The following is a 68,696-nucleotide window of genomic DNA, read 5'->3' as shown; positions in this document are numbered from 1 at the left end:
AAAAATTGTGACAACAAATGTATTTTCTATTTATGTACATCAGAGTCTTTAGGAGGTTGTTTAATAGAGGATAATAGTTGTTTTGTAGAGGATACCAAAAAGTTTACTTAGGAACTTAAACGTAATGTATGGAGTAATACATTTTATTTTAGTTATTGGTATTTTTTCTTTCTCACATAATACGGAGTATAATATATTTTATTTTGGAAGTTCATATCTTTCTTTCCTTTTAACACAGTCTTGAAGTAGATTTATTTCAGAGGATGGTGGTTTATTACAGTACCACTAGAATTAAATGATGATGTACATGAATGATATAAATTGATCTTGGTCATATCATGTGACATTGTTTTACATTGGCTAGTCAACAGTAGAAAAATATTTTATATTGTAATTGTAGTTATACACATTATCTTTAACTACTTGATCTTGGTTATATCATGTGGTATTGTATTATATTGGCTAGTCAACCGTAAAAACTATTTTTCATATTGTAATTGTAGTTATATACATTTTTAACTACATATGTAAAACCAAAATACAAAAAAAAATCTTAGAAAATGTAATGGTTGGCATTTTTGGGGCATGTTTTAAAAAAAATTGCAGCATTTTGTCAGAATTTGGCATTTTTCCTGGTAGAAAACCTGGCAACCCTGCTAAGCGTGGTTGATGAAGTTGGCCAAAAACATAATAATTTTAGAATTTCTTGTGAGGTTCGAACATGTGGGGCATATTTGCATACTAACTTGAATAAAGGTAGAGTGAACATTTTTATTTTAAAAACTGTTGTTGTTTATTTCTTTACAATGCAAAGATTACATAAATATTGCATACAATTAAATACAAAATTTTCATTAAATTTTATTCAAGATACGCTATACAAAATTGATAAGCTATGAAATATGATATTGCGTACATTGTATTACGCAAAGTAGACCACTTGAAAAAATAAACTAACGAAGCAGAGCGCTTTCGTATATTACATATTCAATGCAAAGAGGACATAGTTGAATAGAAATACATATTCTATATATACATAAAAAAGGAATACAAAAACTCCATTAAATATTGACGTCAACTTCGCCGTGTTCCATCATGCCAACCAAGAAGACCACAGAATGGACTGGGATAACGCACCAATTATATTCAAATCCCATTGTAGCTTTCAAAGTGGTACCATCGCAAATGCCAAGATATTCCGCAAACTACGTTCCAAGAACTCGGTGAGATGTCCCTTGGGTACTGGTGCAACTCTTGCGTAACGAACGGGTGCTTCGAGGATAAACTGTTGCTTTTTTGTATAACCATAGTAGTTTGTTGCAGGAAGCGTAAAAAGGGAACAAATATTTTTCGTAATACAGCAAGTACATCAACACCTATAACCTTAGGCAAGTTTGAAGCTCATCTGGAACCTGATACGAATGCCGTTGCAGTCCTTGACAAGTGTGGTGGTGTGAAGAACCGAACGATTCATGTAACCGGGGATGGAATTACCAGTCCAACTCTTTTTCGGTAGCACTGTGCGGGAATTAGCACCTAGCCACGAATTTACGAGTGCGGACAACAATCTATAAAGGCAAGAACAACGACTCTACGTGGGATGTTCTGTGGGTATCCAGACATTTGGGCATAGGACATTTAGGCACAAGACATTTGGTCACAAAGTACTGGGTGCGACATTTGGGCACAGCATAATTCGTGCTGTATATTACGATCTCAAACCAAGAAAAAATAAAAGATGATTCTTTTGAACAGCAGGCATGAAAATGTTAAATTAGGCATGAATAATTTATATTAGTTGGGTTTTACTATGTCACGTGACGAATACAAAAAGATGATAAATTACTTAGTTTCCTGCCATCAACTTTCAGACATACATATGAGAATCACATAGCATCAGACATGCATTGTTTCTGATTCTCTATGAATAAAAAAGGGAAAAAAAATGAAAAATATATAATGATGAAATAAAAATAATCCAAATAACTAAAATGTTAAAGAAATGTTATGTGTAAGTAAGCAAAGAATCAATGATTTTATACGAATATCAATTTATTTTTGGATAGTTTCACATAACCAAGACAAAGAGCAATGAAGGACTATCAGTGTTACAATTATAAAGGGCACACAGAAGGGTTTCACCCGAACTTTATGTTTTTGCATAGGTGTGTGTAGGGACTTCATCTAGTAATTGGTTGAATGATCGAAAACAGAGAGTTGTTTTAAATGGAAAAACTTCTAGACGGAAAAATATTACAAGTGGAGTTCCTCAGGGTTCCGTTCTTGGGCCACTTTTATTCATAATATATATAAATGATATAGACAATGGACTACTGTTTCCAAATTTGCTGATGATACAAAACTGTGCGGAATGGCAAATGATCACTTAAACCAATTAGATATTCAAGAAGATTTAGATGAATTACAGCAATGGTCTGAAAAATGGCTAATGAACAAAAGTAAATGCAAGGTAATGCACGTAGGTAAAAATAACAGTAAGTACGATTACAAGTTATTTGGAAATTCGTTAACAAAAGTGGATAGTGAAAAAGATCTCGGCGTAATTATCAGTAACGATCTCAAATCAACCAAGCAGCGTATTTCAGCCTCTGAGAAAGCAAATAAGATTCTAGGGCTGATTGCGCGATCTTTTGACTTCAAAAGTCCATCACTCATTAACAAGCTATATAAATCGTTAGTTCGTCCACATTTGGAATATACTGTTTCCGTATGGTCACCGAATCTCATTAAAGGCATTGACAGACTGGAAAAAGTACAACGGCGAGCCACAAAACTGATTTAAAAAATCTGTTTTCCCTAAAAAAGGGTAGACTCAGAGGTGACTTGATACCGGCCTTTAAAATTCTAAAGGAAATTGACAACATCAAAAGTGACCAAATTTTCACATTGAATGAAAATCAGACAAGAAACAATGGTCTCAAACTGTCCGGAAATAGATTCAATTTGGAAGTAGGTAGAAAAAACTTCGCCAACCGTGTAATTAATGAATGGAATAAACTTCCTGCACAGGTAGTGCAATGTAGTTCAGTTCGAAGCTTTAAGAATCATTTAGATAAACACCTAAGCAAGATGCTGTAATGATTATGATTTATTTTATATTATTTGTTTTTGTTTTGTCATCATTTGTCTATTTGATTTTCATTTATCATTAGTTATATGTTAATTTATTATAATTTACTATTTACCTGTTTGTTTATTATTTAACTATACCTATGCATTTATTTATGTATTTTATTTGTTGTTTACATTATTATAGTTTTTATTTATTAATTTATTATTATTATGATTTTTTCGCACCCGACCTAGATATGGACCAAAAGGTCTCCTGTCGGCATGCTCCGCCTTTGTAATCCTTTGTAATCTTACCAGAAGGGCTTCACCCGAATTTCTGCTTGAATGTAGGTACTTCACTTTTTGGGTTAGGCTGATTCAACATGGAAGTTTGGCATATAGCAATTGGAGTCAGATGTATCTTATTTTATTTTATTTATTTATCTATCTATCTCTTTTATTTTATTTTTGAAAATCTGCTTAATTACTATATGCCATTACAGATGGCGACCAGGTACTGATATAGGATTCTATACTCTACTGTACGTATTGTTTACAATATCATTCCAAAATGTCCATGACATTTAAAAATCATTTAGGTAAACACCTAAGCAAGATACTGTAATTAATCTTTTATTTTATATTATTTGTTTTTGTTTTATAATTTGTCTGTCGAATTCTCATGTATTATTAATTATATGTCAATCTATTATTATTTACTATTTACCTGTTTGTTTATTATTTAATTATACCTATGCATTTATTTATGTATTTTATGTTATTTGCATTAGTTTTTATTTATTCATTTATTATAATTAAGATTTTATCGCATCCGACCTAGATATGGAGCAAAAGGTCTCCTGTCGGCATGCTCCGCCTTTGTAATCCTTTGTAGGTTAAAATCCTAAATCGTCAAGTGAGCAAAAATCACCAGACACCATTGGTGCACAGATCAAAGAGTTTATTGTTTGATTTTCATTTATTCCTTTGATTATTAACAATTTCTATATAGAATTGATTATTCCTTTGATCTACCATACTACCATAATCCTGAATGAAAAAGTCCTCTAATGATACATTCTATGGGATTCTATACTATACATATTGTTTTTGTTTTGTTATCATTTGTCTGTTTGATTTTCATTTATTATTAGTTATATGTAAATTTATTATTATTTATTATCTACCTGTTTGTTTATTATCTAACTATACCTATGCATTTCAAAAGTCCATCACTTAACAAGCTATATAAATCGTTAGTTCGTCCACATATAGAATATGCTGTTTCCGTATGGAGGTATTATGGGTGGTTTAGGAGCTATTTTGGGTGGAGGTATTTTGTCATGGATCCGTGGACAAGTGGCTACCCTTTACAGCCCACGCCGCCCACCTGAGGGAAAGGGCCCACGCTCTCACCTTCCACCCACTAGGGCACGATAACTCCCCCACTGGCGTGCTGTTACCCGCATTGTATATAAATTTATATATCCATGTACATAATTTATACAATAAACCTTTATTAATTGATTAACCATTGTCACATTTAGTCTTTGGACATTTAGTCTTCGGACATTTAGTCTTCGGACATTTAGTCTTCGGACATTTAGTCTTCGGACATTTAGTCCTCGGACATTTAGTCTTCGGACATTTAGTCTTCGGACTAAAATTTAGTCTTCGGACTAAAATTTAGTCTTCGGACTAAAATTTAGTCTTCGGACTCAAATTTAGTCTTCGGACTAAAATTTAGTCTTCGGACTAAAATTTAGTCTTCGGACTAAAATTTAGTCTTCGGACTAAAATTTAGTCTTCGGACTAAAATTTAGTCTTCGGACTAAAATTTAGTATTCGGACTAAAATTTAGTATTCGGACTAAAATTTAGTATTCGGACTAAAATTTAGTCTTCGGACATTTAGTCTTCGGACATTTAGTCTTCGGGACATTTAGTCTTCGGACAATTGGTCTTCCTTTGCAAAATAACTGGTCTTCAGGCATTTAGTCTTCTGGACAATTAGTCCTCATCTTCAAGTTATAATAGGATAATCAGCTTAAAACATCTATATTAAGAAAAAAAGATAGATTGAAATTCATGTCTATACAATTCTTTATTATTTATAGACACATATGATATGCATTATTTTCAATACAATGTAATACAATCATTCAAGAACGATTGAAATTTATGTATAGATAATTCTTTACTATGTATAGACACATATGATATACATTTTTCAATACAATGTAATATAATCATTCACTTTAATAAGTTTACAATTATGTAAGACGAGTAGAATTACGGGTATTTGTCAACGTTCTAGCACAGATATCATCATGAGAAACACAGTTTATTGAAACTTTTAGTTCATGATCGCAGACTTCTTCCAACACGACGAAGGAAATCATTGACATCTGATATGCCATCGCGATGCTGCTCGCAAAGTATTTAGTTTATTCTGAAGCTGGACATGTTTACGCTTAACTCGTTTCTTTGTTTACTTAAAATTTAGAACACCAAAATGCCATTATTATTTTTTGAGCACCAACATAACTACTTTGGTCATTCTTTATTTATACTTTATTTACCTCTATTTATTTATTTATGGATGAATGGATGAATGAACATAAAAAAATCCTTTTGGTGTCAAATAAGTCGCTTAACGCACGAAACCTATTTATTATCTAACTCTACCTTTGCATTTATTTATGTATTCTATTTGTTATCTATATTATCATAGTTTTTTTTTTTTTTTTTTTTTTTTTTTTTTTTACTATTATGATTTTTCTCGCATCCGACCTAGATATGGGCCAAAAGGTCTCCTGTCGGCATGCTCCGCCTTTGTAATCTCGCAACAATTATCGAACACGAGGCCCGAGTGCGCCTAAACGCGTGAGACCGGGACATAATCCTGCCAGGGCGAGATTTCTCAAGAAGGGGGAAGTCTCGGGTAGCAGTACTTTCGGTAATTGCGGTGTGGTTAGCACGTCAATCAGATATAGGGACTAGGGTAAATGACAGGGCGTAATTGATGTGATGAGCAATCGAGCGTGAATGTTCTCCATTCAGAATCTATCATATCTCTGCGGATAAAAACGTAACTTCTCTTTGATCATATTAAATGGAAATTACACCTTTTAAAGAAAATAATTCAACTATATGCAGTCTATTACACTAAAAACACAATAGTGTTTCTAAATAGAGTGAAGTTTGATCCATACCACCCAGGTACGGATCCAGGATTGTTATGGGGGGGGGGGCGATAAGCGATAACCGATACTTGAAACACGCCGAGAAACACCCCCAAGAATATAACAAATCTTAAATTCAAACTTGCCCAAGGTTATAGGTGTTGATGTACTTGGTGTATTGTGCAAAAATATTTGTTCCCTTTTTGTGCTTCCTGCTACAAACTACTATGGTTATACAAAAAAGCAACAGTTTATCCTCGAAGCACCCGTTCGTTACGCAAGAGTTGCACCAGTACCCAAGGGACATCTCACCGAGTTCTTGGAACGTAGTTTGCGGAATATCTTGGCATTTGCGACGGTACCACTTTGAAAGCTACAATGGGATTTGAATATAACTAGTGCGTTATCCCAGTCCATTCTGTGGTCTTCTTGGTTGGCATGATGGAACACGGCGAAGTTGACGTCGATATTAATGGAGTTTTTGTATTCCTTTTTCATGTATATACAAAATATGTATTTCTATTCAACTATGTACTTTTTGCATTGAATATGTAATATACGAAAGCGCTCTGCTTCGTTAGTTTATTTTTTCAAGTGGTCTACTTTGCATAATACCATGTATGCAATGTCATATTTCATAGCATATAAATTTTGTATAGCGCATTTCAAATAAAATTTAATGATTTGTTTTTATTTAATTGCATGGAATATTAAGCAACCTTTGTATTATAAAGAAATAAACAACAATAGTTTTTAAAATAAAAAAAAATCACTCTACCTTTATTCAAGTTAGTATGCAAATATGCCCCACATGTTCGAACCTCACAAGAAATTCCAAAAGTATTATGTTTTTGGCCAACTCCATCAACCACGCTTAGCAGGGTTGCCAGGTTTTCTACCAGGAAAAATGCCAACTTCTGACAAAATGCTGCCAAAAACTGCCAAATTGTTTTTAAAACATGCCCCAAAATGCCAACCATTACATTTTCTAAGATTTTTTCTTTTTTGCATTTTGGTTTTACATGTGTAGTTAAAAATAATGTGTATAACTACAATTACAACATGAAAACTATTTTTTTACGGTTGACTAGCCAATATAAAACAATACCACATGATATAACCAAGATCAAGTAGTTAAAGATAATGTGTATAACTACAATTACAATATAAAAATAATTTTTACTGTTGACTAGCCAATATAAAACAATGTCACATGATATGACCAAGATCAATTTATATCACTCATGTACACCATCATTTAATTCTAGTGGTACTGTAATAAACCACCATCCTCTGAAATAAATCTACTTTCAAGACTGTGTGTGAAAAGGAAAGAAATATATGAACTTCCAAAATAAAATATATTATACTCCGTATTATGTGAGAAAGAAAAAATACCAATAACTAAAATAAAATGTATTACTCCATACATTACGTTTAAGTTCCTAAGTAAACTTTTGGGTATCCTCTACAATAAATTAAACCAGTTTATTAAACAACCTCCTAGAGACTCTGACATACATGAATAAAAAATACATGTGACTTTTCTATTGTGTCTAAATATAATCAAAAGCATCATCAGATTTAGAAATGTTTGATGCGCTACTCCGTTCTTACATATTTTCACTAAAGAAGAGCTGAAACATCCTTTGGCTAGGCACAAAATCTTTGCAACATTTCCCGCATGATATAACCAAGATAAATTTATATCATTCATATACATCATCATTTAATTCTTGATATAAGTAAAAGTGATCTCTAATCACGACCGGGTATTTAAAAACGCCCCCCCAAAAAATGCCACCCAACAAATTTTCCTGCCAAACACGGTAAAAACATTCCTAAGATACAAAATTTGGCATTGAAAACGCCAATCTGGCAACTCTGACGCTCAGTGATTATCTGCATTCGCAGAACATAGATAGCAGGCTAGCGGTAACCACGAATCGTAGCTGGGGTCGGTAATTTTGCAGAGGATAAAAACGTTACTTCTCTTTGATCAAATTACATGAAAATCACATCTTTTAAAGAAAATAGTTCAAATAATGCAACCATATGCTAATTTGTTACGGTATATGTAGCTGTGGTCGGTCATACTGCAGAGACTAAAACATAACTTCTCTTTGGTGAAATTACATGAAAATCACACATTTTAAAGAAAAAAGTTTAAATAATTCAACTATATGCAACCATACATATATAGAAGTGTGCATTTGAGCAAAACCCCTCCTTTTTTGTATTTTCTCTGTTTTCTCTGTCTTCTCTGCAATTAGTGACACCGGACCTGTAAAGCAAACAGTGCCAAATTATAAAATTTCTTCTGGCCTGTATGATCTTCATAATCCAGAAGTATTGAATAAAATTCTTCCGCATTAAGGTGCTTGCATTCTTCTGGAAGATTTGTAAAATCCAGTTTACGCCATTCTTCATCTAAATTATTTACATTTCCTGTAAAAAGTCTAGGGATAGCTATTGTGAAGTCTACATGCATATTCATTTTGTCTCTTGTATTCTTTTCTAGGACTTTCTTTGGTGATAGATAAGAAGCCATTCTCCACAATTCATTGTCAATTGGATTTTTTTTTTTTTTTTTTTTGACTACCATTGTGATGAGGAAGTCGCGACACCTTGATTTTACGTCTGTTGTTAATGATGGATGCTTGAAATATTTGGTGCATTTCTGGGCCCAAGTAAATTTGATTTACTGGTAGAAATATTATCTGTTGGATCAATGTTAATTAAGTTGATGTTATGGAAAAATTCTGCTTTGAAGTAAGATCTTAAATTTGTACCGAGTAGTTCTGTTATAGATTCTTGCAGTAAGTGAATAGTAGGTTCAGCACTTTGGAACAACAAATTTACTTTTAAAAATTTAGGCAGAATATAATTTTGAAAAATAAAATAGCACTTTACCGATGGATCTCTCATGTGCTCTAAGATACTTTGTACTGAATGTAATCTTCGTTCACTTTCTTTTTCTATAAAATATAGATTTAAGGCTTGCCACTGCTCTAAGATTCTAGCCACAGCTTGATATAGAGACAACCATCGTGTTTGGCATGGATGTAGGATTTTATGTGGCTTCACATTGCAAAATTCTTGAAACTCTTTTTGTTCATACCTTCTTTTTGCACTATGGGAGAAGAAGGAATGTATATTTCTGACGAGATCTTCACATTTACGGGGCAGAACTTTAGCAGCTTCTGATGCTGCAAGGTGAATGGAGTAGCAGATGCACCGAAATATTGTGATCCCTTTTAAATTTTCCCTGAGGCGGCTTGTTAAGGAATTATTTTCTCTCATGATGTTTGATGCCCCGTCTGCTGCAAACCCTATAAAATTGGACCTTGGGATATTGCAATTGTCGAGAGATTCCATTAACATGTCATACAAGTTTTGTCCAGTTGATCCGACAGAACTGCTACTATATAGGTTAAATAACGTATAAAAGGATGTGTTTATTTTGCGGTTGGTCAAGTCAAAGAATCTAACAAGAACAGCACATGTTTTAGTACAACTGAGGTCCGTTGTTTCGTCTATAATTATGACCGAGAACTTGTACATGCGAAGCTTCTTTAGTAGATCTTCATTCATCACATTTGCCATCGCTTTCATGGTCTCGGTACATTTGGTCTTGTGCAGGTTGATTCCCTGGGCTATTGCAGAATCCGGAAACATTATTTTCATTAAGTCCACTAGTTGATCCACGAGAGAGAAGGGGAGGTTATGCTCTGCGATGAAAGCCATCAGCAGAGCAACAGCAACCGCAACACCAGCACCAACCTAAAATTAATTTGATTTGTTATTTTGGATATATAATTATGTATATTGTGAAGCGGCCCTGCTGTGGATGTGCCGTGTCTCGTCACGCTACATCGGACCCGTGTGGTGGGCGGGATACGGGTGTGGCCCTTTGTCCGCAACGAGCTCAGATGAGAGGAGGAGAGGTCCGGATGTGGATGTGCGTGTAGGGGGGAGGTGAGGATGGATGGGAAGTGTCTGTCTTTAGCTACCTCCCATGGATGGGGGATGAAGCCAATGTATATATATATATATATATATATATATATATATATATGTATGTATATACATATATATATATATATATATATATATATATATATATATATATATATTGTAACGTAATATTAGATATTACGTCATGTATGTAATCATGTTATAGAATTGTGTTCCTTTGTATTACATAACTATGTTCATATTTCTTGTCTATGTATGTATTGTAACAAGGTAATTAGTGACGCCCGTCCACTATATGTAATCTTGCCTACGTGCGGAAAAATGTGTGCACTCTTGTAGAACAGTCAAGCGAAGTAATCCTGAATAGTTCGGAGCGCACAGATTTGACACTTACTAAATAAGTAGATTGTTCAAGCGAGTCGAGGGTCTTAAAACTACCCATGTTGACATGTGATAACTTACCCTCCCCTCTCCTTTGCGCTCGCCCGCACCCTTCACCGGAAATATCCCGCTTCCGGTCCAATGGTATATAAGCTGTGGAAATCACTCGCACCTTGTCATTTCTCGCAATTTGCTCTCTTGATAAGACTCTCTCACAGGTTGGACTCATGAGACGATTAGTGTGAAGTGATCACCCCTTTTTGCCTCCATTACTTGTCTTATATACGTTCGCATTGCATCATACTTGTATTTGTACTTATTACTTATTTTGATACATATGTTCCTGACCTCTTTGTACTTAGTTAGTACCATATTGTATACGTATCTTGTGCTTCGTATTTGAACGATACTTTCCATATTCTTGTATTCGTGTAACGGTCCCATTGACCCAACTGCCCATTCTCTTTTGTGCTTATTATTGCCTGTAAATATTTTCATGTTATTAATAATTTCGTTTACTAGTTTTACCACTAGTTTAATATTCCTTTCCTGGAATCTTCTTTGTTACTTTACTTCTAGTCTTACGAATTATCCAGGCGCTGACCAGGTAATTCAGTCCTACAGTGGCTTCTAGAAGTGAGCTGGTTCTTAAGCACTTATCCGTTATACGTAACGTCTCTTCACATAACCAGCCCGTCCCGTAACAATATATATATATATATGTATATATATATATATATATATGTATATATCTATATATATATATATATATATATATATATATATATGTATGTATGTATGTATGTATAATCTTTATTATACATAAATTCAACAATTAACAAATAATAAAATGTGGAATAATCCATAAACCCACCGAAGAATATCCAAGAGAAGGTGAAGGTTCTTCCTCAGGTAGAGGATCCTGGAATTTCTTCGCATTGTTGATGTGCATTTTCGCCTTCTTGTGCTTTGTTAAGGCGGTCAGATGAGCTCCGAACTCCCTCTTGCAGAAGTTGCAGCTGGCTCTCTCAGGGTCTCCCCCCCACCCCGAGGCCCGGTACTTTGATGTAGTGGGGGGGCTTCCGTGTAGCAAGGACGGGCTGAGCTGTGCCAGCCAGGTGCAACCATACTGGAGAGGTCAGCCCTAAGCTACCAGACGAAAACTAAGCCAAAAGTCTTTTTGTTGACGACCCTAGCTTGTTTTTGACTATGGACTGGAGAGCTCATAGGATTTGTCGCCCTCATCCTATGACAGTTGTTTTAGGATGAGGTTTTTGGGGGTAGTGAATAGATAGGGGGTTCCTCACCCTTTTCCTTTGTGAATTCCCCTATCCCTATCCTTCATATTTGCTACCCTACTCGACTTTTTCACCATCTTTCTCTAATATTTGTTAAGGAAGGTTCTAGTATCTTGGTGCCTACCAAGCTACATGTCTGAACCCAGTCAAGTGGGGATGTATACTGCGAGGTCACTACTCCCTACAAGGGCCGAAAGCCCACCGACTGGGGAATGCATGTTTGTGAGGTAGGTACTAGGCTGCCGACTTCCTTTCTCCCTATCCAGTACACATGCAGAGTGACTACGCCGGACCCATCCTAAATGGGACAAAACAAAAGAGGACAAACCCCGGGTTGACAAAGTCTCTAACTCACCTCCAAGGCCCTGCATGTGTAAATAGTCGTTTCTGGAACTTCCCGACTCTGCAGAGACTTTTCTTTTATTGCTTGAGGCATCAGACAACTGCAGTATCTTCTTCTATACATTTATCTTTCTTTCCTAATATATGGTGTGGCCTCATAAATATACACGATCATGGCGGCTGTTCAAACTGAATATTCTAAGCCTCCACCACTACCTGATCCTCCTCCTAAACCCCCCGATCTCTCTCCTAATATTGCCAACCCTAATGTTACGATATTGACTCAGCAAAAATAGAACCCCCAGTTGATGACTCCGGCTTGAAAAAGGACTACGGTAAAATAAATAAATCAAATACTGCCCCTAATAGTCATAGAATCTCACATTTAAAATATGTCTCTCTTGATAAGAGTTATACAGACTTGTATGAAAAGTTCCGTAAATTTGGACAAATTAAAGAGATCAGAGTTAAACTAACTGACAACTTTAAAGCTTGGCTAGTGTGGATCTCATTTCTTTCTAATCAGGATGCAGCTGCTGCCTGCTTGGATGATGATAATTGCAATGAAAATTAATCTTCGGCCCAACTTGTTGCTAGAGTGCCACCTAACCTGGATATCTTTTATCCAGAAATCCCGGTAGAGGAAAGGAAGGAAAGTGTGCAGAGGCCTCCCAATCCAGCTAAGTGGCTTATTATCACTCTTGCAAAAGAACGTGCTAACTTGTTCGAGTTTAGAAGATTCTTGAAGAGTCACCTTGGCTCTGGTAATTTGAATAACTCACAGGTATCACGATTTGGAAGAAATTCCTTCTTAATTCATGTAAAATCTTATGAACAAGCTGCCATGGTGCTTAACTTGAAACAGAAATCGGACATTAAGGAAGTTAAACCCCACTATACCTTTAGTTATGCCAAAGGGGTAATTTTTAATAGAGATCTGTATGACTTTGATAAAGAAGAAATTTTAGAAATGTGCCCAACTAATGTTTGGAAGGTTGCTAAAATCCCTCGTTCTTCTATGATTATCCTAAGTTTTTCTGATGAAGATCTACCTCATTATGTAGAGATAGAAAAAGAGATTGTTTATGTGAAGCAGTTGAAACTCCGTCCCCTTCAGTGCTTTAACTGCTATGGTTTTGGCCATCCTTCCCGCAGATGTGCAAGGGACTAAGTGTGATATGTGCTCAGCCTGAACATGGGGATTGTTCTCGCCCAACAGTTTGTATAAATTGTAAAGAAGAGCATGATGCCAGAAATAAGAACTGTGTAATTTATAAGAAGGAACAGGAAATACTACTAAAAGCTCATGCAGAACATATAAGTGTAGGACATGCTAAAAGACTAAGTAATTCCAAAAGGTACAGTGATGTTAAAACAAATAGTAAAGTGGATCAGCGAACTGTAGAAGGCAATAGAAATAAAAATGCCAATATGAATTCTTCTGTTAACACTGAACACAAGCCTCAGTGTAAAATTGTTACTATTAAACCTAACGATCTTTCTTCTTCTCAACTAGGAATTTATAATACTTCTGAAGCCTCCTCTGCAGAGGTTTCCTCACCCCTTGTTGAAGGGGTGTCCCCTGCCCCATCTGGAGGGGCACCTAAGGTTTCTATTGTAGAAACCTCACAGGCTTCTTCTAATGAAGCCTCCTCTCAGGCAATCTCTCTTCCAGACTTGGGGGACTCCCCAGTAGAGGGATTGCTGACTAGTGTGCTTCACTCAGTAGAGGTACACAGAAGCAATGAGGATCAAGGAAATGCTGAACCCAAGCCTCAACGTGAAAGAGTCACTACTAGACCTAATCGTTCTTCTCCACAACTTGGAAATTGTAGTACTCCTCAACCCTCCTCTGCGGAGGTTCTCCCCATCCCCAGTTGAGGGAATGTCTCCTGCCCAATCTAGAGGGGCACCTAAAGTTCCCATAGCTGAAACCCCACAGGGTTCCTTTAATAAAGCCTCCTATCAATCAGTCAACCTTCCAAACTTGGGGGACTCCCCAATAAAGGGATCACGGACTGATGTGCCTCACTCAGTCGAGGCGCACAGAAGCAAAGCTATGGAGTCTGAAGCTGTGCGCAGTAAAAGACTCCACAGTCCACCCTCATCTCCATCTTCTTCCCCAAATCGTGATATGCAATCTAAGAAAGGAACTAATAACCCAGACTCTACATCGTCTGTCGGACCATTGTTAGAGAGGAGAATACCACCCGCGAAAGCAAAGAAATTAGAAATGAACCCATCTTGTAGGCCCTCTCTCTCCCAGACTTCTCTTTCCAGACCAGTAGACCCCCCCCCCCCAAAAAAAAACGGTATAATGCCCATAATACAATGGAATATTCAAGGTTTTAATTCTCATCGAGAGCAGGTTCGGATTCTCTTTAAAGAACATGATGTGTCTGCTATTTGTCTCCAAGAAACTATGCTTGGCAATTTATCCCCTAATGTTGGACTTAATTATAAATTTTACAGATCTATGATTGGGGGCCGTGCCCATGGAGGTACTGGTATCATTGTTAAGAAATCTGTAAACCACAGAAGTGTTCACCTACATTCGGTGTTGCAGGCTTGTGCAGTACAAATCTTTACCACTAAATGGATCACTTTATGTTCTTTGTATTTGGAACCTGAACTGGAAGATCGACTCCTAGACATATATAACCACCCCCGTCAGTTTGAGTTAAATGACTTACAATCTTTGGTCGACCAGCTCCCTGAGCCTTTTATTATAATGGGTGACTTTAACGCCAAGCATCCTCTATGGGGTGAATCAATGAAAGAATTTATTGATAACGATGTCATTTTGATGAATGACTGTTCCAAAACTAGGTTTGATGTCTTTCACATCTCAAGTTCTGCTATAGACCTAACTATTTGTTCATCATCCTTAAGATTAGACTACAGTTGGTCAGTAGATGAAGATCTACATGGTAGCGACCACTGACCTATCCATATCAAATATTTAAAGAACACTCCCTCCTCTTGCTTGCCTAGATGGAAGACAGGAGAGGCTAATTGGAAATTATTTAGGAGATCCACAGAGATTAATTATAAGACTAGTGATTTTTGTAGTAACTCTGATGCATATAATTATCTGGTAGACATCATACTTTGTGGTGCTTTCTCTTCCATTCCTAGGACAGCTGGTAAACCTCAACGCCCAGTAGTCCCCTGGTGGAACGATGAATGTGCTTTAAGCAGAAAGATTACAAGAACTTGCTATAAGAGATATCGGAGATATCCTTGTTTAGTCAATAAGATAACGTACAGAAAAGCTCGAGCAAAGCAGAAGAAAATCTTCAAGAAAGCAAGGAGGGAATCCTTCATTAAATATATTAGCGAATTGAAATACGACTCTTCCCCTACCTTAGTATGGAATAGGATTCGAAAATTACAAGGAAAGTTTACTCTATCTCCTTTACCCATTCTTAAGATAAATGACTCTTTTATATCAGATACAAGAGAAGTAGCAGAGGCTTTTGAAAGACATTATGCTGATATTTCAAGTCCACTACATTATTCACACGATTTCAGAAGAATTAGACCCAAGACCACGATTATTCCTCCTACCAATACGAACTCGGAGGCATATAATCTTCTTTTCACCTTGGATGAAATGGATCATGTTTTATCTTTATCCTCCCCAACCTCTCCTGGAGAGGATGACATTCTTTACTCCATGGTTGCTCACTTATCCATATCGTCGAAGAAATTCCTTTTAAATGTGCTGAACAAATTTTGGTCTTCTGGATCTTCTCCTAAATCTTGGAAGACTTCAATCATCATAGGAATCTTGAAGGCAGGAAAAGACTCTCATGACCCACAAAGTTACAGACCTATTGCTCTCACTAGTTGCATTTGTAAGATCTATGAAAGAATGGTTAATATGCGTTTAGTTTGATTTTTGGAATCTAAAAATCTCCTATCTAACCGACAGTTTGGATTTAGAAGAAATAAGTGCACTCTGAACCCCTTACTTTTTATCACTCGTGAGATTGAGAATGCCTTTGCAATTCAGAACTCGAGCATCGCTGTGTTTTTTGACTTGAGAAATGCCTACGATACTACCTGGCGGGGAGCAATTCTGAAGCAAGTTGCAGAGTGGGGTATCGGGGGTAATATGTTCAATTGTTTAAAGGATTTCTTATCTGACCGATATCTAAAAGTCAGAGTGGGCTCTTCTTTCTCTTCTGCATATCTTCAGGAGAAAGGAATTCCCCAAGGAAGTGTTTTGAGTCCTACACTGTTCAGCATAGCCATTAATAGTTTGTTAGAACAAGTTCCCGCAGGAGTTCATGGATTGGCTTATGCTGATGACTTCGCTATTGTGTGCAGCAAATCGACAACACTAGAAACAGGTCAAAAGATTCAAGAGGTTATCAACTTAGCAACAGCATAGGCTAATAGCAGGGGCTTCAGGTTCTCTTCTGAAAAAAACAAAAAACATAAGGTTTTCCAGACTAAGACGCAAGGAAGAGATACCAACACTATTCTTAGAGGGTGTCATATTACCATATGAAGATCAAGTAAAATACTTGGGTCTGGTTTTGGACAAAAGGTTGACATTCACCCATCACATAAACGAGGTTGTATACACAGTTAAACAGTGACTTAATATACTAAAGGTAGTGTCTCGTTTCAACTGGGGAGCAGATCGTATAACTTTGATAAGGCTTTACCAAACATTGTGCCTTAGCAAAATGGATTATGGATGTCAAATTTATGGATCGGCATGTAAAACTTCATTAAAGAAGCTTGATATAGTCCGCAATATGGTTTTGCGGATCTGTTCGGGAGCCTATAGAACATCTCCAGTTGATAGCTTGTATGTGGACGCAGGAATTCCTCCCCTGTATATTCGCAGGGAGGAATTAAGCCTTAGATATATATCTCGTGTCTTGACATCAAAACAGAATCCAAACTTCAAATATGTAAAGCAGATGGTAGACAGAGTTCCAAAGAAAAATACTCTGCCAAAACCTTTAGAAGTGAGATGTGAAGTTGGGACAGAGAAGGTAGGACTTGTTCCTGATACAATTGCTGAGATCACGCCCCCCAAATTCCCTCCTTGGAACCGATGCCCCACTGTAATATGTCCTCTTAAAAAAAAAAATAATAATAAATAAATAGAAATGCTGTAGAGCTAAAAAGTGAATTTTTAGAACATTTATCAGTACATGCTGATTCAATTTTAATTTATACAGATGGATCAAAATCCCAAGATGGTGTTGGTTCTGTTGTATCTGATAGCACAATTTTAAAGAGAAAGTTGCCTGGTTTTAGCTCTGTTTTTACTGCTGAACTGCAGGCAGTCAGCAACGCCCTCAAATTTGTTTCTAATTCTGTTCCATGCAACAAGAACGTTGGTATTTTTACAGATTCCATGAGCTTTCTATCCTCTGTAAATACATTTTTGCCTCTTCATTTTTTAATTCAAGAAATACAGGACTGGTTGGTTCTCATCAACAACCGAAAGAGAATAAAAGTAAACTTTTGCTGGGTACCGTCCTATGTGGGTATCTCTGGAAATGAACAGGCCGATGCTGCAGCCAAAGCCGCCACTAGGCTCAGCCATGTAACAGACCGAAAAGTCCCACATACGGACTTCAAACAAGTGATTCATTGTTATACAATGGAGAAGTGGCAAGAACAATGGACAAGGCTGGACGGTAGTTATAAGCTAAAAGAGATTTACCCCTTGGTGAATCCTTGGAAGTGTCCTCCTTTGGACAGAAGGTCAAGTATTGTCTTGGCAAGATTGAGAATTGGCCATTCCTACATTACTCATAAATTTTTGATGGCAAGTGGAGCAGAGGGGCTGGCCCCCCAATGTCCCACTTGCCAAGTAGTTTTTACAATAAAACACATTTTGATTCAGTGCCCTGCATTCTCTAATAAGCGCAGGGCAATTTTTTTTAACAAATTTATCTTTTAAACAAATTTTAGGGGAGGAAGCTCAAATGAAGAATGTTTTAAGGTTTTTGAAAGAGATCGGTTTATTTTATGAAATTTAAGATTGTATATATGAGTGCTTGTGGGTGTATGTTGTTGTGATGTGTTTTTGTGAATGTTTATTGTTTTTACTGTTTTGCTTGAATTTTTATCTATATAAGTTAAATGGCCTACCGGCTCCGGCGCTTGGCCTTCGAGCCAAAAATTTCATAAATCAAATCCATCTCCCCCCGAAGTCCTCCTGTTCTCCGATGCCTCCAAGGAGGGCTGGGGAGCCCACCTCAACGACGATCACGTTAGCTGTTCCTGGTCCACAGTCGAGCGGACAGCCCATATCAACTGGCTAGAGTTGAAAGCAGTACTCCTGGCTCTCCGTCACTTCAAGGATCAAGTCTCGGGGAAAGTAGTGGGCATAATGTCGGACAATTCCTCGGTAGTAGCCTACCTGAACAAGCAAGGGGGCACAGTCTCCCAGGACCTATGCCTTCTGACTATGGACATCCTCAATCTAGCCGATAATCTCTAAGTGTCACTCAAAGCCCGCTACATCCCAGGGAAGAAGAATGTCTGGGCGGACCACCTCAGCAGGAGGAATCAGATAATCAGCACTGAATGGTCCCTCCATCAAGAAGTACTGAACTTCACCCTCAACAAATGGGGCTCCCCTCTGGTGGACCTTTTCGCCACCGGATGGAATCACCAGCTCCCAATATATTTCAGCCCTCTCCCGGATCCTCTGGCAGCAGGAGAAGACGCTCTTCTGCAAAGTTGGGACAACCTAGACACCTACGCTTTCCCACCGTTTCCCTTGCTCCGGAAGGTACTCCAGAGAGCAAGAAAGGCATTCAACCTTTGGATGACTTTGATCACTCCTTGGTGGCCAGAAGCCCCATGGTTTCCAGACGCCCTCGATCTAGCAGTAGAAGAGCCCCTGGCCCTTCAGGGAAGACCAGACCTTCTACATCAACTTACCAATGGGGCTTGGCACAAGAACCCTTCAGCACTCAATCTTCACGCATTCAGACTATGGTCCGGATCCTCCTAAAGAAGTGTTTTCCCAGAGAGGTGGCGGAGGACATGTCCGCTCCTATTCGCCCTTCCTCAGCTAACCTTTATCAAGGGAAATGGAATGCCTTTGCAGAATGGTGCCACTCCAGGAAAATAGTCCTAGATCAAGCCACCATTCCTGAGATCGCCTCCTTCTTCCACTTCCTCAGGAAGTCCAAGAAGAACTCCCTCTCGGCAGTACAAGGCTATAGGGCAGCTCTAAATCAGGTGTTTTCTCTGAAGGGAATGGACCTAGCCCTTTCACCGGAAATTTCCATGCTCTTCAGACATTTCAAAAGATCATACCCTCCCCCACCCCCCGGAAATCAGTTCTCCTCCGTGGGAGGACTTCACCTTGAAGACAGTTTTTTTCTGCTAGCTCTGGCATCTTCCAAGAGAGTAGGGGAGTTACACGCCATCTCATATAGAGTCGCCCGTTTCAAAGGATGGAAAGAGGTCTCCTTCACTTTCATGCCTCAATTCATTGTCAAAAAAACTAATATCCTGCCAAATCCGACCCTAGATTCTGGTCCTTTAGTGTTCCGTCCTTAGACGAATTTGTAGGGGGAGAACAGACTGAAACAGTACTATGCCCGGTACGAGCCATCCGGACCTACCTCAAGAGAACCGAACATCTTCGACCAGAATTAAAGAGGTTGTTCGTCTCTACTAAAGGTAAACCGAAGCCCATCACTAAGAATTCCATTTCTTACTGGATCAAGGAAGTCATCCGCAGAGCCTACGACATGAACCACACAGATTACCCTAAGGCAGCCCATGACCTGAGGGCAGTAGGGACCTCCCTAGTCTTCAGAAAGAATCTGTCAGTCAACCAGGTTCTTCATGCAGGTATAAGGAAGAGCCAGAATACGTTCACTTCCTTTTACCTCAAAGAAGTTATGTGGGAATCTTTAGGGAACTTCTCTTTGGGCCCCATAGTGGCCGCCCAAGAAGTCCTGAAATTATATACCCCTCCCCAAGAGCACACAGCCGACCCTGACAACTCATCCAGGTTATGGCTCGGCAACCGCAGGGATAACTTTCCAAAGTCCTTCTCATACTCCTACATTCCCTTACCTCACCCGAGGGCTCTCAAGCATTCCGAGGGAATCAATTCAAGCCCTTCAGTGGTACAAAAGTGATTATAACCTGTCTGTCTCCACTCCAGGGAACAGAAAGGGGTGCACTTCAAAGTGAGGGGAATGTATAGGGGTCTGGTCAACGTAGTCTTAGCACACTAAATTTTCCTTACGGGGGTTTTCCAGGTTAGATAACAACCTCCTTCCCTCCCAAGTCCGAGTCTCCTATTGTAAGGAGTACCAAAGAGTTTGTATTCTTCGGAACAAATGTAATTTTCGTAGGAAAATTTATTTTTCCCCGATACAAACCTGAGGTACTCCTTACCTCTAATGACCCTCCTCAACCACCCCTCTAAACAGTTCCTTCTCCTTGTCTGACAGACCTTGTGCTTAACTTCATACCTGGCTCAGAGAATGGTTATAGTGTGCGAGACTTGTGGTGGAGGGCAAGCCCTCCCCCCCTTGCCCCGATAGGGCCCCTTACTGAGGATAAGCGTTGCCTAGACCCACAGAGTAAGGATTTTAATTTAGCGGTAGAAATATTTGCGCTACGCAAAGTATCCTATCGTAAGGAGTACCTCAGGTTTGTATCAGGGAAAAATTAATTTTCCTGCGAAAATTACATTTTTGCTAGGGTTTTGTTCCCTGTCACTGGTACTGGCTGCATGTTATTGTATGGTAAAATATACTCTGTAGCACCCAGTTGATACTTTAAGGTCTATATGAGGTGCCCCTATGGACCAAAGTCACACATGATTTTGTCAGGTATGGAGAACTAACTACTCATAGAAATGATGCTACCTTATTGTACTGCAACTGCCCCTCCATTATGCTGTCCCCCCACCACCACTCTTAATGTTCTCCTGTACAATTTCTCTGAATATATGTCTATATGTCCATTTTCACCTACTCCCCAATGGAAGAAAAAAAATTGCCAGAGTTTTCACACTGTGGTTGTAAAAGGCAGCTAAAAAAAGAGATGGAGTGATGGGACTAGGCATCATGCCCTCTGTAACCCTAAGTAGTACATTCCTACAAAAAGTTGAGGCATAATAGAACCTGGAAGTTTTCCCACCTGAACCCTAAGGTTTTGGTCTTTTAATGTGTGTGGGTGTGGTACACTATGCAGGAAGATGGATATGTTGGCATTAAGTGAAACAAAGTTGAAATGGTGATTTTGAGTTTGGGAGTGCAGTGGTGAGGGTGTCAGGAGTGAGGAGAGGATAAGGGAGGGAAGAGGTGGCTACACTAGTAAGTGAAGAGATAGGTAAATTCGTGGTGGAGTAGAAGGCTTTTTCTTCAAGATTAATGCAGATGGAGGTGAAACTGGGAAGGGAGATGTGGGTCTTTGTAAGTGTATAAGGGTCAGGTAGTGAGAAGAGTGTAGAGGAAAAGGAGGCATTTTCGATAGATTGAAATGAGTGCTTACAGAGTTTTGGGGAAAATGCCACTGTAGTGGTATTGGGAGATCTCGGTGCTAGAGTAGGAGTGTCATTTAAAAATCATAATGGGGAGTTAATGGTGGAGATGTGTTTAGAGAGTTGATAATAGCTAAAACAGTGTATAGGAATAAATTCAAGTATAAGTACACATGGGAGAGGGTGATTGATAAGGCTTTGATGGACTATGTAGTAGTATCCAGGAAAAGAGTAGGTAAAGTTTTGGATGTCCATGTTCAGAGAGTGGGTGAATATCAGATAATTTTTTGGTGGAAGGCAAGTTGAGAGTGGAGGGTAGATGGAAAAATGGGAAAAGTACAGAAAGTAAGGAGATGTCTAGAGTAAACTGTCAAATAAGGAAAAAGAGCAGGAGAACAAGAAGTGTGGGAGGTGGTGAAGGATAGAGTAGAGGTAGGAGTGACAAGGTGTGCAAAGATGGTATATGGAAGAAGGAGGATGGGAGGGAATAGAAGGGTAGTAAGTGGTGGGATGATAAAGTGAAGAAGGTTGTAGAAGAGAAGTGAGCATTCACAGACTGGTTACAAAGTAGGATGAGAGAAACATGTGAGGGGCACAAAGAAAAAAGAAGAAAAGCAAAACATAAGATAAAGGAGGCAAAAAAGGAGAGCAGATGTAAAATGGGAAGGAGTATGACAGAAAATTTTGAGAGTAACAAAAAGATGTTTTGGAAGGAAGTTAAGAGAGGAAAGGGTGGTGAGTCAAGTAGAAATGGTTAAAAAAGCACATACGAAGAGATGATAATGAAAGAGGAGACAGTAAGGGGAAGATGGGCAGGGTATTTTAGAAAGCTGTTGAATGTGGAGGAGGGTAGGGAGGGATTGGTGGTAGCAGTGAGAGGTGCTAAGAAAATGATGGCAATGGGAGAAGAAAATGGAGGAGAAATAAGAAAAGATGAGATACAAGTAGCTCTTAAAGTGATGAGAATAGGTAAAGCTCCTGGATTGGATGGGTGTCATGCGGAGTGTCTGAATAAGGGAGGTACAATACTGTTCAGTAATAGTGGACTGGCTAGCAAGTTTGTTTAGTGTGTGTCTAAGGGAGGGTAGTGCCTGTATATTTTTGTTTTACAAGGAAAAAGGGGACAAATGTGAGTAGTAGTTTCAGAGGGATCAGTTTGTGAGTAGTTGGGAAGGTTTATGGGAGGGTTTTAATTTAGAGGATTGGGAGAGGAACAGAGGGGGTAATTGTGAGGAACAGTGTGGCTTTAGGGAAGATAGGGATTGCATGGGTCAGATTTTGAAAAGGCTTATAACAGGGTAGACAGGAAGGCAATGTGGGGGGTGTTGCAGATATATGGGATAGGGTGAAAGTTGTTAAGGGCAGTTAGGACTTTTTACAAGAGTAGTAAACCTGTGTATGAATTAGAAATGGAGAGACTGAGTGGTTTGAGGTAAAGGTGTACCTGCATCAGGAATGTGTCATGTTGCAATGTCTGTTGAATATGTACATGGATGGGGTGGTGCAGGAAGTAAAGGCAAGGGTAATGGGCATGGGATAGGAGATTATTAAAGGAAATGGAGAAAAGTGAGAGGTGAGCCAGTTGTTGTTTGCTGATGATACCTCTCTTGTGGAAAGGTCAGAGGGGGATTAAGGGAATTACTGGTGATGGAGTTTGGAAAGGTATGCAGGAGAAAGTTGAAGGTAAATGTGGGTAAAGGTAAGGTGATGAGATGTACAAGGGAAAAGGATGGCAGCAAGTTGGACATAATTCTGAAAGGAGAGAGGCTGGAAGAAGTGGATAGCTTTTGGTATTTGGGGTCGCATGTGGCAGGAAAGGGAGGAATGGAGGTAAATTGTAGATTGATCGAAGCAAGTAAATACATTGGGCGATTAAAAAGCGTCATGATATAAGATAGGCATCGGGGGATGGGTGCAAAGAGGAGATTATATGAAGGGATGATTGTGCCAAAAGCACTGTATAGAGCAGACTTGGAATTTAAGAGTCAGAAAAGAAAAGTTTGAATGTGTTTGAGATGAAATGTGAGAAGTATGGTAGGGGTTACAATGTTGGACAGAGGGTGAAGTGAGGAAGGGAGCTGGGTTGGAAAAGGAGATGGTAGATGGGGCTGACGAAAGAGTACTGGGATGGTTTGGACACATGGAAAGAATGTGTGAAGAAAGATTAGTAAAAGAGGTGTGGAAGGGAGAGGTAGATGAAGTGAACTTGCAGTGATGACAGAGGATGAGATAGATGGAGGGGTGAAAGGGTTATTGAGCAAAAGGAGAACATCTGTTGAGCAAGGGAGGGAGAAGGCAAGACATAGGGGTGAGTGGAGAGTGGCTGTGTATAGATGATACTGTGATGCCAGGAAGGGAGGGGATGGAGGTTAGGAAGTAGTTATGTGTGAATGATATTTTGATGGAGCATGAAGGGGTTTCTCCCCATCTCTTTTTCTGTGAGAGGGGGCGTTGCTGATTAAGTGAAGCGGCCATACTGTGGATGTACTGTCTTGCTGCACTGCTTCTATCAAGGTAGTTGGCAGGATACACGGACAACCTGTCATCCATGAGGAGCTACAATGAGAGGGAGGAAAAGGTGGTGGGTGGGGAGTGGGTATATGGCTTTTGATTAGGCTACCTCCCTTATAGGGGGGAAAAACCCATTGTATATAAATAGGTTTTGCTAGTTCACAAAAAGTAAGGGAGAGACCTCCATGTGGTAGGTCGGTGGATCATTAGTTCCATTCTTGCCAGTGATCCGAAGTTGAACAGAGATATGTAAAGGGGTTAGGTGAAATAGCTAAGGTAACATCATTGAGCTGAATGAAAGTGGCAGGCATCAGTCAGAATAGAGCATGTAGAGAGAGGCAATGAGGTGAAGAGGCCAGTCAGTGTCAGTGGGGTTCATGGTTTGCTCCTTACACCGGTCCCAGTTCAAGATCCACAGATAAGTACTAACAGCTTAAATTCCAAAGTTGCTCAGATGTCTAAAACTGAAAAGCTGCAAATTGTACTTGGAGTCTGTAATCTACCTAATATTCACCTTCTTGCTTCCCTTTAAGCATACAATAACAAAAAAACAAGCTTTGTCCACACCCAAATGGTTCCATAGTTTGGAATGTATCATCCCACAAGTTGAAAATATTCTCTCAACTGATGCAGATGATGCACCATCAGTGTGCAGAGATATGTTTCAACAAGATGAAGGGCATGGCGCTAATTTAGTGTCAAATGGCAGCTTCAACATAGTCTAATTTTTTTTTTTTTTTTTTTTCTCACTGATCTGGGTTGAGACAGCTGCCCTGGTACTTGGGATGCAGTAAGTATGCCACAAGATGGCATGGTCATATAACCTGCTCAAATAATTTCTTCACAGCTTGCAGATATTGAGATAGAATAGGATCCTCCAGGAAACTGAGTCAAGCATCACATACCACTGCAAGGCCCGAGTTGTCATACTGACACACATCAAGTGCATTTACAATAGGAGAGAGTTACTCTTTCAGATGCCAGGTCTGGCAAGACGAATTGGAGTCCATGATCTGTCTCACAATGCCCAAGACCATCTCAGATTCATGTTGTTGTACTATATATATGAAGTGGACACAGTTGTTGATGAATATATCAATACTGGCTACCTAGGACTTCCAGCAAGTATTACCAGGCAGCTGAGGTTTCTGGCTGCCAGGGAATGCCTTCAGTCATCCAGAAGGAGCATGATGATTACATAAGAATTTAGAAATTTCACTGATACATTTCATAATGGATTCTGGAGTGATGTCCCCATCAAGGAGATTGAGCCAATGGGCTGAAAGACCATACACATCGAAATGTGGGTCCTCAATCTGCAGAGCTTCCTGCATCTCCATATTCTTCTTGTCAGTGACAGCGTTAGATCTCAATCCAAACTCTTGTTTCAGCATTGCAGATTGATGACTGACACATCTTGCAGTTTCATACTGTTTTGTTTGAGGGGTCCTGTATCCTTTGCATCCAGGAAATGGGTAGCACTCAGTCTAGTAGTATGGGCTAGATCATAATGGATGTTTACCCAGCCATCCTCAATAAGTGTGACAGTCTTTCCCTTAGTGTGGTTCTTTATCTGGATCTGAAGATCTTGTGTGACCTCATGTAGAAGAGGTCGAATGAGTTGACTATGACTAGATGGGTGATAGTTAAGACCAAGAGCCTGAATGAGTTGAAGGAAGGAGGGATGATCCACAGACATGAATGACAAGTTGCATGAGAAGAAGAACTTGGCAACAAGTTCATCTAGCTTGTCCTTCACAGCTACACTGGTCTTGACAAAGTGAGAGGACATGTCATTCTTGATGGGGACTTTGGCAGGTGGCTAAGTAACAGGATCCTCACCAGAGTCCAAAGAAGTAGATGGATGGTTGACATCACATCTAGTTGGCTGGGGTCATTTCAAACATTTGGGCCATTTACTGAAAAAACTGTATTTCAGCGATAATTTTTAGGGGCAAGGCCATATGGTTTTTCATTGAGGTGTGCAGGAGTTTTCTTGTGCACATTTCATGGAGTATGTTCTTTTATTCTTGTTTTGAGGTCTCTTCTTGTTTGGCCCTAATAAACTCGTTCACAATCTCTACAAGGTATTTTGTAAACTCCTTGGCTGTCATCCATCTTAACTCTTATGGACATTTACCACATTACTGAATAGGCTGTTGAGATAGTTGAACACATAATTTATTTTATCCTTACATACTTTTGAAATGTATTATTAAATGGTAAAGTGATACATTTCTTATCCCAAACAAACTTTCTACTAGGGTTAGGAGTAATTATGTAGAAACTTGTTTTAGCTTTGGTGAGTGCTTTTGATAGGAACCAATTTGGGTAACCTATTTTTGTAAGCTGGGAATGTATTGTGGCTAATTCAGTTTCAAAAAAAGGTGGACTGCAAATTCTGAGGGCTCTAAGAAATAGGCCCAAAGCTACACAGTATTTAATTTTGTCTGGGTGATGGCTGAAAAAAATGTAGATAGCTTCCTGCATATGTGGGTTTTCTGTAACTCTCCTTCACAGTGTACAGAAAACCCACAGCTAGTTTGAGGGGTTTTGCCTCTCCTTAAAAGGGCTACCTAGGACTGTACTCCCAGTGTCAATTGAGGAGCTTCCAGCAGTCACCAAAGCGTCATTAACAGGAAAAGTTACTGCATGCTTAGAATAATGCTAAACACATTATTCAAACCTTTGAGTGACTGAATGGATTGGTTTCAGTTGTGCCTTGATTTCTCATATTAGTTTCAAGTGCAAAGGTGGGCAGATTCACATTTTTGAATCTGATAACCAAATTTAACCACCATTAAAACGTTGGACTGCCAAAAATTATGATTTGCAATTAACCCCGATAAAAAAAATTTGCAACCTTTTGATAAAAATGTCCATTTTTCAAGTAATCATATTTTACTTTCATTATTTTCACTTATGGTTTAAAGTCACAAACCCCTAGCAGAAGGCTTTGTAGCATGGAATTTAATGAACCATGCTCTTGGTTCAACTTCGCTGGTGGCAGGATTTGAACTGCCATAACCCACTCAGCCAGCGCTTCTTTGCCTTTGTAGTATTTTAATCAAAAATGTATTTTTGGCCTTAAATGCTTGGTTTCCTTGTATTAGAAGTGGCTTAAAGGGAAAAAAAACAACATTAAATTACCTTTGAAAACATTTTAAACCACAAAAAATTGAATCACTTAAAAATCTAATCCAATCTGACTAGACATGCTGGTGAATATGTAATCACACTTCAATCTCTTTGAGTTGTGCCTTATGTCTATGACTGGAAACTGTTGCAGTGTCTGGACGAGTGGAAGGTGTAAAGGGGTGCCAGTTGTAAGCTACAGGAATGAAAAGGTATAAAAGTTTCAAGTCTTGGTCTGGAGTGATTACCAACATCTTCATGGATCATCAATTGCAGGTACTTGCCACTGGTCTTGAAACATTTTCATGTAAAACAGGAAAGGGGAGGAAATAGATCATGTTTACTACAGCTGTAGGAACATAAGCAAGAATTTAATTCTGTGATTTTACTATCATTCATACCACAGTTTCAGGTTAATTTGGAAGCATTGAAACTCTTCATATTTTATTAAAGTAGCCTTACACAATTCTATTACACAAGTGGAATACTAAATACTAACTTACCATGCTCAACACCACCCCAGGTCTATCAAATGTAAAACTGAATTATTATGAAAGAGCATGGGAGTCATCAAAACTAAACAAGTGCAAGAAAAGTAGGACACATGCAAACTTCATAGGTCTTCCTTGAGCAATTTGTGGGCTGATCCAGTAGTGGTTACCTTAGTGCTGTGGGTCTCCTGTAGAGATCAGGACTGCAGACAGATTAATTGATGAATTATATCAACCTGTGGTTAAAAGTATTTTAAAACAAAACTATTCACTAGCTTCCTATACCTCAGGAGGCTAGAGGGTCCCTTCATAAATCAGGGAATATGTCTGTACACCCTTATACTGCTGGCCAGATTTGAACTGACCAACTCTACCTTCACTATAAGTAGTACTAACATAATGTGTTCAGTTATGTTAAAAAATCATGCAAGGTGTAATGTCTTAATTTCAAACATGCCACTATTTGTGGCTAAAGGCACAACACTAAAGCTACAGCCACAAGAGGTGACTTTACTCACTGCTATAGGTAGTGGCAACTACTTGCCACATGACAGTCATCACTCCTACAGAGTCGATCACATAAGACTACTCCCCACTGCATCTTGTCCACTGCCCTGGGTCAGAGGCAGTGTCACAAGTCACAGCACATCCACACCAAGGCCACTTCATTAAATTGGCAACCCCCCCCATGCATAAAAGGAGAAGACGGGGAGAAATCCCTTTGGGCTGTGTCAAATTTTCTTACACACACTACCTCACCCCCCATCCCCCCACCCATTCCATCTCATGCATCACATCATTCATATACAACCATTCTCCATTCACCCCTGTCTTCTGTCCTCTCCCATCCTTCCTTAACAGACATACTCCTCTTCCTCAAAGCTCCCATCACCCCATCCATCCATCTCATCCTAGGACGTCCCCTCATGTTCACTCCCTCCACATCTGCCTTCCATACCTCTTTTACTAGTCTTTCTTCACTCATTCTTTCCATGTGTCCAAACCATCCTAATACTCTTTCATCAACCCTATCTCCCAACTCCCTTTCCACCCCTGTTCTCCTCCTCACCTCCTCATTTCTCACTCTATCCAGCCTAGTAACCTCCATCATACTTCTCAGACACCTCATCTCAAACACATTCAAACTCCTTCTCTCTTATGTTCCATGTTTCTGCCCCATACAGTGCTGTTGGCACAATCACTCCTTCATATAGTCTTCTCTTAGCATCCATTCCCAAATGTCTATTTCTCATTACACTTTTTAATCCACCAAGGCATTTACTCGCTTCTCTCGATCTACATTCTACCTCCACCTCCACTCCACCTTTTCCTGTCACATTCACACCCAAGTATCTAAAACTATCCACTTCCTCCAGCCGCTCTCCCTTAATGCTCACTTCCAGTCTGCTACCACTTTCACCCTTTGAACATCTCATCACCTTACTTTTACCCACATTAATCTTCAGCTATCTTCTATCACACACTCTCCCAAACTCTGTCATCAACTTCCTTAATCCCTCCTCCGATCCTGCTACAAGCGCAGTGTCATCCACAAACAACAGCTGGCTCACCTCCCACTTTTCTCCATTTTCTTTAACCATCTCCAATCCCTGATCCACTACCCCTGCATTTACCTCTCCCACCACCCCATCCATGTACAAGTTGAACAGCCAGGGCAACATAAAACATCCTTGACGAAGTCCCCCCTTTACCTCTAACCACCACTCTCTCCATTTCTAATCCTGACACAAGCTCTACTACTTTCATAAAAACTCTTGACAGCTCCTAGAAGCTTTCCTCCTATCCTGTATATCCACAAAACCTCCCACAGTGCCTTTCTGTCTACCCTGTCGTAAGCCTTTTCCACATCCATAAAAGCCCAAAAAACATCCTTCCCCTTTCCTATAGCTTTCTCACATATCTGTCTTAACACAAAAATCTGATCTACACAACCTCTACCCGTCCTAAATCCACACTGTTCCTCACCAATTACTCCCTCTGTTCCTCTTCTAATCCTCTCAATCAAGATCCTCCCATAAGCCTTCCCAACTACACTTAACAAGCTAATCCCTCTGAAACTACCACATTCACACTTGTCCCCTTTTCCCTTGTAATTTACAAGTGGAACAATACAGGCTTTCCTTCAGTCCTCCGGCACTCTACCCTCTCTCCAGCTCTTATGGGAACCTACCAGGTAAAATTCTTAACTAATCTAATATCAACATTAAACAATAATTAGGACAGACCCAAGCTGTTGAATAGGGAGAAATAAAAGAGGGGGTTAGGAAGAAATAATAGGACAACTACAAACTGGGGTGCAACTAGAAGTAAACTGGCCAAACTTTACTAAGAGTCAAACCCAACTGGCTACAACTAAATTCAAATGGCAACTAGACAAGTGAACGGTTTTAAAGGTCTACTGAATACCCGGTAGGTTCTCATAAAGTTGGTGAATTTTTGCTAGATGGCTTAGTCACTTTTTGATACAATGCAAAAATAAATCCAATGTAATGTAATAAAAAAAAAAAAAGGCCTATCAAAATATCAGTAGCATATGAACTTTTCCTTTGCCAACTTTCGGTTTTTCTCATAAGGCTGTGATGTCAAGCTTGCTGTTTACATCCTGATGCTTGTCATGTGCATGCATTATAAAATGCTGTGCCATGCTGCCAATTTGATCAGTGATCTGTCATATTTCATGTGTTAGCAAGGTTTTATAAAGTATTTAGTTCGAAAATCATTTACTGTGTCAGCGCAAGTTGCAACAGTGCTTCAACGAAACAAACATCAGTGCTGGAATCTTGTCACAAAGTTGCGTGCTTCTTTGTTCCCAAGTCCCAGCACTTTTTTTTTATGAAGTATAAAAATTATGGTTTAACAAATTCATTGATTAACATTTGAGAAGTTACCAGTCACAGTTTTCAACCTGGTTGGGATCTCAAACAGTGGTATGTGAAATAAGATTAAGACTTTTGAGTGGTTGAATTTTCGAAGACGTAGGTCCTTTGCCTTGACATTTCTAGTCTTGATGTCCATTAGGTACTAGAGCTCTGGGTAGTCTGTGGCGACAGTTAGTGCGGATAGTGTATTTGGCACGTCTCTTCTGACTTCGTAAAGCTCGAAAAGGCCATGGGTTAATATTGACTTTTTAAGTAAATTCTCAAAAGTTCAATCCCCAATTTATTAAATTAATATTTATCATATAAAAAGATATTTAACAAGCAATAAGAGAGGAAGGGAGTAAAATTGTATCTTATTTAAAGTTACAATAGGCGTGGTTCAAAGCTTCAGGAAATGCTCCCGATTCGAAAGATGTAGACAACAACACCTTGTGGGAAAGTTTCCAAAATGAAATTCCCAATAATAAGGAAGATGCCTATTCAAATAAGTAACAATTACCACAGAAGTAATGAAAGGAAGATAAGTACATATCTACCTTCAAACATCTCGATGTAATTTCAGTATGGTAATTCAGGCACAAGGGGGCTGAATCCATATTGAGAATGGTAAAATGTATACATGGTGATTGAAAATTATCATTATCAATTTTCCATTTTCAGACTACTATTTGCTGCACTTCTTTTCAATGAAATTTCATATAAAAAGAAGAAAAAAAAAATTAGAGAGGTGCAATGGGCCATCATATCCCAACATCAAAACAGGTGTTGGAGTGGTGAAGGAGAAGGTTGATCTAAAATATGGTGAGTGTATATGCATTACTGTGCTACATATTGCATCCAAACTCTGAAACCATATAGGACTTCCTACTGGAGCAATGTGATAGCTTCAAAATACTTACCTAAAAATTTGATATTGTCCTAATATGACAAACTAAATAAAATGTACAAAATATAAACCTCAATTTTTCATTTACAGAATACATACAAATTTTACTTGGTGAATTACGGAGGTTATGTTCTGAATATCCATCATACAAACTTGTAAGAGATGCCAAACTTCAGTCCACTATAAAGTTCCTGAACCAGTCTGTTCCAAGTATGAAAAACAAGAGAAGTCTGACATCCTGAAACAAAGGTCCAGGTTTAATTGTCCAAAAAAGTGAATTTTTTTATATACTAAAAACAAATAGTACATACATATACCAAAGGCTTTTCCCCCCTTACATGGAAGGTAGCCTCCTGGATGACGGGTCCACTGCCCTGGGTTAGAGGCAGTGTCACAAGACAATTTGTATGGTATCCATCCAACCCAGGTGCCTTACCAGCTCTCATCATCTGAACAGCTGCCTTCACTTCATCTTTCCTTATTTCTCCTCCATTTTCCTCACTCATCATGGTCATTTTCTTAGCGTTTCCCACTGCAACTGCCTTTCCCTCCCTATCCTCCTTCAAATGTAGCAACTCCCTAAAATACTCTAACCACCTTTCCCTCACTGCCTTCTCTTCCAATTATCATATCTCTATCTGTATCACCTTTTCTTCTCTACTTGATTCGTCTCCTATTCCTCTTTTAATTTCTTTCTAAAACATTTTTCATTACTTTCAAAACTTTCTGTCATACTCTTACCCCATTTCATATCTGCTCTCCTCTTTTATGCTTTACTTGTCTTCTCTTTTCTTTGTACCTCTCATATGATTCTCTCATCCTATTTTGTAACCAATCTGTGAAAGCCTGCTTCTTCCCTTCTACACCCTTCTTTGCTTCCTCATCCCACCACTCACTACTTTTCCTTCTATTTTCTCCCATCCTCCTTGTTCCACGCACCACCTTTGCACACTTTATGACTCCCTCCTTGAATCATCCCCATTCCTCCTCCACTTCTGGTTTTACTCTATCCTTCACTCCCTCCCATTCCTCTTTCAGCTTCTTGTACTCCTTCTCCCTTTCTTTCTAATTCAAGCAGTTCACTCAAAGTACCTCCCAATCTTCTGCCCTTTTCCTTTTTCTCCACCTATTCTCCACTCTCAGCTTACCTTCCACCAAAAAGTGATCTGATATTTCCCCACTCTCTCCCCTTTGAACATGTACATCCTACTGTACTCTTGGTTATCACCATAAAGTCCATTAATACTCTATCTGCCACACATCCATCCACCACCCTCTCCCATGTGCACTTATGCTTGACTTTCTTCCTAAACACTATATTTGCTATCAACTCCCTAGACACATCTCCACCATCAACTCTCCACTACAATTTTTTCCTGGAACTTCATATTTCCCAATCACTCCATCTGATGGTTCATTTCCTACCCTAGCATTAGGGTCTCCCAATACAAATACACTGACATTTCTCCGTAATACCTCTATACAGGTAAAACAAAGAGAATGCCATGCTGGACTCTAAGTGGGTAAGCATCACTTGCGTATGCCTTTCTGCTGGTTTGATCCAAGCCGTCGGAAGAGTGTGATCTTTTCATCATACAAATCATACAGGAATGGCTTTTCTCCAATGTCTATCCTCATATACCTTGTGAGAGAAGTCTTATGTGAAAAACCAGAATTAAAGAGGTCACACTGGAAAGGCTTCTCTCCTGTGGCAGTCTTCATCTGCTGTATGGGATAACCCTTTTGTGAAAAAGCAAAGTTACACAGGTCACACTAGAAGACCTCTCCTGTGTGGCTCTTCATATACTCTGTGAGATAATCCTTTTTTGAGAAAGCTGCATTGCACAGAAGTCACGTTGGAAAGGCTTCTCTCCTCTGTGGATCCTCATATGCTGTGTGAGAGAACCCTTTCTTGAAAAAGCAGAATTGCACAGGTCACACTGAAAAGGCTTCTCTCCTGTGTGGGTCCTCATATGGTTTGTGAAAGAACCCTTTTGTGAAAAAGCAGATTTACACAGCTCACACTGGAAAGGCTTTTCTCCTGTGTGGGTCCTCATATGCCTTATGAGAGTAATCTTTACTGAGAAAGCAGAATCACACAGATCACACTGGAAAGGCTTCTCTCCTGTGTGGGTCCTCATATGAATTGTGAGATGACCCTTTCTTGAGAAAGCAGAATCACACAGGTCACACTGGAAAGGCTTCTCTCCTGTGTGGGTCCTCATATGACTTGTGAGAGAAGCCTTTAGTGAGAAAGCAGAATCACACAGATCACACTGGAAAGGCTTCTCTCCTGTATGGGTCCTCATATGACTTGTAAGATCACTCTTTTGTGAGAAAGCAGAATTACACAGGTCACACTGGTAAGGCTTCTCTCCTGTGTGGGTCCTCATATGTTTTGTAAGATTACTCTTTAGTGAGAAAGCAGAATCACACAGATCACACTGGAAAGGTTTCTCTCCTGTGTGGGTCCTCATATGAATTGTGAGATGATCCTTTCTTGAGAAAGCAGAATCACACAGGTCACACTGGAAAGGCTTCTCTCCTGTGTGGGTCCTCATATGACTTGTGAGAGAAGCCTTTAGTGAGAAAGCAGAATCACACAGGTCACACTGGAAAGGCTTCTCTCCTGTATGAGTCCTCATATGACTTGTGAGATGACCCTTTTGTGAGAAAGCAGAATCACACAGGTCACACTGGAAAGGCTTCTCTCCTGTGTGGGTCCTCATATGCTTTGTAAGATTACTCTTTAGTGAGAAAGCAGAATCACAGAGATCACACTGGAAAGGCTTCTCTCCTGTGTGGGTCCTCATATGCTTTGTAAGATCACTCTTTTGTGAGAAAGCAGAATCACACTGATTACACTGGAAATACTTCTCTCTTGTGTGGGTCATCATGTGATATCTAAAACAAATCATGATGTAGCTGTGCTATAGATGTCACACCAGATCCTCTTCATGTCACACCAGATCCTCTTCATCCTCTTCTTCACCTATGGATTCTATGGATAGCTCTTCCAAAGGAATGATGATAATTACCCTCCTCCTGGAAAATATGTAATCATAAGATTGTCATCTAACTCTTTGAAATTGTGTAATATACTGTAATAGGATTGTGAGTGTTGTGTACACAAACCATTTAATATTCAAGTCCCTTTGTACCTAAACAGACCCTTGTACTTGCCATAATGTAACATGAAATATAAATACTAACAGATATAGTGCTATTATATATTGCATTCTACCTTTACATTAGAAATATGCTGAAAACCATCCAATAGATACATGCATACTCACCCCACCACAACTGGATTGACTAAAATTTTGCTCTGGTTTTTTCATCATGTCATGAGATTTGGAAGTGGGAAACAGCCCAGATGGCAAAAGCGGTCATATCTTAACATCATTCCACAACATTCCATGTTTGGGCTCACAGGACCAGAGTCTAAATATGACAAACCCTAGGAGGGCTTATTCAGCTCATCTCATCTGACCCAAATAAGTGATGCAAGTCACATCCTTTCAGATAAACTGGTAAGTGGTGTACCTGTATTATTTCTAAATAACATAATAAATGAAATTGTAGAGGAAATTTCCATATTTTTTCTTGTCACATTAAGTAAAATACCTGTTTGTCTAATGAAAAAAAAATACATATTGGATATACCTACTAAAACAATCTCAACAATCATGATGTAATCAGGAAGGAACTGGTATTAAAGGTTCAATCCCAGTAAAAGTGGAAATAGCAAGAGGACAATGTATAATATCAGAATTAGTGCTTTCACATATTCAACCTACAGGTCCTTTAAACACAGGCATTACATGCACAATCTCAGTCATCTTCCAGGAGGCCTGTGACTCCCTTACCAGTTGTGACACTTGTGTGATGATATATATATATATATATATATATATACATATACCAAAGGCTTTTTCCCCTTTACAAGGAAGGTAGCCAAAAAAACAAAGACATAGAATCCACTCCCACCCATTCCATCCCCACATACTCCACTCCCATCCACCACCCTCCTCCCCTCTTATCTTGGCTCCTCAGTAACCCCTGCATCTCGCCCACTGCCCTGGGTCAGAAGCAGTGTTGCAAGACATAGCACTTCCTCATTTTAATGGTGGTCCCCCTCTTCATCCCCTCATTTAGAAATGGAAAAGATGGCTTAGAAATCCCTTCAGGATATATAAATTTATTTTTCACATACACTTCCTCACCTCCCCATCCCCCACCCACTCCCTTTCATGTATTACAGCATCATCCATACACAACCATTCTCCATTCACCCAAATCTTCTGTCTTCTCCTGTCCTTCCTCAACAGACATTCCCCTCTTTCCCAATGCCCCTTTTACCCCATCCATCCATCTCATCCTTGATCATCCCCACATGTCAACTCCTACCTCTGCCTTCCACAGGTGTTTTAATAATCTTTCTTCACTCATTCTCTCCTTGTGTCCAAACCATCCCAATACTCTTTCATCAACCCTATCTCTCAAATCCCTTTCCAGCCCCGTTCTCCTCCTCACCTCCTCATTTCTCACTCTATCCTACCTAGTAACCCCTATCATACTTCTCAGGCACCTCATCTCAAACACATTCAATCTCCTCCTCTCCTATGTTTCATGTTTCTGTCCCATAAAGTGCTGTTGGCACAATCACTCTTTCATACAATCTTCTTGTAGCATTCATTCCCAAACACCTATTTCTAAGTATGCTTCTTAATCTGCATAGGTATTCAACTGCTCTCAATCTACATTCTACATCCACCACTCCTTCCTTTCCTGCCACATTTGCACCCAAGTATATTAAAACTATTCACTTCCTCCAGTCTCTCTCCCTTAATACTCAGTTCCAGTCTGTTGCCACTTTCTCCTATTGTATATCTCATCACCTTACTTTTACCCACATTCATCTTTGAACAACAACTGGCTTATCTCCCACTTTTCTCCATTTTCTTTAACCATCTCTAATACCCGACCCATTATCCTTGCATCTACCTCTCACACCACCCCATTCATATATAAAGTGAACAACCAAGGTGACATAACACATCCCTGGTGAAGTCCCACCTTTACCTCAAACTACTCACTCCATTTCTGAATTTAAGGGGATCGTCCATCAGTAAATCACGAAAAAAAAAAACGAAATTCTGAAAATATTTCCTCTATAAGGGTTGCTCATAAGCTATCTCGTGGCTGAGTATGGAAGCTGTATCTTGATTTTTACATACACACATATACCAAGGCTTTTCCCCCTTCCAAGGGAGGTAGCCAAAAAGGGAAAGGCATAAAAACACTCCCACCCATTTCATCCCTAAATACACTCCACACCCCTCCCACCCTTCCTCTCATCTGAGCACCTCCTGGTTGACGGGTCATCCCTGCACCCTGCCCACCGCCCTGGGTCAGAAGCAGTGTCGCAAGACACAGTACATCCACAGCGAGGCCGCTTCATTTAATCGGCGACCCCCCCTCTCCGTCCCCCTTTGCATATAAGGCGAGGACGGGGAGAAATCCCTTCGGGCTGCGTCAAAATTTACTCACACATACTACCCCACCCCCCACTTCCCCGCCCATTCCTCCTCATGCAGTCACAACATCATCCATATACAACCATTCTCCACTCACCTCTGTCTTCCGTCCTCTCCCTTCCTTCCTCAACAGACATTCCCCTCTTCCCCAAAGCCCCCTTCACCCCATCCATCCACCTCATCCTAGGACGTCCCCTCATGTTCACTCCCTCCACATCTGCCTTCCATACCTCTTTTACTAGTCTTTCTTCACTCATTCTTTCCATGTGTCCTAACCATCCTAATATTCTTTCATCAACCCTATCTCCCAAATCCTTTTTCACCCCTGTTCTCCTCCTCACCTCCTCATTTCTCACTCTATCTAGCCTAGTAACCCCCACCATACTTCTCAGACACCTCATCTCAAACACATTCAAACTCCTTCTCTCTTCTTCTCTTATGTTCCATATTTCTGCCCCATACAGTGCTGTTGGCACAATCACTCCTTCATACAGTCTCCTCTTCGCATCCATTCCCAAATGTCTATTCCTCATTACACTCTTTAAACCACCAAGGCATTTACTCGCTTCTCTCAATCTACATTCTACCTCCACCTTCACTCCACCTTTTCCTGCTACACTTGCACCCAAGTATCTAAAACTATCCACTTCCTCCAGTCGCTCTCCCTTAATGTTCACTTCCAGTCTACTGCCACTTTCACCCCTTGTACATCTCATCACCTTACTTTTACCCACATTTATCTTTAGCTTTCTTCTATCACATACTCTCCCAAACTCTGCCACCAGCTTTCTCAATCCCTCCTCTGACCCTGCCACAAGCGCAGTGTCGTCCGCAAACAACAGCTGGCTCACCTCCCACTTTTCTCCATTTTCTTTAACCATCTCCAATCCCTGACTCACTACCCTAGCATTCACCTCTCGCACCACCCCATCCATGTATAAGTTGAACAGCCAGGGCGACATAACGCATCCTTGACGAAGTCCCACCTTTACTTCAAACCACTCACTCTCTCCATTTCTAATCCTAACACATGCTCTACTACTCTCATAAAAACTCTTGACAGCTCCCAAAAGCTTTCCTCCTATCCCATAAATCTGCATAACCTCCCACAGTGCCTTTCTGTCTACCCTATCATAAGCCTTTTCCAGATCCATGAAAGCCCAAAAAACATCCTTCCCCTTTCCTATAGCTTTCTCACATATCTGTCTTACCACAAAGATCTGATCTACACAACCTCTACCCGTCCTAAATCCACACTGTTCCTCACCAATTACTCCCTCTGTTCCTCTCCTAATCCTCTCAATTAAGATCCTCCCATAAGCCTTCCCTACTACACTCAACAGGCTAATCCCTCTGAAATTACTACATTCACACTTGTCCCCTTTTCCCTTGTAAAGAGGAACTATACAGGCACTACTCCAGTCCTCCGGTACTCTACCCTCTCTCCAGCAAACATTAAATAACCTCACCAACCAGTCCACCATCACTGCACCTCCCTTTTTCAGACATTCTGCATGACATCCATCCAGACCAGGTGCCTTACCTGCTTTCATCATCTTTACAGCTGCCTTCACCTCATCCTTCCTTATTTCTCCTCCATTCTCCTCACTCATCACTCTCATTTTCTTCGCATTTCCCACTGCAGCTATCTTTCCCTCCCTATCCTCCTTCACATTCAGCAACTCCCTAAAATATTCTGCCCATCTTCCCCTCACTGCCATCTCTCCCATTATCAACTCTCCATCTGCACCTTTTACCTTTTCTTCCCTACTTGATTCGCCTCCTCTTCCTCTCTTAATTTCTTTCCAAAACATCTTTTTATTACTTTCAAAATTTTCTGTCATACTCCTACCCCATTTCACATCTGCTCTCCTCTTTGCCTCCTTTACCTTTTTCTTTACTTCTCTTTTCTTTTCTTTGTACGTACTGTTGTACGTCTCATATGATTTTTACTATATAAAAAAAACATAATACAGTACCCCCCACCCTACTGTGGCTGGGTCGTGTACGCTGCATACTGCATATTACGTTTTCTGTTGTTACATATATTTGCTAACAAAAGCTGTGTATTTTGCACAATATCTATGCTTTTGTATGATAAATAATAGCATACAATATGGCAACAGGGACCTGACTGCATATCGTTCAGTATGAATTGCCATCAGAAAATCACGAAAAAAAAGAAAAAAAAAAGAAATTCTGAAAATATTTCCTCTAAAAGTGTTGCTCATTTGCTATCTCGTGACCGAGGATGAATGTTGTACCCTGATTTTTACTATCTAAAAAATATATAATACAGTACCCCCCCCCCCATGTGGCTGGGTCATGTGCACTGTGTACTGCATATCACGTTTTCTGTTGTTACATATATTTGCTAACAAAAGAAGCTGCATACTTTGCACAATATTTATGCTTTTGTATGATAATAGCATACGATATGGCAATAGGGACCTGACTGCTTAGCGTACTGTTGTACAGTAAGTGAACGTAACTTATTCATTGCTTGTCTTTCAAGTTAGTGAGACGTACTATTTTCTCGTTGTTTCAAGTACTTTTATTGACTCTGAAGATGCCAAAGATTTCTAAGAAGAAGTTGCGATCACAGTTATGAACTTGCATATATGCCATCAGCAAGAGGGACAACAACCAGTGATGCCATAAAACAGCTTAGGATGGCAGATAAAGATCGTCTGTCACCAAAGATGCATTGTGCCAAGAAAAGGAAGAGTGCACGCTTGGACCTGAGCAATATAACCCTGGTACTAACTGGATTCATCATATAAACCTATAATTGATCAAAAGCATGCAACAAAGAGCAGGGTGGTGCCTATGATACCCTTTCAACACCATAACATCATAAATAATGAAAGGGGACCAGTAACCATCAACAAAAAAACTTTGACGCTCATTCCTGAAAAACTTGATTTTTGCACATTTAATTTGATTCACATCCAAAACGCCTTCACTGATTTTCAACTGCAAATCTTTTTTGGATTCAGCATAATTGGGAGAACATTTGGAGGCAGATTTATGTCCTTCTGTCAAGGACTAGTAGGATTTTTTCATATATACATTTTTTTTTTTTTGCTTTTTTTCATCAACTTACTTTGAATTTTTTTCTCGTAACAGATTGATCAGAACATCATAATTCTGCCTCTGTTTCTTCATCTATCTTATCCCATTATAAAGACAAAAAATAATCAATATCCAGTCAAAGGTCTATCTTCTGAATAAATTTCAAAATTTTCAAAAATTACCCCTCGAAAAAACAAAACAAAAAAATTATAATAAAAAAAAGTATAAGAATAAATGACATGGAAACTCAGTGGTATATTCTCTGAGACAAGACAGTTACTAGGAAAAAATCTTAGCCGCTTTCACCCCAAAATAAAAAAAGTTCGATTTTCTAATGGACGATCCCCTTAACACAAGCTCCACTACTCTCGTAAAAACTCTTGACTGCTCTTATCCCATATATCTGCAATACCTCCCACAGTGCCTTCCTGTCTACCCTGTCATAAGCCTTTTCCAAATCCATAAAGGCCCAAAAAGCATCTTTACCTTTTCCTATAACTTTCTCACATATCTGTCTTACCATAAAAACCTGATCCACACAACTCCTACCTGTCCTAAATCAACACTATTCCTCACCAATTACTATCTCTGTTCCTTTCTTAATCCGCTCAATCAAGATTCTCCCATAAGCCTTCCTAACTACACTTAACAAACTGATCCCTCTGAAACTACTAAACTCACACTTGTCCCCTTTTCCCTTGTAGAGTGGAACTATACAGGCACTCCTCCAGTCCTCTGGCACTCTACCCTCTCTTAAGTTAACATTGAATAACCTCACCAGCCACTGCACCATCACCATACCTCTTTTTTTTTTTCTTCTTTTTTTTTTTTTACATTCTACATGACACCCATCTAACCCAGGTCTTTTCCCTGCTCTCATCATCTTAACAACTGCCTTCACCTCATCTTTTCCTTAATTCTCTTCAATTTCCCTCAGTTACTGTCATTTTCTTAGCATTTTCCACTGCAATTACCTTTCCCTCCCTATCCTCCTTCACATTTAGCAACTCCCTAAAATACTCTGCCCATCTTCCTCTCACTACTGTCTCTTCCATTATCACCTCTCCATCTGCACCTTTTACCTTTTCTTCTCTACTTGATTTGCCTCCTCTTCCTCTCTTAATTTCTTTCCAAAACATCTTTTAATTTCAAAACTTTCTGTCATACTCTTACCCCATTTCATATATGCTCTCCTCTTTGCCTCTTTTATGCTTCACTTGTCTTCTCTTTTCTTTGTACCTCTCATATGATTCTCTCATCCTATTTTGTACCTCTCATATGCTTCCTCATCCCACCACTCACTACTTTTCCTTCTATTTCCTCATGTCCTCCTTGTTCCACACACCATCTTTGCACATTTTGTGCATCCCTCCTTGTTTTATCCTCATTCTTTCTCCACTCCTAATTCTACTCTATCTTTCACTCCTTTCCACTCCTCTCTCAGCTTCTTCTTGTACTCCTCCTTTTCTTTCTCATTTAAGCACTTCACTTTACACATCACCCTACCTTCTGTCCTTTTCCTCTTTCTCCATCTATCCTCCACTCTCAACTTACCTTCCACCAAAAAATTATATGATATTCCCCCACTCTCTCCCCTTAGAACATGTAAATCCTTAACTATTCCTACTATTCTCCTGGTTATCACTATACACTATACAGTTGACCATTAATGCTCTTTCTACCACCCTCTCCCATGTGCTGCTATGCTCGACTTTCTTCCTCACTGTTTTTGGTATCATCAACTCTCTTTAAAGGCACATCTCCACTATCAATTCTGCACTACAATTTTTCCTGGAACTCCACACTTTCCAACCACTCCATCTGTTGGTTCATTTCCTACCCTAGCATTAAGGTCTGCCAATACCACTACATTGACATTTCTCCCTAAACCCTCTATGCACTCATTTAAATCAATCCTGAAAGCCTCCCTTTCCTCTACACTCTTCTCACTACCAGACCCATATGCACTTACAAAAACCTACATGTCCCTTCCCAGTTTTACTCAATACCAACACATCCATCTTTCTTCTCACAAACATACTACCAATCTCTTCCCTTTTACTCTCATCTGTACCACATCCATGCACATTAAAAGACCCAAACCTTGGGTTACTGGTCAGAAAACTATCAGACCCTCTTATGCCTTTACTTTTTTTAAGAATGTCCTCTTTGTGGAACTTTCATTTGATATTAGTATTATCTCAGTTTAGAATGTGTCCCTACCTATTAACATTAATCAATGTAAAGTTGGATATTTTATGAGTTTTGGTCCCATTTGAGCATTTCCCACCTTGAAGATGACAGCATATTTGCCGAGATCATTTGATCAAATAATGTAGCTGACAGCGAGAATGATTCCTGTCCCAACCTCTTAAATGATGCTGAAGTACATGCTACCAAAGAACATACCCCTACATCTTACTGGTTTGTGACATACTATAAGGATAACAGAGGTAACTTTATCCATGCTACTAAGTATCTAGAGAGATTGGAGTGTTCCCTACAAATAACCTAAATAAATATGGTAAAGATGATCTGAGGTAAGGACTTAACACCGGCCATGATGCTCCTCCATTTATCTTGTCCTTCAGATGGAATTTTCAAATCCATCAAACAACACCGAACATTCAATTACTACAAAGCACATTTCCACAATCAAGACCTACATAAATTCTCAGAAATATCAATTGTGCCCTGACAATGCTTACAGAGTGACAAAAACAAGAGAAAATAGTAGCATGCTCACATTTCATGGTCCATATCTCCCTGAGTAAGTAAATATTAGTCCTCTTTCTCTCCCAATAAAAGCTTTCATCAATTGTCTTTTACAGTGTTACCAGTGCTATGAGTTTCACCTTGGAAGAAAGAACTGTACAAATGGTCCCCGATGTGGTCATTGCTCTCTCCCTTGATTCACTTCCTACTATTGATTGTGAATCAGAACTTTATTGTTTCCATAGCAGAGAAGCTCACTTAATACATCCTCAAAAATGCAAAGAGTACTGTCTTGAACAAGGCATTCTTCAACTGGTTAGTCTTGGTAGTGCCAAGCAAGTACTTCATTTTAGACAGATGGATGGCGGAGCAAAGACATATGCCTTCTCCTTCCACTCCATCCCTGTCCTCCACTCCTATGAGAATCCTGCTTCCGCTGTTCAGTCCAGAGCAAGTTATCTATTTTGTAAAGTTACAATGTATCATCAACAGATCCCTCCACCTCGTCTTTAGCAATGCATCCCATTGCATCTTCAACAAAACCCTCTTCTACATCATTAGCAAAACCCTCAGTAACATCACAGACTCCCAAAACACAAGCCCATGCTCACACAGATTTCCAATCAAGAACCCATACTATGGATAGTGAATTAATACAGACACATTTTCAACAACAATATCTGGTATGCAGCAATGTGTTATCAGAATTTGTTCTTAGATCCTCTCATATCCATCCCTCAAAATCCTTTCTCCCTACAAAAGGACATAGTCCACCATGCCAGACTACAGCGCTGCTACCATCCAACCCTTTTAATTTAACACGAGGTTGGACGACAGCATTGCAAATAAGCATCCAGGATGCAACACTTCACCCCATACTAGACAACACATTATGAAAGACTACACTGTACATAATCATGAACACCAACAACACAAAATACACTCTATAAAGGATTTGTGGGAAAACCCTGTTCCAGCTGTAGTGTTCCTCAGGGAGATGGGACTGCTTGGTTTGACAGTCTAAGGAACAACTATTGCCTATCATGATGTAAATAAGCTTCTCAGCAAAGATAGGTTTCCTGAAGAAGCACCTGCTGAATAGGTGAATTCAAAAGAGCTGTAATTGCTTTGTTTTGCTGTGTAGTACATTACATCAACACCTGATTCATTGTACAGCACAAATAATTAACCTTCAACAGCATTAATCAAGTTACATATCTTTCCGAGTCCATTATGAGTTATGTAAGTAGACTTTTTACAATATACCTCCATTCTATTATCTGTACACAGTATGTACCTAGTTGTATTTTACGGAACTGGACCTATGCTCGTTGTGACCTGTTTTTGTATCTCTCCATGTCCAGTTTAATTTTGAGCCTGTGTATGGTTTTGGCATTCACTGTTTCACACACATGCACACACACACACACACACTCGTCGAAGCAACACCGCCCGTCGTCGCTGTCGTCGCGCAACCAAGAAGAAGAGGATTTATGACGAAAAAGGAAAACCTGGTTTGTATTGTAGGGGTGGGGAGTGAACGTGAGTGCCCGAAATGGTATCTATGCAGTGCTAGTTGATTGTATTAACTCGAAATTAGCAAAAATGAATGAAAACGACTCGAAAGCCAGTTGCGAATCAGAGCCATCTGGCGTCAATCCACTGAATCGCGATGTAAACAAACACCAGAACACGTGTTACGATAATGATTTCCCAGGGTTTGGTAAGTATGAAAGAAAGAACTTAAGTAGATTATTAGAGATAGAGAGATGAGCAAAAATAGGACTCGGTGGGAAAATGAAATCATGGACTTAAGAAAAGAGGTCATTGGTTTAATAGATTGTTTAACTAAGGCTAATCATGAAATTTCTGACCTAAAAAAAAACTAACTTGGATCTTACAAACGAAATTAAGTACGACGTGTCGTAATAATACTCGCATCATAAAATATAGTCACCGCTTATATCGATCGTGCTCTCTTCACCCGTGAATTTTGATAACCATAGAAAATGCGATTACAAAAGAATTAGAAAGAATGTCATTATGAAGGGGTGACTACAATAAATATAATCAAGACGCCGATATGGCAGCCTCGCGAATACACTCGCTCCCCATGACGCCTACGTGTGCGGCACCGTATGGAAGGGGTTAAAGAAATGAAAAGAGACATAAATGAACTGAAGAATGATAATGAAAAGAAGAAAACTAATGATAATAACAATAGCGAAACCCTAAAGCAGGAAGTGAACAACAAATTACAAGAATTGACACAAAAGATCGAAGAAAACTTAGGTGGGGACAGTATCCAGGAAATTAAGAAGTGGAAAGAAAATATTGAAAATAAAGAAATTGCTTTCAAAGAAATAGTCAAGCAGCAAATGCAAGATAATGCAAAAGACACAATCATTCAAGTGATTAACGAAAAAGCAAATTGGGTCAGGGATACAGTAGATAGGAAGAAATGTATTGTGGTTTATGGACTAAAAGAAAAACAAGGATTGGCGAGGTACATGAGAGAAAAAGAAGAAAAAGAGACAGCAGTAGAAATCCTTAATGAAATTCAGGGGGGAGACAGAGATTCAGGCACAGACCTAGAAGAGACTTACAGAATTGGTCGCTATACTAAGGATAGGAATCGACCTCTAAAGATAAAACTAAGGTCACAAATGGTAGTAGAAGACATATTTGAAAAAGTAGGTAACTTGGCAAAGAGTGAAAAGTACAATAAGATATGGATAAAAAGAGAAATGAGTACTGAGGAATTAGAAAAAGAAAGGGCACTAAGAGAAGAAGCAAAGGAAAAAAATTTGAAGAGATCGGAGACAGAATGCAAAGAATTCCAGTGGAGAGTAATAGACTTGAGATTAAGACAATGGCGCATCAAAACGAAAAAACCAAGGGAAGAAGAAACCAGGGAGAAGGAAGAAAATTAAAAGTGGCCTATACCAACATTGACGGACTAATTTCGGGACTGAACGAACTCAATGATTATCTGTTAGAAGCAAAACCAGACATAATGGGAATTGTAGAGACTAAACTAAGAGGTGAAATACCATCCACTGTTATCGGACAAGGTTTATACAACTACTGGATAAAAAACAGGGACAAGAAACAGGGAGGGGGAATCATGTTCTTGGCCAAGAAAGACCTAAAGGTGACAAAAATTGCAGAGGGCAAAGGTAATGTTGAATTGATCATGATAAAAGTCGAAGGCAAGAACATGAAAAGTAGAAAGTTTGTGGTGACTTATGTGCCTCCAAAAACAAGCGCTTGGAAAGAAAACGAACATACAAAAATGCTAGATGATACAAGAAAATCACTAAATGAGATACTAATGGGTAAGGGTAATCTGGTAATTATGGGGGACTTCAATTGCAAAGAAATTTGTTGGGACAGCATGACAGTGCAAGGAGGAGATGACTCGTGGGGCAATATACTGCTAGATATGACCATGGAGTACACAATGACCCAATGGGTCCGTGAAAACACAAAGTACAGAAATAATGAAGAGCCATCGAAACTAGATCTAATATTTACAACAGAACCTGAAATAGTGCATAAAGTCCAGTACGAGACACCAATTGGAAAGAGTGACCATGTACTCATCGAAACTGTACTAAAGGAAGAAATAGACATAGAGAGGAACGAAAAGCATAGGAAAGGAAGACTGATGTACAACAAAACAGACTTTACAAAACTAAAGTCATTCTTCCGGAATGCAAACTGGGAAAAATTTTACAGGGAAGAGACAACAGTGGAAGAGAAATGGAATATATTGATGGAAAACTACAATGAAGGTGTAAACAGGCATGTACCAAGACAAAAGCGAGAGAGAGAGTACATTAAATGTTGGTTCAACAAAAGATGCAGTGAGGCAAAAGACAGAAGGGACAAAGCTTGGAAAAAGTGGAGAAAAGACAAAAAACAAAGCAAATGGCAAATTTATGTTAACTGTAGAAATGAGTATGTTAATGTGAGAAGAGAGGAAAAAAGGAACCATGAGAAGGATATTATAGACAAATGCAAAGAGCAACCCAAACTATTCTATCGGTATGTGAATGGTAAACTTAAAAACAAACAGGAAATGGTGAAACTATGCCAAGGAAACATAGAATACACAGAAGATTTAGAGATGGCCGAAGTCATGAACAATCACTTTAAATCTGTTTTCACCAGAGAGAAAATACCAAATTGTGACATAGATAAAAACAAGAAATCTCCCCTCATGAATGAGTTTACAGCATCACTACAGGAAATATCAGAACATCTATCAAGGCTGGATGTCAGAAAATCACATGGCCCGGATGGTATTGCAAATTGGATTCTAAAGGAGTGCAAAGAAGAACTAACAGACAAAATACACATCCTAATAAACAGCTCACTCAAAGAAGGAAAGATACCCGAGGACTGGAAAAACGCTAACATTGTACCAATATACAAAGGAGGAAAAAAGGAAGAACCCACCAACTATAGGCCAGTATCACTAACAAGCACCATAGCCAAAATTTGTGAGAAAATAATCAAGAATAGATGGGTAAAACATCTGGAAGACAATGACATATTAAACCCAAGACAATTCAGATTCAGACAAGGAAGATCATGCTCCACAAACTTACATACATACATACATACATATACCAAGGCTTTTTCCCCCTTCCAAGGGAGGTAGCCAAAAAGGGAAAGGCATAAAAACACTCCCACCCATTTCATCCCTAAATACACTCCACACCCCTCCCACCCTTCCTCTCATCTGAGCACCTCCTGGAAACGTGGAACATAAGAGAAGAAGAGAGAAGGAGTTTGAATGTGTTTGAGATGAGGTGTCTGAGAAGTATGGTGGGGGTTATTAGGCTAGATGGAGTGAGAAATGAGGAGGTGAGGAGGAGAACAGGGGTGAAAAAGGATTTGGGAGATAGGGTTGATGAAAGAATATTAGGATGGTTTGGACACATGGAAAGAATGAGTGAAGAAAGACTAGTAAAAGAGGTATGGAAGGCAGATGTGGAGGGAGTGAACATGAGGGGACGTCCTAGGATGAGGTGGATGGATGGGGTGAAGGGGGCTTTGGGGAAGAGGGGAATCTCTGTTGAGGAAGGAAGGGAGAGGACGGAAGACAGAGGTGAGTGGAGAATGGTTGTATATGGATGATGTTGTGACTGCATGAGGAGGAATGGGCGGGGGGGTGGGGTAGTATGTGTGAGTAAATTTTGACGCAGCCCGAAGGGATTTCTCCACAAACTTAATATGCTTTTACTCAAGACTAATAGACATAGTGCAAGAAAGAAATGGTTGGGCTGATTGTGCATTCCTAGACTTGCAAAAAGCCTTTGACAAAGTACCACACAGAAAACTACTAAAAAAACTGGAACACATAGGAGGAGTACAAGGAAACCTACTAAAATGGATAGAGGACTTTCTGATTGGTAGAAAGATGAGAGTAGTGCTCAGAGAAAAATATTCAGATTAGAAAGAGGTGATCAGTGGAGTACCGCAAGGATCTGTGCTGGCACCAATAATGTTTGCTATCTATATGAATGACATGGACGAGGACGTGAACTGCTACATGAGCTTCTTTGCCGATGATGCCAAACTGCTAAGGAAAATAGAAACTGATGAGGACTGTGAAGCACTGCAAGAAGACCTAAATAGGGTATGGAACTGGAGTCAGAAATGGGAAGTGGACTTTAATACTAAGAAGTGTAGCATGATGGAGTTTGGAAAAAGCAAAAACAGAATATCAGGAAAATATACAATTGGAACCAAAGAAGTAAAGAAAGTAGGATCCGAAAAAGATTTGGGAGTAATTATCACGAACGACTTGTCCTATGATATACAGATTAACAAAATTGTCAGGGAGACTTACAACTTGCTAAGATCAATAAAAGTGGCGTTTACATACTTGGACGAAGACATGATAAAAAAAATATTGGTTACATTGATAAGGCCTAGATTAGAGTATGCGGCGACATTGTGGTCACCCAGTACCAAAAAGAATATAAAGAAAATAGAAAGAATCCAAAGAGCAGCTACAAAAATGGCACCTGCACTTGCAAACCTATCATACGAGGAGAGATTGGCTAAATTGGAGTTACCGACACTGGAGCAAAGAAGAGAGAGAGGTGACCTATTGACCATCTACAGAATCATGAGAGGCACAGAGGTACTCGATAGAGAGAACTTACTTAACTGGGACAAAAGAAACACAAGAGGACATGGAAAGAAAATAAAAAAACATAGCTATAGAAGAGAACTGAAGAAAAACAGTTTTCCTCATAGAGTTTTGGACACTTGGAACAAACTGGACAATGAAATAGTATGCGCAAAAACCATTCATGAGTTTAAAAACAAACTAGACACTGCGAGATACAAAGGCGGGACATCACGAGCATAGCTCCCCTTCCCGCAAAATACAACTAGGTAAATACAACTAGGTAAATACAACTAGGTAAATACACACACCCTTTCAACCGAATGGACGGCGTGAACTGGTGTTCCAAAGAAAAAGGAAAAACTACGTGGATCACAGCATTCAGGAAGTGCCTATTGTATTTATAGGGAAGGGGAGTGCTCGTGAAATAGTGGGGAAGTGATAGGGAAGGAGAAGGGAAGGGATATTGAGGGAAATGGAAGGAAATGAGGAAGGGGAGGACTTAGTCCAAGAATCTAGAAGGCTGATAAACAAACGTCGAACGGACGAATTGGATTTAGATGAGGGGACTAACAAAATTGTAAAGATCAGAAACATAGATAAGAGCAGTTCAATGGAAGGTGAGGATGATAATTTCCAAGGATTTAATGAAAGGGCGGCGGATACCAACCTCCCCCGACTGAAAAAACTGGAGGAAAAACTTGAACAAATGTCTGACTACTGGGAAGTTAGGTTTGGCAAGATGACAAAAATTGCCGAGAGGTTTGATAAATTGGAAGAACTAGAGAAGGCGAACAGAAACTTAACTGATGAAATAGAAGACCTAAAAAGACAGTTAAGAGAAGTAAAGGTGGAGAATGACGAATTGAAGAGGAATAGTAAAGAAAACAGAGAGGCAATAACTAAAGAAGCTAAGAATTGGAAGACAACCCAAGAAGAAAATAAAGTTTCATTAACTGACACAATCAAACAGCAATTGAAAGAACATACTGAAGACTCAGTTATTAAAGTGATAAGACAAAAGGAGAATATAGTAAGAGATTTAGCAGACAAGAAGAAATGTATAATTATATTAGGAATGGAAGAGAAACACAACCCAGATAGAACCACAAGAATCAAAGAAGAAAATGAAAAAGTAAGCCAATTACTAGAATCAGTACAGGAAGATGAACCGGAAATTATGAAGCAAATCGAAGAGAAATTTAGACTCGGAAAGTATAGCACAGATAAGACCAGACCAATTAAGATTAAATTCAGGTCACAAACGACGGCAGGGAATATCTTATCCAAAACAGGGAAACTAGCAATAAGTGAACAATATAAAAAGGTATGGATAAAAAGAGAAATGAATAAAGAGGAAAGAGAGGAAGAAAAACAGAAAAGACTTCAAGCTAAGGAAAAAAACGAGAACAGAACGGATTCAGAAAAAGAGAGATTCTATTGGAGAGTAGTGAATATGAAACTAAAGAAAGTCGACATACAAGAGAAAAACAAAAGGGAAACAGAGAACACAATGGAAGTAGCAGAAAACTAAGGGTGTCTTACACAAATATAGATGGATTAATAACAGGATTGAATGAGCTGAATGATTATTTGAAGGAAAAAGAACCAGACATAATGGGAATTGTAGAAACAAAATTAAAAGGTTCACTACCACCCAACAGTGTAGGACATGATGCATATAATTATTGGATTAGAAACAGAGAGAAAAAGCAAGGGGGTGGAGTTATGTTCCTGACTAAGAAGGATATAAACGTGAAGTGTATCACATATGGAAAGAATACAGTAGAGATGATAATGATGGAAGTAGAAGACAGATAAGAAGAGCAGAAAATTTGTGATAAATTATGTGCCCCCGAAAACAGCCTCATGGGAAGAGAGTGAACATAAAAGTATGTTAGAGGACACAAAGATAGCATTAAACAAGATAATGGATGATGGAGGAAGAATAGTTATGATGGGCGACTTTAATTGCAAAGAAATCTGCTGGGAAGAGATGACAGTAAAGGGTGGAGATGGCTCATGGGGAAACGCTCTACTTGAGATGATTACTGACCATACAATGACACAATGGATACAGGAGAACACTAGGTATAGAAATGAAGAAGCCATCGAGATTAGACCTAATAATTACATCTGAACCCAGAATAGTGGACAAGATTGAATATAAAACACCAATAAGTAAAAGTGACCACATATTGATTGAACTGGAACTTAATGAAGAAAAATATATGAAAAGAAATGAACAATATAGAAAAGGAAGATTGATGTATGAAAAAACAAACTTTGATAAAATAAGAGAATTCTTTCAAAAGGAAAACTGGGAAGAAATATACAAAGAAGAAACAACAGTAGAAGAGAAATGGAATATTTTGACAAAAATTTACAAAAAAGGAGTGGAAAAGTATGTCCCAAGACAAAAACAAGAAAAAGAATATGTAAAATGCTGGTACAACAAAAGTTGTAGGGAGTTAAAAGACAAAAGAGACAAAGCCTGGACCAGATCGAAAAAAGACAGAAGACCTGAAAAATGGAAAATATATACCTGTTATAGAAATGAATATGTACAAAAGTGCAGAGAGGAAAAGAGAAAATATGAAAAAGATGTCATAGAAAAGAGTAAAGATCAACCAAAACTATTCTACAGATTTGTAAACAATAAACTGAGAAACAAACAAGACTTGGAGAAATTAAGACAAGGGGGAGTTGAATACACTGAGGAAATGGAAATGTTGGAAATTATGAACAAACATTTTAAATCAGTGTTTACAAGGGAGAACATACAACCTGAAGAGAAGGAATGGAAAGAGAAAGTCCCCCTTATGAAAGAAATAGAAGTAACAAAGAATGAATATTGAAACACTTGAGTAATCTTGATGTCAGAAAATCGCATGGACCAGATGAAATAGCAAACTGGATTTTGAAAGAATGCAGGAATGAACTGGCAGACATAATACATAGCATACTAAACAGTTCCTTGAAAGAAGGAAAAGTTCCAGAAGATTGGAAAAAAGCAAATATAGTACCTTTATATAAAGGAGGAAATAAAGAAGAACCTACCAACTATAGACCAGTCTCTCTAACAAGTACAATAGCATAAATTTGTGAAAGAATTATCAAAAGTAGATGGGTAAAATATTTAGAAAAAAAAAACAGTGTTAAATCCAAGGCAATTTGGATTCAGACAAGGACGATCATGCGTCACCAATTTAATATGTTTCTATTCAAGACTAATAGATATAATACAAGAAAGAGATGGATGGGCGGACTGTGCATTTCTAGACCTAAAGAAAACTTTTGACAAAGTACCACATAAGAAGTTGATTAAGAAATTAGAAACTGAAGGAGGAATACAGGGCAAACTGCTAAATTGGATGGAAGACTTTTTGCAAGAAAGAAAAATGAGAGTAGTGATAAGAGACCAGCACTCAAAATGGGATGAAGTAATAAGCGGTGTTCCGCAGGGAACAGTTCTGGCCCCAATAATGTTTGCTATATATATTAATGATATGGATGAAGGAATTGAAAGCTATATGAGCTTCTTTGCAGATGATGCAAAACTACTGAAATGAGTGAAAACAGAAGAAGATTGTGAATCACTACAGAGAGATCTAAATAAAGTACAGGAATGGAGTAGGAAGTGGGAGATGGAGTTCAATACAAAAAAGTGTAGTATAATGGAATTTGGAAAAAGCAAAAACAGAATAACAGGAGCATATAAATTGGGAGAAGAAGGAATAAAAAAAGTAGAAAATGAGAAGGACCTGGGAGTCATTGTTATGAATAATATGTCACCTGAGAAACATATAAATAAGATTTTTGGAGAAACTTATAATTTAATAAGAACAATCAAAGTTGCATTTACATACCTGGATGAAGAAATGGTGAAGAAAATCCTAATCATCCTGATAAGACCAAGATTGGAATATGCAGCAACGATATGGTCACCAAGTACAAAAAAAAATGTATAAAAAACTTGAAAGAATACAAAGAGCAATTACAAAATTGGCACCAACACTCTCAAAACTATCATATGAAGAGAGACTAGAAAAACTTGAACTACAGACACTAGAGCAAAGAAGAGAGAGGAGATTTGATAGCTATTTACAGAATCATGAAAGGCATAGAAATTACTGATAGAGAGAATCTGATAAAATGGGATGACAGAAATACAAGAGGACACGGAAAGAAAATAAAAAAAGACAGCTATAGAAGAGATTTGAAAAAGAACAGCTTTCCTCACAGAGTAATAGACAGTTGGAACAAGTTAGATGAGAAAGTGGTGTGTGCAAAAACAATACATGAATTTAAAAATAGTTTAGATAAAATGAGATATGAAGACGGGACACCACGAGCATAGCTCCCCTTCCCGTAAAATACAACTAGGTAAATACACACACAGACAGTTACAGAAGAGATCTGAAAAAGAACAGCTTTCCACACAGAGTAATAGATATATGGAACAAACTGAAAGAGGAAACAGTGAGTGCTAAAACTATAAATGACTTTAAGAAAAAACAGGATGCGGAAAGATACAACTGCAGGTCTCTACGAGCATAGCTCTCCTCCTGCAAAATACAACTAGGTAAATACACACACACATAGATATATGACTAAGTGGAGTATGAAACACAGGAGTCTTACATACATATACCGAAGGCTTTTTCCCCCTTACAAGGGGGGTAGCCAAAAAGAAAAAGGCATAGAAATCACTCCCACCCATTTCATCCACTCCCCTCCACCCTCCTCCCTCCCTCCTGTCTTGGCACCTCCTGGATGACGGATCATCCCTGCATCCTGTCCACTGCCCTGGGTCAGAAGCAGTGTTGCAAGACACAGCACATCCACAGCAAGGCTGCTTCATAAATTCAGCAACCCCCCCCCTCTCCGTCCCCTTATGCAGAAAAGGAGATGACGGGGAGAAATCCCTTCAGGCTGCGTCAAATTTTTTTCATACATACTTCCTCACCCCCTATCCCCCACCCACTCCCGCTCATGCATCACAGCCTCATCTATACACAACCCTTCTCCATTCACCCCTATCTTCTGTCCTCTCCCGTCCTTCCTCCACAGACATTCCTCTCTTTTGTAAATCCCCTTTCATCCCATCCATCTCATCCTAGGACGCCCCCTCATATTCATTCATTCCACCTCCGCCTTCCACACTTCTTTTACTAATCTTTCTTCACTCATTCTTTCCATGTGTCCAAACCATCCTAATACTCTTTCATCAACCCTATCTCCCAGTTCCCTTTCCACCCCTGTTCTCCTCCTCACCTCATTTCTCACTCTATCTAGCCTAGTAACCCCTATCATACTTCTCAGACATTTCATCTCAAACACATTCAAACTCCTTCTCTCTTCCTCTCTCATGTTCCATGTTTCTGCCCCATACATTACTGTTGGCACAATGACTCCTTCATATAACGTCCTCTTAGCATCCATTCCCAAATGTCTATTTCTCATTATACTTTTTAATCCACCAAGGCATTTACTCCCTTCTCTCAATCTACATTCTACCTCCACCCCCACTCCTCCCTTTCCTGTCATATTCGCACCCAAGTATCTAAAACTGTCCACTTCCTCCAGTTTCTCACCCTTAATGCTCACTTCCAGCCTACTGTCACTCTCTCCCCTTGTACATCTCATCACCTTACTTTCGCCCACATTAATCTTCAGCTTCCTTCTTTCACACACCTTCTCAAACTCTGTCACTAACTTCCTCAATCACTCCTCTGATCCTGCTACAAGTGCAGTGTCATCAGCAAACAACAGCTGGCTCACCTCCCACTTTTCTCTATTTTCTTTAATCATCTCCAGTCCCTGACCCACTACCCTTGCATTCACCTCTCGCACCACCCCATCCATGTAAAGATTGAACAGCCAGGGTGACATAACACATCCCTGACGAAGTCCCACCTTTACCTCAAACCATTCACTCTCTCCATTTCTAATCCTAACGCGAGCTCTACTACTCTCATAAAAACTCTTGACTGCTCTTAACAGCTTTCCCCCTATCCCATATATTTGCAGTACCTCCCACAGTGCCTTCCTGTCTACCCTATTGTAAGCCTTTTCCAGATCCATAAAGGTCCAAAAAACATCCTTACCCTGAAACCACACTGTTCCTCACCAATTACTCCCTCTGTTCCTCTCCTAATCCTCTCAATCAAGACCCTCCCATAAGCCTTTCCAACTACACTCAACAAGCTGATCTCTCCGTAACTATTACACGCACACTTTTCCCCCTTTCCTTTGAAAAGCAGAACTATACAGGCACTCCTCCAGTCCTCCGGCACTCTACCCTCTCTTAAACAAACATTAAATAACCTCACCAGCCAGTCCACATAACTGTACCTCTTTTCTTCAGACATTCTGCATGGCATCCAGCCATCCAACCCAGGTGCCTTACCTGCTCTAATCATCTTAACGGTTGCTTTCACTTCATCCCTCCCTATTTCTCCTCCATTTTCCTCACTCATCACTCATTTTCTTAGCGCTTCCCACTTCAACTGCCTTTCCCTCCCTACCCTCCTTCACATTTAGCAACTCCCTAAAATACTCTGCCCACCTTCTTCTCACTGCCTTCTCTTCCATTATCATCTCTCCATCTGCACCTTTTACCTTTTCTTCTCTACTTGATTTGCCTCCTCTTCCTCTTTTAATTTCCTTCCAAAACATCTTTTTATTACTTTCAAAATTTTCTGTCATACTCTTTCCCCATTTCACATCTGCTCTTCTCTTTGCTTCCTTTATCTTATGGTTAACTTCCTTTCTCTTTACTTTGTACCTCTCATACAATTCCCTTGTCCTAATTTGTAGCCACTCTATGAATGCCTGCTTCTTCTCTTTTACACCCTTCTTTGCTTCCTCATCCCACCACTCACTACCCTTCCTTCTATTTCCTCCCACCCTCCTTGTTCCACACACCATCTTTGCACACCTTATGACTCCCTCCTTGAACCCTCCCCATTCCTCCTCCACTCCTAGTTCTACTCTATCCTTTACTCTCTCCCACCCTTCTCTCAACTTCTTCTTATACTCATTCTCCTTTTTTTCCTCATTTATGCAGTTCACTTTAAGTACCTCCATACCTTCTGCCCTTTTCCTCTTTCTCCACCTATTCTCCACTCTCAATTTACCTTCCACCAGGAAATGATCTGATATTCCCTCACTCTCTCCCCTTAGAACATGTACATCCTTAACTCTTCCTACCATACTCCTGGTCACCACTATATAGTCCATTAACGCTCTATCTGCCACCCTTCCATCCACCACCCTCTCCCATGTGTACTTATGCTCGACTTTCTTCTTAAACACTGTATTTGCTATCATCAACTCTTTCAAGACACATCTCCATCAATTCACTACAAATTTTACCTGGAACTCCATACTTCCCAATCACTCTGTCAATTGGTTCATTTTCTACCCTAGCATTTAGGTCTCCCTATGCAACTACATTGACATTTCTCCCTAATCCCTCTATAAACTCATTTATATCTACCCAAAATGCATCCCTTTCCTCTATGCTCTCTTCACTACCAGGACCATACGCACTTACAAAAACCCACACCTTTCCCAGCTTCACCTGCGTCCACATCAACCTTGATGACACCTCCTTCCACTCCACTACCCGCTTACTTATCTCTTCACTTACTAGTATAGCCACCCCTTCTCTCCCTCGTCCCCTCTTCACTCCTGAGTACCTCCCAGCTACACTCCCAAACTCACAGTTGCCCTTTCCTTTTATTTTAGTTTCACTCAAAGCCAGTACATCCATCTTTCTTCTCACAAACATACTGCCTATCTCTTCCCCTTTACTCTCATCTGTACCACATCCACGCACATTAAAAGACCCAAACCTTAGGGTACTGGTTGGAAAGCTCCCAGACCCTCTTATGCCTTTACTTTCTTTCTTAGGAATATCCCCTTTTGGGGCTACAGGTAGTAGGACTCCTAATCCCATCCCCCATCCCTTTTTTGTTGCCTTTTACGACTCAAGTGGAAATGCTTGGTGGCAGTATTCTTTTGCCCCCACCATAGGGTAGGTAGGCAAAAAAAGGAAATGAATATTCAGAGAAATGGTACAGGACAATAACAAGGGGTTGTGGGACAGCATAACGGAGGGACAGTCGTAGTATAAAAGTGTCATTTCTCTATGTACAGAATTTTCCTCTATCACAGACAAAATGATGTGTGGCTCTGGTCCGTAGGGGTGCCTCATATAGACCCTAAAGTATCAACTGCATGCTACTCTGCCACAATAACATGCAACCAATACCCCAGACAGAGTCTTAGTCTGAGTTTATTCCTGACTAGTTTTTCAGGTATCCTTTTTCAACGGAATGGTGTACAAACGAGCTGTGGGTATTTTATACATGAGGTGGACATCACTTCCTCTCCGGGTGTTACCAGAATTGGTGACAAGTGTGAACATTACATATTCATTGAAACAATAAGTAAATGTAATAATAATAATAATAATGCAAGCAATAATGATGAGAGTAGTGGTAAATACAATGAAAATGATAACAATAATAACAACAAAAATAATGATAATAATAACAATGAAAATAATAACAATAATAGTAATAATAATAACAATAGTAATAATAATAATGATAATAATAATAATAATAACAATTATAATAATAATAATAATAATAACAATAACAATAACAGTAATAACAATAATAACAATATTAATACAAATAATAATTATTAATATCAAATTAATAATGATAACAATAATAATAGTAAAAAGAACAGAATAACAATAATGGTAATATGATAATGAAAAATTATGTTAATAATGATAATGATGAAAATATTAAGTGGTGAAGGAACAAAGTATATAATGGAGGATACATGATTTGATAGCATGTGAAATAAAATATGGTAGCAGAGTGTAAGAAGAATTGTCAAAAGGAAGAAAGCTGGAAAGGGTAGGCAAAAGTGGTGAGAAAAAGGTATCTACTTGGAGTCGGGGGTCTAAGAAGCCATTCTTGGAGAGCTAATGTCAAGGTAGATTTTGTCCATTTTAAGTCACCAGTTCTCTTGTTTGTGTTTTTGTAGCTGCCAATGTAAAGGGATTCAATTATTTTCTGTTGATTCTTGTGTAGACCTTTGGCTAGAGTAGTGAATCCCTCCCAGTTTGGCAGGTGTCCCTCTGTGTCTATGGGATACCTACCAAACTGAAAGGGATCAACCATTTTAGCCAAAGGTCTACACAAGACACAATGGAAAATAATTGAAATCTGAAAAAGAATAGCTTCCCACACAGAGTGGTAGATATCTCGGACAAAATGAATGAGGAAACAGTGAATGCAAAAACTATACAAGAATTTAAGATCAAACTGGATGCTGAATGATACAAAGGTGGGTCACTATGAGCATAGCTCTCTTCACATAAAATACAACTAGGTAAATACACACACACACACACACACACACACATATATATATATAAATATATATATATATATATATATATGTATTTATATTTATATATATATATATATATATATATTTATATATATATATATATATATAAATACATATATATATACATATCTATATATATATATATATATATATATATATATATATATATATATATATATATATATATATATATATACACACACCAAGGGCTTTTTCCTCCCTTATAAAGGAAGTAGCTAAGTCAAAAGGTTCACACCCACTCCCAGCCATTTCACTCCAATCTACCACTCTTTCCTCCCTCTCATCTTAGCTCATTATGGATGATAGGTCATCCTTGTATCCCTCCCACTGTTCTGGGTCAAAAGCAATGCAGCAAGACACAGTACATCCATGGCAAAGCTGCTTCACTTAATTGGTGACACCCCCTCTCCATCCCCTTAATGTGGAAAAAGAGAAGACCTTAAATTGGGCTTCTACTGTCATACAATGCAAAAGGAGACTGGATCAATTTTGGGTCAACCAGGAGACAAAATTTAATTTTGAGGAAAGTCTTATACTGGTGGACACACCTGGTCAAAGTCAATTGGGGGAGGACACGGAGGACACAAATCAGAGGCCTGACCTACTCAAGCTGAAAGTGATCTGGACATATAGGTCACATGACCTACATCCATTATATATGCAAGACTGCATAAGGGGAGGTATAATTGCTCATATTACAATGCAATAACTTCTGATTGATATGGCGTGGATGTGTGGAATGAATATCAAGAAAAAATAAATTTACTCACAAGAATATCATTAGTACACACTGAATTTTGAGTGAACTTTATGAATTTTTTATTTTCCTACCATGGAAGACTGAATGGAGACCCATCCCCTAATAAGAATATAAGAACAACATAAGCAAATAAAATACACACATTGATAAGCATAAGGATGCTTGCCAGTCCTAATTTTTTTTTAATCACTACCAATGTTAATATTAATTTGAGCTCACAATACTCACAATGATAAGAGCTATTCAGTGATAAAGTTTGCAGCTTTGAGACTAGCGAATATCTTTAAGATATACCAAAATATTTGCCTTTTTCAATTTTCTAAAAATTGCTACCAATATTACTATTACTTTGTAATACTTATATATGGGTTTTAAAATACTTAATGATAAGAGATAGAGTTAAGAATTGCAGCAGTGAGACCTGACCTGACCTAACCTAACCCCTTGGCCTTGTTAAATATAAAGGTGTCCACTCATCTCAATTTTCTTAAACAGCTATTGACACCACTTTTAGTTTGCAGTACTTATATCTGGGGTTAAAAACACTCAGAATGATATGAGCTAACCGACTATATAGGTAATTGCAGGTGCCAGACTGGCAAACATCTTGATAAATACCTGCACATTTACCCCTTGTTCAGAATGCCAATTACACTACCAAACGGTAAGTGAATGCCAAAAGTAAACACACAACACATTCACTAAGCTACTTTACCACTATATGATTTCACTTACGAATTCAACAAAGGCACACTTGTTTAGCTTGTACAAAACACAGCCACGAAAACAAGCTATTCAAATAGATGAAAGAGTGCAACTCAAGGCTTCGCCAGTGTTGCCCTTTGTCCGTAGCTCCAATTTCCGTCTTCTCTCATCATCTACTGTGAAAGAAAACGTACTAGAGTCAAATTACAGGGGTGACTGATGTATCTGAGAAATGTCGATTTGCCCAGTGATATGATTGAACATAAGAACATAAGAATAAAGGAGACTGCAAGAGACCATAAGGCCTACACTAGGCAGCTCCGTATCCATCACCACCTGTCATCCCCATCCATAAAGTTGTCTAATCGTTTTTTAAAACAACTGATAGTTTCAGCGCTTACTACATGGTTACTAAGTTTATTCCATTCATCGAACGCCCTATTAGTAAACCAATTCTTACCTATTTCCTTCTTAAATCTAAATTTGTTCAGTTTATACCCATTAATTCGAGTCCTGCCCTGTTGTTTTATTATGATGACCTTGTTTGCATCACCCTTGTTATAGCCTTTGATTCACTTGAACACTTCTATTAGATCCAGTAAAAGAAGTTTTAAGGATTATAAAGTAGACTCCACGGAAAATAAAGCAGTACCGTATAGCTACCCCTCGTGCAGTACAGTTATATTAGACTGGGGACCGTTTTTGTAACGGGGCCATTTTGGTACTTAGAATGCGGGGCCGTTTTGACTGGACACGATTAGATCACCCCGCACTCTGTCTCTTTCCAGAGAGTGTAAGTTTAGGTGCCTAAGCCTCTTTTCGTAAGGCAAATTTCAAGGTATGCATATTACCCTCCGTAACCCGACTCTTAGTCCTGACCTGAGCCCCAGCCCCGCATCGGGACCCGACAATGTGCAAAACGTCCGCATGACATTTCGTATTCAATTTCAAATAGGTTTTTATATTGCAAAAGTTTTGCTTTCCCGAACTCCGGTACTTGAACGTTATTCGTACTTTTAAATTTTTCTCAAATAACATTTAATCTTATTATGCTGCTAATTTGGTGCTCATTGTTTGTTAAAATTAAGTCCAGGGTGTTTTGTCCCCTCCTAGGATCGGTAATCACTTGTTTTAGGAAGTTATCCTGTACTGCATCTAGGAATTTCTTCGCTTTCTGATCTCCTATTAAAGTTTCCCAGTCAATGTTTCTATAATTAAGATCTCCCATGATTACAACGTTTTTGCACTGGGACGCTCTGTGAATTTCATGAATCAGCTGAGGATCAGTCTGCTCAATGCAGAGGTTAGGAGGTCTATACAAGACGCCAATAATAACTTTCTTATTCTTGCCTATTATATCTACCCAAATAGATTCCGTACAGTCCTCTTCCTTAATCGAATTGTTGATCATACAGTTTAATGTATTTTTAACGAAAAGTGCTACACCTCCCCCATTCCTGCCAGCCCTATCCTTGTGAAAAACTTATATCCTTCTATTTCGATTTCCGGAAGGAAATGTTTATCAGCCATGTTGATACAGGATTCAGTAATAGCTATATTATCGATTTTTTTTACGCATGCTTTATCTCGCAGCAAATCAATTTTGTTAATTATGCTCCTGCTATTTGTATAGTAATTTTTCAGTTTATCTTCCCTCCACCTGCTTTGGTGATTCTTTTTACAGTCCCTCTCTAAGTTGCTTCTATTGCTTAAACTATATTCCGATCCCCCCCCCCTACTCCCACGTAATCTACCCGAAAAAACCCTGTAGGATGCCTACTTCTCCTTCAGGGGATTCAGCAAGGAGCCGAAATCCTGTGGACGACAAGTGCACCCCGTTTCTTGTTTATAGGTGATTCTTACCATAAAAGCGGTCCCAGTTGTCGACAAATGCCCATCCATTGGCCTTACAATGTTTTGCCAGCCTGCAATTCATTGCAATAGCCCTGGAATGCCACATGCCTCTAACTCTACGCCTCGGAAAGATTCCACATACAACAGGAACACCTCCCCAATTTCTAATCTTGTCTAGCGCATCCCGGTACCGCGCAGACAATTCCTCACTCCCTAACTTACCTATATCATTTCCTCCGGCACTTAAGCAAATTACTGGGTCCTTACCTTCCCCTACTAGACACTCTTCAATCCTATCTCTAACATCTCCTATGCCCGCGCCGGGGAAACACACCTGCGTCCTATGTTTCCTATCTTTATCGCAGAAGGCCCTGTCTAAGTACCTCACTTGACTGTCTCCTTCTACCAAAATCTTACCCGTGGGCAGGGATCCAGAGTATGTCCTTCTCTTGGATTTCATTAGTTTCTTCTTCCTGTAGATTTGCAAGTATCTGAAACGAGTTCTTGCATTTCAGCGGGGCTGGTGAGGACTTTTTTCCACATCCTATTTTTCACCGTATTCCATCCATGCTCATCGCTAATTTTGTCTTCTGTATTTTGGGCTCTCGAGAGGAGAATTCGATTCTCCTCTTTAAGGCACTTGACAGCATCCTCCAAGGCTTCAATTCTACATAGTAGAGATTGTACCTCTTCGGCGCTGAACACGATAACACAATCACTCTCCATAACACTAACTGATGACTCGCCATAACGCCAACTGAAGGATAGTGGTATTTCACCATATGAACGAAGAGATAAAGAAAAAAAAAAAAACTCATCGAAACCCTGATCTATGCAAGACTGGAATATGCGTCATTAGTATGGTTTGCACACAGAGTGAAGGACATTTGCAAAATTGAAAAAATAGAAAGGGCAACAAATAAAGTGGGTCTGCCAACTCTGAAAGATGGAAGAGAAAGAGGTGATGTGATTACATTATTTAGGTCACCAAAGGTTGCACTGACAGAAGAGATCTCTGATTAAAGATGGGAGGGCTTTAAGAGGTCATGATAACAAATTAAGAAAGACCAGATGAATAAAGGATGAAGAAATACAGTTTTCTATATAGATGCATAAATACGTGGTATAACTTAGAAGGTAATATTGCCCAAGATCAAACAGTGTACGATTTCAAATCAAAATATGATAATTGGAAATTAATGATATAGATTATGTTAGACCTTTACATGAATTTGAGGCCAAGTACGAAAAAAATAGAGAATAGGAGACGAGACCCCACGAGCGTTGCTTCTTCCCTGTAGACTACAATTAGGTAAATACAGTGAAGAAAACACACATGCGTCTGTTTGTGTGTTTATTTCTAGGTTAATAGATATGTACATGTGTTTATGTATGTATGTGCACGTTACATACGTATTTACATGATATGTACATGTAGAGTACTTATACATACATTCAAATAGAAACAGAGACAGACAGAGAGAAAGAGACACGCAGAGTCAAAAAGAGAGAGAGAGTGAGATAGATAGATAGATAGATAGATAGAGAGAGAGAGAGAGAGAGAGAGAGAGAGAGAGAGAGAGAGAGAGAGAGAGAGAGAGGCGGCACACGTTTGCACAGACAAAACAACATAAATCTACACATGAAAATAAACACAGATAAACTGATGTTTGCGCACACGAAACTATGAAACGTGCGCTTACTCACACACACACACACACACACACACACACACACACACACACACACACACACACACACACACACACACACACACACACACACACACACATTGTGTGTGTGTGTGTGTGTGTGTGTGTGTGTGTGTGTGTGTGTGTGTGTGTGTGTGTGTGTGTGTGTGTGTGTGTGTGTGTGTGTGTGTGTGTGTGTGTGTGTGTGTGTGTGTGTGTGTGTGTGTGTGTGTGTGTGTGTGTGTGTGTGTGTGTGTGTGTGTGTGTGTGTGTGTGTGTGTGTGTGTGTGTGTGTGTGTGTGTGTGTATTGTGTCCACGCGCCGCGTTTACGATTATTACAACTACTAATGTTGCAGTACATTACTGTTATTATACTCCTATTTGTATCTTACCACTACTTTGATACTGCTACAATCACTATTACTACTATTACTTCTGCTACTACTACTACTACTACTACTACTACTACTACTACTACTACTACTACTATACTCCTGTTATTCTTTATCATAATATCAATCTGTGTCATTAGCTAGTTTCTACCCGAGAGTGATCCTGCCCTGCGGAAGACCAAGGAAGTTGGGCGCAGAAGATTTTGGATTAATAAGGGCTCGTCAAGGAGCGTCCCTCAAGGGGCTAAGTCGCCGACGAAGAGTCCCCAAGAGAAGAATGGCCTGGGCAGCCATGAAGAGACCGGCGCACCCCGATTCCGACTCTGAGGGCAAGAGTCGAAGTCCCTCACTACGAAGACTTGGCTTTGGGCAGCCATGGAAGGGACCGACGCTCCCCGTGACTGACTGACTGACTGTAAGGACGAATGGGATTTTTCTTATATGGGCTGAAATTGAATGGGCTTAAGCTTAATGCTTAAGCGACAAGGGCATTGAAAAGATATTCTGGGCTTGGATAAACACTTAAGGGATTATTAAATGGGCTTCGTTACAAAAAAGACATTGAAATGTCTTCTTATGGACACCAAGAAAGAAATATGCTATACAAATGGGCTAACAGGCATGGAAAATAGCCTCTTGTGCTATGAAGAGAAATATTGGGCTCTTGAAATGTTTTGGGGCTTATTCAATGGGCTTTGTAAAGTTTGCTCATGACTACTTGGGCTAAAAGGAATTGTTGCAGGCCAGCAAGAGCCTTGTCAATAAATCATCGGAAATGATTTGGTCTTCATTGGGCTAAGTTCTCTCAGCTGAATAAAATAGTTTGTGTTTACATTAGAAAATAAAAAACCTTGAGTGACATTCGTCTAGTGAGTTCGTTTAGCAAATCTTTTTGACTTATGTAAGCTTCTTAGTTGTTGAGAATGATTTGGTGTGAGCCAAAAAATAAATACATACAAATTATTGAGACACTATAGATTGATTATTCAGAAGTGAGGCTCACAGTCTACAGTCGTTATGTTATTTTATCAATAACCTTGGCACCCACCCATCTACCCTCACTTCGGCAGTGAGGTAATTAATAACGTGACTTGTCACATGAAGCCAACAGGTGCCAATGGCCCCCAACTGAGATTTCGTTCTTGCTGACGCCAGACGATTTTATTGATCTATAAGAAATTAAGTAGGAGAATATTTTACTTGAGAGACTCCATTCAATTTGACAAATTTAATGCATTGAATTTCGTCAGTTTGAATATGTTTACGTGTGTGAATTACAAAGGGTATGTAAAACTATTTTTTTCTTTTATGAAAAAATTCCTCTCTCAGGAAGTCTCCTTGAAGTGCTCCAACAATCATGAAGTACCTAAAGACTTTTGTCAGTGACCAAAGGTTTTGGAAAAAACGAGCCATTCATTTTAATGCCATTTTTGCATAGAGTATTGGAAATGCGAAGACACTCGTAGTGCCCAGGAAGTCTTTCCCAAGAGCTAATGAAGAATCAAGAAAATTTTGTCAGTGCCCAGAGCTTTTCGAAGTGCCTAGATATTCCTTTTGAATACCCTTTCCGGAAGCAACACACAAAGTACTCAGACTTTCTCCAAGTACCCAGAAAACGTTTTCAGTGATCAAACATTTTACTTGCCAACAAACTCGAAAAAAAATATCCAGTTTTTTCCCTCCGTTTTTTTCATGAAATACTGGAAGTGCCCAGGCTGCATTTTCAAAGCACACAGAAATTCTCCTCAATACCCAGGAGGTCTTCATGAACTCAGAAACTTTTGTCAGTGTCCAGAACTTTCCAGAGTGTCCAGACACTCTTTTCATTGCCCTTTTCATACCTGAAGTACTTGGACACACTTTTAATCAGCCAGAAGATCTTTTCAGCGTCCAACAGATATCGAAGAACCCAGAAACTCTTTTCCATGCTAAGGAACTCTTAAAGTGCGTAGAAACTCCTCGTTCAGAAACCACTTTTGAGTGAGATACCGGAGGTTCCCATACACTCTTGTCGTTACCCAGGAACTGAAAAAGGACCCAGAAACTCTTGTCTGAATCTAGAACGTTTCAAGATGCCCTTTCTCGCGTCTCCTATACATATAAGCACTTTGCGCAAGTAACCTTCGAATTACTGGAGTACTCTGGTGTAAATTTTCAGTGCCCAGATCTTCCCAGTCACATATGTGTATGGAATACTCAGAAATTCTTTTGTGGGGACCTCACAGCCCTTCCTCCACCCCCGACATAGGCTCACAGCAGTTGCAGGTTCTGTGGCTGCTGCTGATGCCGGAGGTCAGGCCTCCCTCCTCCACGCCCGTCATTGGCTCACAGCAGTCACAGGCAACACGTGCTGCTGCTGCTGCTGCTGCTGCTGCTGCTGCTGAGGGAGAGACTTCCAGGCGCTTTCTCTTAGCACCGGCTGCCTTATTATTGGCTTCCTTTCTGTTGGAAGGCAGTCTCCTGTTCTTTGGGTTCTTCCTTGGGCAAAGTTCCACCATCCGCTAAGTCCGGGCGGTTTTTTATCCTGTAGATGACAGTCATCTTCATGGTTGCTGCGTTTTGACATCTTGAAGAATCCTCCTGGACAAACTTCGAGTCGCCCTTCGCCAGACGCGAGGCTCCCCCTGTTCCAAGGCGGACGAGACAGATTTGCAAAATTGTGCCGACCATGACGGAATGAACCAAAATGCATTTCTCGAACCCCTATCATCATTTGCCTCCATATATATGTTTCTATACACACACACACACGCACACACACACATATATATATATACGTATATACATTCATACATGCATATATATATGCATATGTATATACATATACACATTCATACATGCATATATATATATATATATAAATATATATATATATATATATGTATATATATATATATATATGCATATGTATATACATATATACATTCATATATATATGCCAATGTATTCCTTAACAAACTATTAATTTCTTGAATTTCCAAGTCTGGTGAAGATACCATGCTGAGTAATTGGTTTACTACCAACCCCGGTTAACTGTTTTGTTCACGCACTCGGCATTTACTTTATATTCTGACCATTGGCAGGTTAGTCTATTCAAACCATGCAAACCTCAAACAATCACAAGTTTAAGTCACATGAGAAGTGGTGGAATTGATGTAAATAATACTTTGGGGAAACAACACTGTTCTGGAAGGTTATCATCACAAGGAGGGAGGCGTATATCCCAGGACAGTAACACGACAGAAGAGCGACAGTGGGAAGTGAAAAAAGAAATAGGTCTTGTAGAAAAACTGGGGCGTGAGACGCCTTTGAGAAAAGGTGACCTAATTGGAAAGATTACATAGAAATGCGACAAATGAAGAAACTGGAAATAGACTGTTGCGCGACATAATTAGGAATTCGCGTCATTAGTTTCCTTGTGAGACACTGTGACACTTCAGGAGCAGCGACAGGGTGAAGGCGAGTATATCAACAAGAGTTCACAAAGGAGGAAAAGATGGAGGAAGAGGAGGACGGGAAGGAGGAAGAGAGGAGTTGTGGAAGAAGCATAGGAGATTCAAATGGTGGTGAGGAGGAACGGGAGAAATGGAAAGAGAAAGAAGAGGTAGAAGAAAAGGAAGAGAAGGAGAATCAAGAAGAAAAGGAAGAGGAAAAAGAAAAGCGAAGGAGGAGCAGGAGGAAAGAATAAAAAGAGGAGAGTTATGGCATAAGGAGGTAACCAGGACATCAAAATACCTGAAGAACAGACTACGACAAATAAAAGAGGAAATAAAGGCACTGCTGAAGGAAATGAAAAAAATCATAGAAGAAAAGAAAAAGGGATAAAAGTTTGGAGTCGTGGAGAGGATGGATCAGTCGACGCAAAAGGAGGACGTGTCTGTGATGAAAAGATGAAAGGAAGAAGCGGAAAAGGCATACAGTAGGTGGTGATGAGGAGGGTGTTCCTCAGGAACGCCTGAAGAACAACAGCTGATATGTGTCAGATGCACTGAAACGTTTCGAAGCTTTGTCTATCTCGGGAGACTTAGTATATCCCTGACGGCGTGGCATCTAAGAGGAAAAAGGAACTGGAATCTGTGTAATCTTGATATCCGTTTGGTTATATAGAGTATCGTTAACACATCATTGGCTTACAATTAAACTATCTATTTATCTATAGACCAAGATCTTTTCCACCCATTATTAAGGAGCAACGTACCTACTCCCACCTATTCCACTCCCCTCCACCACCATTTCCTCCCTCTCATCTTAGGTCCTCATGTATGACGGGTCATCCCTGTATCCCGCTTACTGCCCTCGGTCAGAGGCAATGTAGCGAGACACAGTACATCCACAGTAAGGCCGCTTCACTTAATCAGCGACCCCCTCCTCTCCGTCCCTTTATGGAGAAGAGGAGACGGGGAGGAATTCCTTCGGGCTGCGTCAAAATATCCTTCACACGTAAGCACTCCTTACTCCCCCTCCCATCCCCCGTCCCTCCCTTCTTTGCATAATAATCCCATTTATACATAGCCACTCCCCATTCATCCCTATCTCCTACATTCTCCCTTCCTTGCTCAACAGACATTCCCCTCTTACTCAACGCCCCTTTCATCCCATCCATCCACCTCACCCTCGGTCGTCCCCTCAAATTGACCCCCTCTGGATCACGAAGATTTGGGAAACAGCTCTGGTTG

General features: G+C 39.4%; 1 protein-coding gene across 1 annotated transcript; it reads right to left on the bottom strand.

The window, feature by feature from the left end:
• Window positions 1-27,585: 27,585 nt before the first annotated feature.
• On the bottom strand, window positions 27,586-60,424 carry LOC143030939 (uncharacterized). Its single transcript, XM_076194225.1, has 2 exons — window positions 60,113-60,424; window positions 27,586-34,719 (listed from the first exon to the last, which is right to left on the bottom strand). Exon 2 carries the CDS (start codon window positions 34,590-34,592, stop codon window positions 33,474-33,476), a length of 1,119 nt encoding a protein of 372 aa, XP_076050340.1. The 5' UTR covers window positions 34,593-34,719; window positions 60,113-60,424; the 3' UTR covers window positions 27,586-33,473.
• Window positions 60,425-68,696: the final 8,272 nt, after the last annotated feature.

This window comes from Oratosquilla oratoria, chromosome 12, assembly GCF_046742065.1.
Source record: "Oratosquilla oratoria isolate Oo_2021 chromosome 12, ASM4674206v1, whole genome shotgun sequence".
In the NCBI taxonomy this organism is placed as follows: Eukaryota; Metazoa; Arthropoda; class Malacostraca; order Stomatopoda; family Squillidae; genus Oratosquilla; species Oratosquilla oratoria.
This window is presented reverse-complemented; position numbering and strand designations above follow the sequence as displayed.

What these genes read in the sequence shown, in the direction of transcription:
- LOC143030939 (XM_076194225.1), bottom strand. Translation starts at nt 34,592, where the DNA reads ATGATTTGTTTTAGATATCACATGATGACCCACACAAGAGAGAAGTAT.